Here is a 72,089-nt window from a genome sequence, read left to right as displayed (position 1 = left end):
TCCACTAGACACCAGAGGATATGACCATACAGACTCCACTAGACACCAGAGGATATGACCATACAGACTCCACTAGACACCAGAGGATATGACCATACAGACTCCACTAGACACCAGAGGATATGACCATACAGACTCCACTAGACACCAGAGGATGTGACCATACAGACTCCACTAGACACCAGAGGATATGACCATACAGACTCCACTAGACACCAGAGGATATGACCATACAGACTCCACTAGACACCAGAGGATATGACCATACAGACTCCACTAGACACCAGAGGATATGACCATATATGGAATTTATGATCAATGGAAATAGTTGTTTTTCAGTTCAAACTCTGTGTAGGAATGTCAGTCCTGGACTCATTGCTACATGTGGAAAGTTTCCATTGGTTTGCATGGTCTATATATTAAGCCTGAAACAGGATACTTGTTATTTGGACATTGGCCCCATTTTACTGTAAGGAATTCTAATTGGTCAACCACAGGCTAGGGTTGGAGGTTATACATTACACCCTGTCCCTTTGTTCTGTGGAGAGAATCACTGTGGAGAGAATCACTGAGGAGAGAATCACTGAGGAGAGAATCACTGAGGAGAGAATCATTGAGGAGAGAATCATTGAGGAGAGAATCACTGAGGAGAGAATCATTGAGGAGAGAATCACTGAGGAGAGAATCACTGAGGAGAGAATCATTGAGGAGAGAATCACTGAGGAGAGAATCATTGAATCACTGAGGAGAGAATCACTGAGGAGAGAATCACTGAAGACAGGGAGAATGAACATGTACTTCTCAGCATCTATGATTTGTCCTCTTTGAATAAACCTAATTGTCTTCCCCTGATTTGCTTTGGGGTCTGTGTTATTGAAGAGTAACATAAACTTCTTACAAAGTGAATGAGTTGAATAGAAGGTGTTGAAAAGAAGGATGTCCAGTTTAACTGCTGCTTTGGTAATAGCTTTGACCTCTGTAGTAGGAACCTCTGCTTCATAGTCCTGCAATTTATCCCATGGACAGGGCCAGGTACCAAAAATATATACTATATCAAACAGTCATAATAACAGTCAACTTTAATATCGAAATCATCTAAATCATTTTGTACTCAACTTGTTGGATCAGAATCAAGGTTGTGTTCATTAGGTAAAGTGTAGCAAAACATTAAGAAGCTGGCGGCCTCCGGCTGCTTATGAAGCGTTGATCAATGCTCAGTGTTCAATAAAAAATCTTTCTACCATCACATCTAAGCCAATATGTCGACAATTCCAATTACATTTAGCAAATTAACCTGTATGGAGTTACACAAAACACTGTCCGCCTCTCATCATGTTCCGTTCAGCCGCTAACGAGAACCACATACCAGATTATTAACAGGGTCATTAAGGTCACAATGTTATTTCTCAAATATGCTTTAAGATGCAAATGTCAAATATATCTCAACATTCCTACCAAACTCCAAAGGACCCTTCTATGGATTAAATGTTGTGAAAATCCCCCAAAATCAAGGCATTTTCTTCTAGTTTGGTGAGGAGTCACCCTAATAGCTACAATAATGTGGCATACAGACTGTGACTTTATATCTAACCTTCCTTTCTCAAGTAGTTAACGCTTCCTCTTTCTGAGTCTATTATCATGTTTCAGGTTTCAGGTTCAGACAGTGTCGAAGAAACAAACGATTATTTCTAAAACCTGGCGGGCAAAAAGCAGGTGAAAAGCAGGCAAGGGTCAATAATCCAGAGAGGTGGGATACAGAACGGCAGGCTCAGGGTCATCAATAATCCAGAGAGGTGGGGTACAGAACGGCAGGCTCAGGGTCAGGGGTCAATAATCCAGAGAGGTGGGGTACAGAACGGCAGGCTCAGGGTCAGGGGTCAATAATCCAGAGAGGTGGGATACAGAACGGCAGGCTCAGGGTCAGGGGTCAATAATCCAGAGAGGTGGGGTACAGAACGGCAGGCAGGCTCAGGGTCAGGGGTCAATAATCCAGAGAGGTGGGGTACAGAACGGCAGGCAGGCTCAGGGGGGTCAATAATCCAGAGGGTGGGGTACAGAACGGCAGGCAGGCTCAGGGTCAGGGGTCAATAATCCAGAGAGGTGGGGTACAGAACGGCAGGCAGGCTCAGGGTCAGGGGTCAATAATCCAGAGAGGTGGGGTACAGAACGGCAGGCAGGCTCAGGGTCAGGGGTCAATAATCCAGAGAGGTGGGGTACAGAACGGCAGGCAGGCTCAGGGTCAGGGCAGGCGGAATGGTCAAAACAGGGAAGGATTTGAAAACAGGAGCAAGAAACAGGCAGGGGAACAAACACTGGTTGGTTTCATAAACAAAACAAACTGGCACCAGACAAACAAAGAACACAGGTATAAATACACAGGGGATAATGGGGAGGATGGGCAACACCTGGAGGTGGGTGGAGACAAGCACAAAGACAGGTAAAACAGATCAGGGTGTGACAACTATTCATAATCCACTTCCGTTTGCTCTGTTCCAGGTGACGACCTCATGAAGCTGGCTGAGAGAATGTCAAGAGTGTGCAAAGCTGTCATCAAGACAAAAGGGTGGCTACTTTGAAGGATCTCAAATATAAAATATATTTTGATTTGTTTAATACTTTTTTGCTTTCTACATGATTCCATATGTGTTATTTCATAGTTTTGATGACTTCACTGTTCTACATTCTACAACGTAGAAAATAGCAAAATAAAGAAAAACCCTTGAGTAGGTGTGTCCAAACGTTTGACTGGTACTGTATGTGGGCACTACTTCAAATGAGTGGACTCGGCTATTTCAGCCACACCAGTTGATGACAGGTGTATAAAATCGAGCACACAGCCATGTAATCTCCATAGACAAACATTGGCAGTGGAATGGCCTTACTGAAAAGCTCAATGACTTTCAACGTGGCACCGTCAAATTCCTGCCTTTCCCTAGCTGTCCCGGTCAACTGTAAGTGCTGTTATTGTGAAGTGGAAACATCGAGGAGCAACAACGGCTCAGCCGTGAAGTGGTAAGCCATACAAGCTCACAGAACGGGACCGCCGAGTTCTGATGCTGGCTATTGTTTTTGTTTGAATAATGCATCTGGACACAGTGCCAGCTTCTTGTTTCACCTGGCTGCTGGTTTCTTCATTTGAGGAGTCACCTGAAGCTTGAGAGGAATAGGAGATCCAGTAGGAATGCAGTGCTGAGGCAGATGGCTCAGTGAGGACGACTGGCTACTACTCTGAACTGTATATGTGGAGAGCTTTCTGGCACCCAGAGCTGCTGTGGCAGATGGTTCAGTGAGGACGACTGGCTACTACTCTGAACTGTATATGTGGAGAGCTTTCTGGCACCCAGAGCTGCTGTGGCAGATGGTTCAGTGAGGACGACTGGCTACTACTCTGAACTGTATATGTGGAGAGCTTTCTGGCACCCAGAGCTGCTGTGGCAGATGGTTCAGTGAGGACGACTGGCTACTACTCTGAACTGTATATGTGGAGAGCTTTCTGGCACCCAGAAACACATTACTAATTGAATCTGCAAATTATATTTTAAAAGAGGAAGCTAAATATTTTAAGCAGATGTTTTCTTTTCTGTCTCATTCTTAATGACAATTACTGTAAGGAATTCTTTCCAAATAAAACAAAAAATGTATGTATAAAAAGGATCAGTGTTTGAAATAGTGAATTGTTGAAAGTCAAATGCAAAGCTTATTATTATTATAAAAGATGTAGTTTAAGTATATCTCTTTCCAAATAATACAAAAAATGTAAATGTATGTTCAAAAAGATCAGTGTGTGAAGACCAACTTACAGAACAATAACTTTTGAGGCTATTAAATCCTTTCAGTCTGGAAAAATGAACCCCCAGCTGAACCCATTGTCTTAGTGCTGGGGTGGAACAAGACACGCACACAGGGTTTTTGCAGACAACCCTCAGGCTACGGTAAGGACAAGAACAGTCGTTTTTCCTATTTTGTTGCATTACAACCTGTCATTTAAATGGATTTTTATGTGGATTTCATGTAATGGACATACGTACTCAAAATAGTCCAAATTGGTGAAGTGATTTTTTTTTAACTTATTGCAAAAAATTGAAAACATTTCAAATGGAAAAGTGGTGCGTGCATACTATGTATTCACCTCTGCTATGAAAGCTTGAAAATAAGATATGGTGCAACCAATTAACTTTAGAAGTCATATAATTAGTTAAATAAAGTCCACCTGTTTGCTATCTAAGTGTCACATGATCTGTCACATGATCTCAGTATATATACACCTGTTCTGAAAGGCCCCAGAGTCTGCAACACCACTAATCAAGGGGCACCACCAAGCAAGTGGCACTCTAAAGACCAAGGAGCTCTCTAAACAGGCCAGGGACAAAGTTGTGTAGAAGTACAGATAAGGTTTGGGTTATAACAAAAAATACCCGAAACTTTGAACATCCCACGAAGCTCCATTAAATCCATTATTAAAAAATGGAAATAATATGGCACCACAACAAACCTGCCAAGAGAGGGCCGCCCACCAAAACTCACCGGCCAGGCAAGGAGGGCATCAATCAGAGAGGTAACAAAGAGACCAAAGATAACCCTGAAGGAGCTGCAAAGCTCCACAGCAGAGATTGGAGTATCTGTCCATAGGACCACTTTAAGCCGTACACTCCACAGAGAGGGGCTTTACTGAAGTGTGGCCAGAAAAAAATCTATTGCTTAAAGAAAAAAATAAACAAACACTTTTATTGTTCACCAAAAGGCATGTGGAAGACACCACAAACATATGGAAGAAGGTACTTTGGTCAAATGAGACTAAAATTGAGCTTTTTGGCCATCAAGGAAAATGCTATGTCTGGCACAAACCCAACACCTTTCATCGCCCCGAGAACACCATCCCCACAGTGAAGCATGATGGTGGCAGCATCATACTGTGGGGATGTTTTTCATTGGCAGGGACTGGGAAACTGGTCAGAATTGAAGGAACGACAGATGGCGCTAAATACAGGGAAATTCTTGAGGGAAACCTGTTTCAGTCTTCCAGAGATTTGAGACTGGGAAGGAGGTTCACCTTCCAGCAGGGCAATAACCCTAAGCATACTGCTAAAGCAACACTTAAGTGGTTGAATGGGAAACATTTAAATGTCTTGGAATGGCTTAGTCAAAGCCCAGACCTCAATCCAATTGAGAATCTGTGGTATGACTTAAAGATTGCTCTACACCAGCGGAACCTATCCAGCTTCAAAGCGCTGCAGCAGTTTTGGCTTGATGAATGGGCCAAAATCCCATTGGCTAGATGTGCCAAGCTCATAGAGACATACCTATGAGCTTGGCACATCTAGTGACCATGCATAGATTGGACTATAGTGTTGGCAGTTGCACTTTTCCCTCAGCTTGGGCTCAGTCACCTGGGGCCTAGAAAGGGGAGAGGTCAGGCTTGTCTTTCACATGTCCCTGGTGCTATGCAGAATATCAGAAAGGGAAGAGGACAGAATGGAACGTTGTCTTCATATGTGAATGTGTCTTTACCTATTCTTAAACCATGGGAAGGGATGGCGTGATTAATGGGGAACCAATTACTTGTCTCCACAATGTCGATCGCTGCCCAGTCACTCCCTCCTTTTCCCATTGGGGGGAGGTGTATGGCAGTGTCTGGAACCATTGGATGTCATCTCTGATCTTACACTTATCCTGGGATAGTGTATGACCTAGAGGCTCACTCCCTTCAGTGAGATTGACCAGGAGTGGGTTCAAGAGGGGTTTTTACTTGAGATGGGAGTATCTGGAGTTGATAATTGATATATGCCATTGCATGAGTTGGTGTTTTTGTACTATGAAGTACCAGGAATGAGATTAGAACCTCGTCTGAGGGACCAAACTCAACGATAATTAACAGTGAATGTTATCTGGCTAAGGGATACTCCTTTCTCAAGAAAAATATTTATTTGTGAACAGTTCCTAAGATCTGTGATTCGTCATGTAAGTTGAGGGGTGTGTATCTTGGCTATAAAAGATCTTTGTACTTTTCTGTTGGTATTTCTCAATGGTTCATTAGAAATAGTGAATTGTTGAAAGTCAAATGCTATCACAAAGCTTATTATTATTATTAAAGATGTAGTTTAAGTATATCTCTGGCTGGTGTGTAGTTTGTAACTCTCCGCATTTGGTAAAGCAGAAATATGCCACCACACCAGTCTACTAGCCATCGCAGATCCACTTTTCTTTTGCTGTTGGTTTTGTCTTTGTTTTCACACACCTGTTTTCCATTTCACAATGATTTGTTCTTCTATTTAAACCCTTTGTTTCACCCATGGTGTTGTGCGGGAATGTTACATATTCAGTTAGGTTCATTTTGATGGCTGTTTTTTTTTTTGACGGGTGCTGTGGTCACCCGTGCGTTATCTTTACCGTTTTGGTCAAGTGTAATTGTTACCTTGTTGAGTAAAGTACATTGCTCACTCATTCTGCTCTCCCGCGCCTGACTTCATGCCCCAGCTACACCCACCTTCTGACAATAGGAATAAGGTGGAATCATATTACACAGCATAATTAGGGGACCGAGTGGAGCAGTGATCTAAGGCACTGCACCGTAGTGCTAGAAGCTTCACTACAGACCCGGGTTTGATCCTGGGCTGTATCACAACTGGCCGTAATCGGGAGTCCCATAGGGCGGTGCACAATTGGCCCAGCATCAACCGGGTTAGGGGCGGGTTTGGCCGGGGTAGACCGTCATTATAAATAAGAATTTGTTCTTGACTGACTTGCCTAGTTAAATAAATAAAAAGCATCCACCGAATGTGACAAGGCCTACAGTCCATTGTGGATTACAAAAGAAGACCCAGCCATGATATGCCAAATGATGCCTCTCTACCAGACGAACTTAATGCATTTTACGCTTCGACAATAAGAACATGGTGCAGGGTGTGAGGGCCGCCACTGACCCAGAGGATAGGGTGATCACTCTCTGAGGCCAACGTGTGTAAGGTCTTCAATCAGGTCAACACCCGCAAAGCCCTACGGTATTCCAGGGTGCATTCTCAGAGCAAAGCCCCGGGGCCCTACGGTATTCCAGGGTGCATTCTCAGAGCAAAGCCCCGGGGCCCCTACGGGGGTGCATTCTCAGAGCAAAGCCCCACCCTACGGTATTCCAGGGTGCATTCTCAGAGCAAAGCCCCAGGGCCCTACGGTATTCCAGGGTGCATTCTCAGAGCAAAGCCCCAGGGCCCTTCTGCATTCTCAGAGCAAAGCCCCGGGGCTCTAGGGTGCATTCTCAGAGCAAAGCCCCGGGGCCCTATATTCCAGGGTGCATTCTCAGAGCAAAGCCCCAGGGCCCTACGGTATTCCAGGGTGCATTCTCAGAGCAAAGCCCCGGGGCTCTACAGTATTCCAGGGTGCATTCTTCCAGGGTGCATTCTCAGAGCAAAGCCCCGGGGCTCTACAGTATTCCAGGGTGCATTCTCAGAGCGTGCGCAGAACAGCTGGCAGGCATATTCATGGTCATTCTCAACCTCTTTTCGTCCCCACGTGTTTTAAGATGATCATCATTATTCCTGTTCACAAAAACTCCAAGGCTTCATGCCACATGACTACCACCCTGTAGCGCTCACATCTGTAATCATGCAGTGCTTTGAGAGACTGGTTATGGCACACATCAACTTCAACATCCCAGACAGCCTAGATCCACTCCAATATGCATACCACAACAACAGATCAATAGATAATGCAATATCAATTGTACTCCACACTGCCCTCACCCACCTACATAAGAAACATACTGTACAGTGCATTCGGAAAGTATTCAGACCCACTGAATTTTGACATCTTATTATGTTACAGACTAAATTGTTTTTTCCCCCTCATCAATCTACACACAATACCCCATAATGAAAAAGCAAATCTATAAAAATGTAAAACTGAAATGTCACATTTACATAAGTATTCAGACCCATTACTCAGTACAGACCCAGTACTTTGGCAGCAATTACAGCCTCTAGTCTTCTTGGGTATGACGCTACATGCTTGGCACATCTGTTTTTGGGGAGTTTCTCCCATTCTTCTTTGTTTCTCATGGTCTAAGAGTCCAAGTGGGCTGTCATGTGCTTTTTACGGAGGAGTGGCTTCCTTCTTGCCACTCACTCCATAAAGACCTGATTGGTGGAGTGCTGCAGAGATGGGTTGTCCTTCTGGAAGGTTCTCCCATCTCCACAGAGGAACTCTAGAGCTCTGTCAGAGTGACCATTGGTTTCTTGGTCACCTCCCTGACCAAGGCCCTTCTCCCCCAATTGCTCAGTTTGGCCGGGCGGCCAGCTCTAGGAAGAGTCTTGGTGGTTCTTCTTCCATTTAAGAATGATGGAGGCCACTGTGCTCTTGGGGATCTTCAATGCTTTTTTTGTACCTTTCCCCAGATCTGTACCTCGACACAATCCTGTCTCTCTACAGACAATTCCTTCATCCTCATGGCTTGGTTTTTGCTCTGACATGTACTGTCAACTTTAGGACCTTATATAGACAGGTGTGTGCATTTCCAAATAATGTCCAATCAATTGAATTTACCACAGATGGACTCCAATCAAGTTGTAGAAACATCTCAAGGATGATAAATGGAAACAGGACAACAGCCTCTCCCGCAACGCGAGTAACACCAAGGAGCTGATCGCGGACTACAGAAAACATAGGGCGAGCAGTGGAGCGGGTTGATATTTTCAAGTTCCTCGGGGGAACAAATCATTAAGGATTTTAAAAATGGTCCACACACACGAGCACACTCGTGTCTCTTCTAACCTCATAAGGTTGAAAAGGTTTGGCACTGGCTCTGAAATCCTACAAAAGTTCTACAGCTGCACCATTGAGAGCATCTTGACTGGCTGCGTCACCGCCTGGTATGGCAACAGCACCGCCCTCGATCACAGCCCAGTAGACAGCCCAATAGACAGCCCAGTAGACAGCCCAGTAGACAGCCCAGTAGACAGCCCAGTAGACAGCCCAGTAGACAGCCCAGTAAACAGCCCAGTAGACAGCCCAGTAGACAGCCCAGTAGACAGCCCAGTAGACAGCCCAGTAGACAGCCCAGTAGACAGCCCAGTAAACAGCCCAGTAGACAGCCCAGTAGACAGCCCAGTAGACAGCCCAGTAGACAGCCCAGTAGACAGCCCAGTAGTAGACAGCCCAGTAAACAGCCCAGTAGACAGCCCAGTAGACAGCCCAGTAGACAGCCCAGTAGACAGCCCAGTAGACAGCCCAGTAGACAGCCCAGTAGACAGCCCAGTAGACAGCCCAGTAAACAGCCCAGTAGACAGCCCAGTAGACAGCCCAGTAGACAGCCCAGTAGACAGCCCAGTAGACAGCCCAGTAGACAGCCCAGTAGACAGCCCAGTAGACAGCCCAGTAGACAGCCCAGTAGACAGCCCAGTAAACAGCCCAGTAGACAGCCCAGTAGACAGCCCAGTAGACAGCCCAGTAGACAGCCCAGTAGACAGCCCAGTAGACAGCCCAGTAGACAGCCCAGTAGACAGCCCAGTAGACAGCCCAGTAGACAGCCCAGTAGACAGCCCAGTAGACAGCCCAGTAGACAGCCCAGTAGACAGCCCAGTAGACAGCCCAGTAGACAGCCCAGTAAACAGCCCAGTAGACAGCCCAGTAGACAGCCCAGTAGACAGCCTAGTAGACAGCCCAGTAAACAGCCCAGTAAACAGCCCAGTAGACAGCCCAGTAGACAGCCCAGTAGACAGCCCAGTAGACAGCCCAGTAGACAGCCCAGTAGACAGCCCAGTAGACAGCCCAGTAGACAGCCCAGTAGACAGCCCAGTAGACAGCCCAGTAGACAGCCCAGTAGACAGCCCAGTAGACAGCCCAGTAGACAGCCCAGTAGACAGCCCAGTAGACAGCCCAGTAGACAGCCCAGTCCTCCCTGCCATCCAGGACCTCTATATCAGGCGGTGTGAAAGGAAGGCTCAGAAAATCATTAAAGACTCCAGCCACCCAAGCCGTAGACTTTTCTCTCTGTTTCCACACGACCACCGGTACCGGTGCATCAAGTCTGACACCAACAGGCTCCTGAACATCTTCTATCCACAAATCATAAGACTGCTAAGTAGCTATCTGAGTTGATCCTTGTATTTTATTTTTTTGCACTGTCCTTATGCACAGGCACAGGGCCCCACACACACAAACACTCACTCCATAATTTGCCTACACACACATATTATACACATACATTTATACTGACTCTACACACACACACATAATATACACATACATTTATACTGACTCTACACACACATAATATACACATACATTTATACTGACTCTACACACACATGATATACACATACATTTAAACTGACTCTACACACACATAATATACACATACATTTATACTGACTATAATATACACATACATTTATACACACACACACACACACACACACACACACACACACACACACACACACACACACACACACACACACACACACACACACACACACACACACACACACACACACACACACACACACACACACACACACTCACATACATTCCTCATATACGCTGCTGCTCCTGTGTTTGTTATCATATACTGAATCCTGATGCCTTGTCAACTTACCATTATACATATCAACCTCTTTCACTCCAGTATCTCTGCACATTGTAAATATGGTACTGGAACTGACCCTGTATATATAATGATGTCTTACTTGGTCGTGTTCTTATTTCTAATTTGTATATTGATTACTGTATCTGTCACGTTCTGACCTTTATTCCTTTGTTTGGTCTTTATTTAGTATGGTCAGGGCGTGAGTTGGGGTGGGCAGTCTATGTTTCCCTTTGTTTTGTCTGTATTTAGTATGGTCAGGGCGTGAGTTGGGGTGGGCAGTCTATGTTTCCCTTTGTTTTGTCTGTATTTAGTATGGTCAGGGCGTGAGTTGGGGTGGGCAGTCTATGTTTTCATTTGTTTTGTCTGTATTTAGTATGGTCAGGGTGTGAGTTGGGGTGGGCAGTCTATGTTTCCCTTTGTTTTGTCTTTATTTAGTATGGTCAGGGCGTGAGTTGGGGTGGGCAGTCTATGTTTTCATTTGTTTGGTCTGTATTTAGTATGGTCAGGGCGTGAGTTGGGGTGGGCAGTCTATGTTTTAATTTGTTTGGTCTTTATTTAGTATGGTCAGGGCGTGAGTTGAGGTGGGCAGTCTATGTTTTCATTTGTTTGGTCTGTATTTAGTATGGTCAGGGCGTGAGTTGGGGTGGGCAGTCTATGTTTTCATTTGTTTGGTCTTTATTTAGTATGGTCAGGGCGTGAGTTGGGGTGGGCAGTCTATGTTTTCATTTGTTTGGTCTGTATTTAGTATGGTCAGGGCGTGAGTTGGGGTGGGCAGTCTATGTTTTCATTTGTTTGGTCTTTATTTAGTATGGTCAGGGCGTGAGTTGGGGTGGGCAGTCTATGTTTTCATTTGTTTGGTCTGTATTTAGTATGGTCAGGGCGTGAGTTGGGGTGGGCAGTCTATGTTTTCATTTGTTTGGTCTGTATTTAGTATGGTCAGGGCGTGAGTTGGGGTGGGCAGTCTATGTTTTCATTTGTTTGGTCTTTATTTAGTATGGTCAGGGCGTGAGTTGGGGTGGGCAGTCTATGTTTTCATTTGTTTGGTCTGTATTTAGTATGGTCAGGGCGTGAGTTGGGGTGGGCAGTCTATGTTTCCATTTGTTTTGTCTGTATTTAGTATGGTCAGGGCGTGAGTTGGGGTGGGCAGTCTATGTTTCCCTTTGTTTTGTCTGTATTTAGTATGGTCAGGGCGTGAGTTGGGGTGGGCAGTCTATGTTTTCATTGGTTTGGTCTTTATTTAGTATGGTCAGGGCGTGAGTTGGGGTGGGCAGTCTATGTTTTCATTTGTTTGGTCTGTATTTAGTATGGTCAGGGCGTGAGTTGGGGTGGGCAGTCTATGTTTTCATTTGTTTGGTCTGTATTTAGTATGGTCAGGGCGTGAGTTGGGGTGGGCAGTCTATGTTTTCATTTGTTTGGTCTGTATTTAGTATGGTCAGGGCGTGAGTTGGGGTGGGCAGTCTATGTTTCCCTTTGTTTGGTCTGTATTTAGTATGGTCAGGGCGTGAGTTGGGGTGGGCAGTCTATGTTTCCCTTTGTTTTGTCTGTATTTAGTATGGTCAGGGCATGAGTTGGGGTGGGCAGTCTATGTTAGTTTTTCTATATTTTCTATTTCTGTGTTTGGCCTGATATGGTTCTCAATCAGAGGCACCTGTCTATCGTTGTCCCTGATTGAGAACCATATTTAGGTAGCCTGTTTTTCTTTCTGTTTTGTGGTTATTTTCAGTCTTTGTGTGTCTGCACCAGATAGAACAGTTTCGGTTGTCACGTTGTTGTTTTGTATTTTTTAAGTGTTCAGTTGTTTATTAAAAAGATGAACACTAACCACGCTGCGCTTTGGTCCTCTCCTTCTTCCACCCAAGACAGCCATTACAGTATCATTGTGTTTAGAGCTGCAAGAAAGGCATTTCACTGTACTTGTGCACGTGACATTAAAACTTGAAAATGACACACCATGTGGATGGGCTGTCCAGAACAGGAGTTACAGGCCCCTGATATACTGTTATTAACTGACAGATGTCAGGCCCCTGATATACTGTTATTAACTAAGATGTCAGTTGAGTTAACTGTCCTTATAAAATTGTTATTGTACATATTTGTCGTATTTTAGCAGGGCCTTGGGAATATCAGATAGTAACTCTTGATCCAATTCATTTTGTTCCATAAAAATGACTCAGTCTGTCCTCACAAAGTAGTTTTGCCTGAGACACCCCAGAGCTTTGCCTGAGACACCCCAGAGCTTTGCCTGAGACACCCCAGAGCTTTGGCTGAGACACCCCAGAGCTTTGCCTGAGACACCCCAGAGCTTTGCCTGAGACACCCCAGAGCTTTGCCTGAGACACCCCAGAGCTTTGCCTGAGACACCCCAGAGCTTTGCCTGAGACACCCCAGAGCTTTGGCTGAGACACCCCAGAGCTTTGCCTGAGACACCCCAGAGCTTTGCCTGAGACACCCCAGAGCTTTGCCTGAGACACCCCAGAGCTTTGCCTGAGACACCCCAGAGCTTTGCCTGAGACGCCCCAGAGCTTTGCCTGAGACACCCCAGAGCTTTGCCTGAGACGCCCCAGAGCTTTGCCTGAGACACCCCAGAGCTTTGCCTGAGACGCCCCAGAGCTTTGGCTGAGACACCCCAGAGCTTTGCCTGAGACACCCCAGAGCTTTGGCTGAGACACCCCAGAGCTTTGCCTGAGACGCCCCAGAGCTTTGGCTGAGACGCCCCAGAGCTTTGCCTGAGACGCCCCAGAGCTTTGCCTGAGACGCCCCAGAGCTTTGCCTGAGACGCCCCAGAGCTTTGCCTGAGACGCCCCAGAGCTTTGGCTGAGACACCCCAGAGCTTTGGCTGAGACGCCCCAGAGCTTTGCCTGAGACGCCCCAGAGCCTTGGCTCACGTCAGCATTTATTTTACATGATTCAATCCATTAAAATGTCACAGACAGTAAAAATCTAAATCTGGATATGAAAGGTCAGATGCTGTTGCATGGATCCACAAAACAACCAGTCTTGGCTCGGTTAATTCAGATCTTATTTTCCAGGTCACATATCTCTCTGTAAATCTATTACGGTGTCAGCAATGTGAGGACCTCATGGTCGACTAATCTAATCTAATCAAATTGTATTTGTCACATGCACCGAATACAACAGTGAAATGCTTACTTACAAGCCCTTAAACAACAATGTTTTAAGAAATTAAGAATAAAAAACATGCTAAGTAAGAAATAGATCAGTTTAAAAAAATGAATAAATCAAAGTAACAAATAATTAAACAGCATCGGTAAAATAACAATAGCAATAGTGAGGCTATATACAGGGGCTACCAGTACAGAGTCAATGTGGAGACTATATACAGGGGCTACCAGTACAGAGTCAATGTGGAGGCTATATACAGGGGGTACCGGTACAGAGTCAATGTGGAGACTATATACAGGTGGTACCAGTACAGAGTCAATGTGGAGGCTATATACAGGGGTACCAGTACAGAGTCAATGTGGAGGCTATATACAGGGGGTACCAGTACAGAGTCAATGTGGAGGCTATATACAGGGGCTACCAGTACAGAGTCAATGTGGAGGCTATATACAGGGGCTACCAGTACAGAGTCAATGTGGAGGCTATATACAGGGGCTACCAGTACAGAGTCAATGTGGAGGCTATATACAGGGGCTACCAGTACAGAGTCAATGTGGAGGCTATATACAGGGGGCTACCAGTACAGAGTCAATGTGGAGGCTATATACAGGGGGTACCGGTACAGAGTCAATGTGGAGACTATATACAGGGGGTACCGGTACAGAGTCAATGTGGAGGCTATATACAGGGGGCTTCCAGTACAGAGTCAATGTGGAGGCTATATACAGGGGGCTACCAGTACAGAGTCAATGTGGAGGCTATATACAGGGGGCTACCAGTACAGAGTCAATGTGGAGGCTATATACAGGGGGCTACCAGTACAGAGTCAATGTGGAGGCTATATACAGGGGGCTACCGGTACAGAGTCAATGTGGAGGCTATATACAGGGGGTACCGGTACAGAGTCAATGTGGAGGCTATATACAGGGGGTACCGGTACAGAGTCAATGTGGAGGCTATATACAGGGGGCTACCAGTACAGAGTCAATGTGGAGGCTATATACAGGGGGCTACCAGTACAGAGTCAATGTGCGGGGGCACCGGTTAGTCAAGGTAATTGAGGTATTATTTACATGTGGGTTGAGATAAAGTGACTATGCATAGATAATAAACAGAGAGTAGCAGCAGCGTAAAAGAGGGGTCTGGGTAGCCATTTGATTAGCTTTTCAGGAGTCTTAAGGCTTGGGGGTAGAAGCTGTTAAGAAGCCTTTTGGACCTAGTGCTCCAGTAGCAGAGAGAACAGTCTATGACTACGGTGGTCAAAACAATGTGCTGGCCTGTATCGTATCTCTCTGTGGTCCACAGTAAAGGTATGAGGTCTTCACCTTTCAGCATGCAGTGTGAAGTCAATGGAGGGATAAATGTAATATTAATCTAATACATTTACAAGGAGAAACAGTTGGATCAAATGTGGAGCTGTTGTGTTTTTCAACCAGCTGTACAGATCTTTAGACAAACAAGTCCACAATTATTACCCCGTCAGTGACCTTCTCCAACCATAGATGTCAGAAATACATGCAGCCTGAAGTCGTTGAGGATTACTTTATGACCCTCCCTCATAGAGATGGTATCAAACCTGCTGAGCTGTTCATGAAACTCCAATCTGATCCCATACAGTTGATGGCAGAGTCACAAGTGTATCAAAGCAACAGATCATTTCCAATCCCAACATGGCCATGTTCAGAAATGGGTGTCAGAAATACATCCAGCTTCAACAGCAATATATCTAAGGTCATTTGTCATTGGTTTATTGGTAGATCTGATGCAATTTGAGCTGTGCACCAGAGGATGTGACCATATATGGAACAGACATATAACTGATATGTCCATTAAACGGACCAGTCAAATACCTGCTTCTTTTGGACAGCTTTATTTTTAGACTTTCAAATGTAAAAACAACAGAGATCGCAGGAAAACACAGTCAAGGACAAGAAAAGTAAAGTCCATAACAGAGAACATCAATAAACTGGGAATCCCACAACCTCCCTTCAGCTGCAGCTGTTGGAACTCAAGTGTCTCTGAGAGAGCAGGGGACTCTTCCTAGCCAAGCCTGTTGGGACACAAGCGTCTCTGGGGGAGCAGGGGACTCTTCCTAGCCAAGCCTGTTGGAACACAAGCATCTCTGGGGGAGCAGGGGACTCTTCCTAGCCAAGCCTGTTGGAACACAAGCATCTCTGGGGGAGCAGGGGACTCTTCCTAGCCAAGCCTGTTGGAACACAAGCATCTCTGGGGGAGCAGGGGACTCTTCCTAGCCAAGCCTGTTGGAACACAAGCATCTCTGGGGGAGCAGGGGACTCTTCCTAGCCAAGCCTGTTGGAACACAAGTGTCTCTGGGGGAGCAGGGGACTCTTCCTAGTGTTGAATAGAAGGTGTTGAACAGAAGGTGTTGAATAGAAGGTGTTGAATAGAAGGTGTTGAATAGAAGGAGTTGAACAGAAGGTGTGGAACAGAAGGTGTTGAACAGAAGGTGTTGAACAGAAGGTGTTGAATAGAAGGTGTTGAATAGAAGGTGTTGAATAGAAGGTGTTGAATAGAAGGTGTTGAATAGAAGGTGTTGAATAGAAGGTGTTGAATAGAAGGTGTTGAATAGAAGGTGTTGAATAGAAGGTGTTGAACAGAAGGTGTTGAACAGAAGGTGTTGAATAGAAGGTGTTGAACAGAAGGTGTTGAACAGAAGGTGTTGAATAGAAGGTGTGGAACAGAAGGTGTTGAACAGAAGGTGTTGAATAGAAGGTGTTGAATAGAAGGTGTTGAATAGAAGGTGTTGAACAGAAGGTGTGGAACAGAAGGTGTTGAATAGAAGGTGTTGAATAGAAGGAGTTGAACAGAAGGTGTGGAACAGAAGGTGTTGAACAGAAGGTGTTGAATAGAAGGTGTTGAATAGAAGGAGTTGAACAGAAGGTGTGGAACAGAAGGTGTTGAATAGAAGGAGTTGAATAGGTGTTGAATAGAAGGTGTTGAATAGGTGTTGAATAGAAGGAGTAGAATAGAAGGTGTTGAATAGAAGGTGTTGAATAGAAGGAGTTGAATAGAAGGTGTTGAATAGAAGGAGTTGAATAGGAGTTGAATAGAAGGTGTTGAATAGAAGGTGTTGAACAGAAGGTGTTGAATAGGAGTTGAATAGAAGGTGTTGAACAGAAGGTGTTGAATAGGAGTTGAATAGAAGGTGTTGAATAGGTGTTGAGTAGAAGGAGTAGAATAGAAGGTGTTGAATAGAAGGTGTTGAATAGAAGGAGTTGAATAGAAGGTGTTGAATAGAAGGTGTTGAATATGGGTGGAAAATAGAAGGTGTTGAATAGGTGTTGAATAGAAGGAGTAGAATAGAAGGTGTTGAATAGAAGGTGTTGAATAGAAGGTGTTGAATAGGTGTTGAATAGAAGGTGTTGAATAGGTGTTGAATAGAATGAGTAGAATAGAAGGTGTTGAATAGAAGGTGTTGAATAGAAGGAGTTGAATAGAAGGTGTTGAATAGAAGGAGTTGAATAGGAGTTGAATAGAAGGTGTTGAATAGAAGGTGTTGAACAGAAGGTGTTGAATAGGAGTTGAATAGAAGGTGTTGAATAGAAGGTGTTGAATAGGAGTTGAATAGAAGGTGTTGAATAGAAGGTGTTGAATAGGAGTTGAATAGAAGGAGTTGAATAGAAGGTGTTGAGTAGGTGTTGAATAGAAGGTGTTGAATAGGTGTTGAATAGAAGGAGTAGAATAGAAGGTGTTGAATAGAAGGTGTTGAATAGAAGGAGTTGAATAGAAGGTGTTGAATAGAAGGAGTTGAATAGGAGTTGAATAGAAGGTGTTGAATAGAAGGTGTTGAACAGAAGGTGTTGAATAGGAGTTGAATAGAAGGTGTTGAATAGAAGGTGTTGAATAGGAGTTGAATAGAAGGTGTTGAATAGAAGGTGTTGAATAGAAGGTGTTGAATAGAAGGAGTTGAATAGAAGGTGTTGAATAGAAGGAGTTGAATAGAAGGAGTAGAATAGAAGGTGTTGAATAGAAGGTGTTGAATAGAAGGAGTTGAATAGAAGGTGTTGAATAGAAGGTGTTGAATAGGAGTTGAATAGAAGGTGTTGAATAGAAGGTGTTGAATAGGAGTTGAATAGAAGGTGTTGAATAGAAGGTGTTGAATAGGAGTTGAATAGAAGGAGTTGAATAGAAGGTGTTGAATAGAAGGTGTTGAATAGAAGGAGTTGAATAGAAGGTGTTGAATAGAAGGAGTTGAATAGGAGTTGAATAGAAGGTGTTGAATAGAAGGTGTTGAATAGGTGTTGAATAGAAGAAGTAGAATAGAAGGTGTTGAATAGAAGGTGTTGAATAGAAGGAGTTGAATAGAAGGAGTTGAATAGAAGGTGTTGAATAGAAGGAGTTGAATAGGAGGTGTTGAATAGAAGGAGTTGAATAGGAGTTGAATAGAAGGTGTTGAATAGAAGGTGTTGAATAGAAGGTGTTGAATAGAAGGAGTAGAATGGAAGGTGTTGAATAGAAGGTGTTGAATAGAAGGAGCTGAATAGAAGGAGTTGAATAGAAGGTGTTGAATAGAAGGTGTTGAATAGAAGGTGTTGAATAGAAGGAGTTGAATAGAAGGTGTTGAATAGAAGGTGTTGAATAGAAGGAGTTGAATAGAAGGTGTTGAATAGAAGGAGTTGAATAGAAGGAGTTGAATAGAAGGAGTTGAATAGAAGGAGTTGAATAGAAGGAGTTGAATAGAAGGAGTTGAATAGAAGGTGTTGAATAGAAGGAGTTGAATAGAAGGAGTTGAATAGAAGGTGTTGAATAGAAGGAGTTGAATAGAAGGAGTTGAATAGAAGGAGTTGAATAGAAGGAGTTGAATAGAAGGAGTTGAATAGAAGGAGTTGAATAGAAGGAGTTGAATAGAAGGAGTTGAATAGAAGGAGTTGAATAGAAGGAGTTGAATAGAAGGAGTTGAATAGAAGGAGTTGAATAGAAGGAGTTGAATAGAAGGTGTTGAATAGAAGGTGTTGAATAGAAGGTGTTGAATAGAAGGAGTTGAATAGAAGGAGTTGAATAGAAGGTGTTGAATAGAAGGAGTTGAATAGAAGGAGTTGAATAGAAGGTGTTGAATAGAAGGTGTTGAATAGAAGGTGTTGAATAGAAGGTGTTGAATAGAAGGTGTTGAATAGAAGGTGTTGAATAGAAGGTGTTGAATAGAAGGTGTTGAATAGAAGGTGTTGAATAGAAGGAGTTGAATAGAAGGTGTTGAATAGAAGGAGTTGAATAGAAGGTGTTGAATAGAAGGTGTTGAATAGAAGGTGTTGAATAGAAGGTGTTGAATAGGAGTTGAATTGAAGGTGTTGAATAGGAGTTGAATAGAAGGTGTTGAATAGGAGTTGAATAGAAGGTGTTGAATAGAAGGAGTTGAATAGAAGGTGTTGAATAGAAGGTGTTGAATAGAAGGTGTTGAATAGGAGTTGAATAGAAGGAGTTGAATTGAAGGTGTTGAATAGAAGGAGTTGAATAGAAGGTGTTGAATAGAAGGTGTTGAATAGAAGGTGTTGAATAGGAGTTGAATAGAAGGAGTTGAATAGAAGGTGTTGAATAGAAGGAGTTGAATAGAAGGTGTTGAATAGAAGGTGTTGAATAGAAGGTGTTGAATAGGAGTTGAATAGAAGGTGTTGAATAGAAGGTGTTGAATAGAAGGAGTTGAATAGAAGGAGTTGAATTGAAGGTGTTGAATAGAAGGTGTTGAATAGGAGTTGAATTGAAGGTGTTGAATAGAAGGTTGTCCAGTTTAACACCAGAACCGCTGTGTCTTGAGGGATCCTCCCCCATACTGACTGCAACATTCTAACAGTGTAATTAACACATTTCAGATATTTTATCACAAAAATATAATTTGTTTGTGTTTATGACAGTAACATAAGAATATGAAAAATATGTATTTTTCAAATAACACAATAGCATTTTCATTAGTTTACGTTCGTGAACTTCAGCACAAAAGCAATAATGGCATTATAGTGAATATGTGTCGATATGACAGCAGACCATGGCGAATTTGTCTGTTTCCGGCCATCGCATTGTCGTTTCTTCGTCATCAAAACGGAGGTAATGCACGATCTCTCTGAAGCGATCCCATACCATGGTTTCTCCAAAGAAAAGTATCCCATAAATATCTCTTTCCCCCCGAATGCTCCACGGATTTACAGGATTGAAATGACCATAAAGGATTTAAATGAACGCGTCCAGCTCATCAACAGACAGATCCCAGGCAGCGTCTCCTTGCTCACTGTGCGCCTAAGACAAAGTACCCGATGTCAAGTCAAATCGAATTTTATTTGTCACATGCACCTAATACAACAGGTGTAGACAGTGAAATGCTTACAAGCCCTTATCCAACAATGCAGTTTTAAGAAAAATAAGTGTTAAGCAAGTATTTACTCAAATAAACTGAAGTAGAAAATAAATAAAAACTCAAATAAAAAAATTAATAGAAAAATATCAAATAATTAAAAAAATAAAAATAATAAATAACAGTAGAAAGGCTATATACAAAGAGTCAATGTGTCCCCTGCACAGATGAAAGCTGTCGAGTGCGTTGCTGAGATGTAGGAGCTGCTCTCATGTGTCATCAGGTGGCAGGAGGGGTGGAGAACATGGACAACATGACATTCCATCTGGGATGTGACACAGTTTGATGGGTCCAGCAAGCAGAGTACGATAACTACATGCAGAGTACAATAACTACATGCAGAGTACAATAACTACATGCAGAGTACAATAACTACATGCAGAGTACAATAACTACAAGCAGAGTACAATAACTACATGTAGAGTACAATAACTACAAGCAGAGTACAATAACTACATGCATAGTACAATAACTACATGCAGAGTACAATAACTACAAGCAGAGTACAATAACTACAAGCAGAGTACAATAACTACAAGCAGAGTACAATAACTACAAGCAGAGTACAATAACTACATGCAGAGTACAATAACTACATGCAGAGTACAATAACTACAAGCAGAGTACAATAACTACATGCAGAGTACAATAACTACATGCAGAGTACAATAACTACAAGCAGAGTACAATAACTACAAGCAGAGTACAATAACTACATGCAGAGTACAATAACTACATGCAGAGTACAATAACTACAAGCAGAGTACAATAACTACAAGCAGAGTACAATAACTACAAGCAGAGTACAATAACTACAAGCAGAGTACAATAACTACATGCAGAGTACAATAACTACATGCAGAGTACAATAACTACATGCAGAGTACAATAACTACATGCAGAGTACAATAACTACAAGCAGAGTACAATAACTACATGCAGAGTACAATAACTACATGCAGAGTACAATAACTACATGCAGAGTACAATAACTACAAGCAGAGTACAATGACTACATGCAGAGTACAATAACTACAAGCAGAGTACAATAACTACATGCAGAGTACAATAACTACAATAACTACAAGCAGAGTACAATAACTACATGCAGAGTACAATAACTACATGCAGAGTACAATAACTACAAGCAGAGTACAATAACTACATGCAGAGTACAATAACTACAATAACTACAAGCAGAGTACAATAACTACATGCAGAGTACAATAACTACATGCAGAGTACAATAACTACATGCAGAGTACAATAACTACATGCAGAGTACAATAACTACAAGCAGAGTACAATAACTACATGCAGAGTACAATAACTACATGCAGAGTACAATAACTACAAGCAGAGTACAATAACTACATGCAGAGTACAATAACTACAAGCAGAGTACAATAACTACATGCAGAGTACAATAACTACATGCAGAGTACAATAACTACATGCAGAGTACAATAACTACATGCAGAGTACAATAACTACATGCAGAGTACAATAACTACATGCAGAGTACAATAACTACAAGCAGAGTACAATGACTACATGCAGAGTACAATAACTACATGCAGAGTACAATAACTACATGCAGAGTACAATAACTACATGCAGAGTACAATAACTACATGCAGAGTACAATAACTACATGCAGAGTACAATAACTACAAGCAGAGTACAATAACTACATGCAGAGTACAATAACTACATGCAGAGTACAATAACTACATGCAGAGTACAATAACTACAAGCAGAGTACAATAACTACATGCAGAGTACAATAACTACAAGCAGAGTACAATAACTACAAGCAGAGTACAATAACTACAAGCAGAGTACAATAACTACAAGCAGAGTACAATAACTACAAGCAGAGTACAATAACTACAAGCAGATGTGAGATGCAGGAGGATGGAACACTTCTCAGACTGAGTAGCCTACAGAGTAATATGAGAAGCATGCGATTGCTGAATTCATGTAGATATTCTAAATAAAGTGTTCGGATAACTTTCAAATCTAACAGTTCCATGTGGATTAAATCATTCTTCACACAATACTGTAGAATAAGGGTGTACTGAGTACTTGGACGAAACGGTATCTTAAATTATATGGCGAATTTTCCAAAAACTCATTATGATATGAGTATCTTTTGTAATAGTCCATAATAATATAGAAAAGGGGATGTCAAAAGAAAGATACAAAATAAAAGCCCTGCTGGTGGAACAAAATATTTGTGAAACAAAACATTTACCCCCCTCGAAAAAAAAAAGTTAACAAATGTAAAATGTCAACAATCCTTCCTTCAACAGACCCTTCTGTGGATTAAATGAGGTGAAAATCCACAAAATAATGTTTTTTGTTGTTGCTCTAGTTTCTTCAGAATCACCCAAATAGCTTTTCTAATACAATAATGTGGCACACAGACTGACTTTCGAGATAATCTTCCTTCTTCCAGTAGTTAATGTTTCCTCTTTCAGAACCTATTCATAAAGCAGATTAGCTCAGTAATCCCTCCTAGTTGTGCACACCACAGACCTCTAATGCAGACCAGAGCTTCATTGCTTGGCCCTGCCTCCACTGCCCCATAGGGGATGGGACTCAAATAGTGTGAAGGGCTGTGTGCTCTTAACAACTATTGGCTAGTTCTTCTGTTTGAAAATAAATGGGGCGGGGCATCGGTTGAGCCTACTGCAACGATTGGATTAGAACAAGCCGCTCTCCCTCTGCTCTCATTCCCCAGTCACACGCTCGGCTCTGTTTCATTCACGGTTATAAGTCTCTCCAAACATCGTGTATGAATCAGAATCCATAGCTATTCAGATGTTGTTAAATCTAGTTATTTCCTGATTGACTTTGCTGAGCGTTTATGTTTTTTTTTCTCGGCCTGTCTACCAGGACCGAGTTTGGGAAACCCTGGTTTAGTACGTCTACTTTGTCTGTCCGTATAATTATTCCATTGCCGACGTCTGTTATGACGTCTGTTATGTTACGTTACGTTACGTCGTGATACAAGCCCATGCTTGCTTGCTATTATTATTTATTCTCGCCGAGGCATGTTTACCGAGAAACAGATCATTAAAAATAACCTGATATTTATTTTGGTTGTATAAATGTTGTGGCGTAAATGTCCGGAGGGAAAGGTTTTGCTCCCCTCCAAAGTGAAACAATACATGGGGCAAGAGAATTCACAATAACCTCTGTGTCTGGAACGCATGCAGGCAGTGGTAAGCAGCCATACATTAGGCGATGTATTAGCCTATTTAGTTTATCACTGAATAGGACTAAGTAAGTAAACCATAGGCATTTTCATCAGTCGGTGTGAAGGAACAGAAGGATGTGCTCTGACATGCGCTGTGAGGTGAAGGAACATAAGGATGTGCTCTGACATGCGCTGTGAGGTGAAGGAACATAAGGATGTGCTCTGACATGCGCTGTGAGGTGAAGGAACATAAGGATGTGCTCTGACATGCGCTGTGAGGTGAAGGAACAGAAGGATGTGCTCTGACATGCGCTGTGAGGTGAAGGAACATAAGGATGTGCTCTGACATGCGCTGTGAGGTGAAGGAACATAAGGATGTGCTCTGACATGCGCTGTGAGGTGAAGGAACATAAGGATGTGCTCTGACATGCGCTGTGAGGTGAAGGAACATAAGGATGTGCTCTGACATGCGCTGTGAGGTGAAGGAACATAAGGATGTGCTCTGACATGCGCTGTGAGGTGAAGGAACATAAGGATGTGCTCTGACATGCGCTGTGAGGTGAAGGAACATAAGGATGTGCTCTGACATGCGCTGTGAGGTGAAGGAACATAAGGATGTGCTCTGACATGCGCTGTGAGGTGAAGGAACATAAGGATGTGTGAGGTGAAGCTCTGACATGCGCTGTGAGGTGAAGGAACATAAGGATGTGCTCTGACATGCGCTGTGAGGTGAAGGAACATAAGGATGTGCTCTGACATGCGCTGTGAGGTGAAGGAACATAAGGATGTGCTCTGACATGCGCTGTGAGGTGAAGGAACATAAGGATGTGCTCTGACATGCGCTGTGAGGTGAAGGAACATAAGGATGTGCTCTGACATGCGCTGTGAGGTGAAGGAACATAAGGATGTGCTCTGACATGCGCTGTGAGGTGAAGGAACATAAGGATGTGCTCTGACATGCGCTGTGAGGTGAAGGAACATAAGGATGTGCTCTGACATGCGCTGTGAGGTGAAGGAACATAAGGATGTGCTCTGACATGCGCTGTGAGGTGAAGGAACATAAGGATGTGCTCTGACATGCGCTGCGCTGAGGTGAAGGAACATAAGGATGTGCTCTGACATGCGCTGTGAGGTGAAGGAACATAAGGATGTGCTCTGACATGCGCTGTGAGGTGAAGGAACATAAGGATGTGCTCTGACATGCGCTGTGAGGTGAAGGAACATAAGGATGTGCTCTGACATGCGCTGTGAGGTGAAGGAACATAAGGATGTGCTCTGACATGCGCTGTGAGGTGAAGGAACATAAGGATGTGCTCTGACATGCGCTGTGAGGTGAAGGAACATAAGGATGTGCTCTGACATGCACTGTGAGGTGAAGGAACAGAAGGATGTGCTCTGACATGCGCTGTGAGGTGAAGGAACATAAGGATGTGCTCTGACATGCGCTGTGAGGTGAAGGAACATAAGGATGTGCTCTGACATGCGCTGTGAGGTGAAGGAACATAAGGATGTGCTCGGACATGCGCTGTGAGGTGAAGGAACATAAGGATGTGCTCTGACATGCGCTGTGAGGTGAAGGAACAGAAGGATGTGCTCTGACATGCACTGTGAGGTGAAGGAACATAAGGATGTGCTCTGACATGCGCTGTGAGGTGAAGGAACATAAGGATGTGCATGCGCTGTGAGGTGAAGGAACATCTGACATGCGCTGTGAGGTGAAGGAACATAAGGATGTGCTCTGACATGCGCTGTGAGGTGAAGGAACAGAAGGATGTGCTCTGACATGCACTGTGAGGTGAAGGAACATAAGGATGTGCTCTGACATGCGCTGTGAGGTGAAGGAACATAAGGATGTGCTCTGACATGCGCTGTGAGGTGAAGGAACATAAGGATGTGCTCTGACATGCGCTGTGAGGTGAAGGAACATAAGGATGTGCTCTGACATGCGCTGTGAGGTGAAGGAACATAAGGATGTGCTCTGACATGCGCTGTGAGGTGAAGGAACATAAGGATGTGCTCTGACATGCGCTGTGAGGTGAAGGAACATAAGGATGTGCTCTGACATGCGCTGTGAGATGAAGGAACCTAAGGATGTGCTCTGACATGCGCTGTGAGGTGAAGGAACCTAAGGATGTGCTCTGACATGCGCTGTGAGGTGAAGGAACATAAGGATGTGCTCTGACATGCGCTGTGAGGTGAAGGAACCTAAGGATGTGCTCTGACATGCGCTGTGAGGTGAAGGAACATAAGGATGTGCTCTGACACGCGCTGTGAGGTGAAGGAACATAAGGATGTGCTCTGACATGCGCTGTGAGGTGAAGGAACATAAGGATGTGCTCTGACATGCGCTGTGAGGTGAAGGAACCTAAGGATGTGCTCTGACATGCGCTGTGAGGTGAAGGAACATAAGGATGTGCTCTGACATGCGCTGTGAGGTGAAGGAACATAAGGATGTGCTCTGACACGCGCTGTGAGGTGAAGGAACATAAGGATGTGCTCTGACATTCGCTGTGAGGTGAAGGAACATAAGGATGTGCTCTGACATGCGCTGTGAGGTGAAGGAACATAAGGATGTGCTCTGACACGCGCTGTGAGGTGAAGGAACATAAGGATGTGCTCTGACATGCGCTGTGAGGTGAAGGAACATAAGGATGTGCTCTGACATTCGCTGTGAGGTGAAGGAACATAAGGATGTGCTCTGACATGCGCTGTGAGGTGAAGGAACATAAGGATGTGCTCTGACATGCGCTGTGAGGTGAAGGAACATAAGGATGTGCTCTGACATGCGCTGTGAGGTGAAGGAACATAAGGATGTGCTCTGACATGCGCTGTGAGGTGATTTACCAGCATTTAAGGCGCACGTCCGGGTTTCCGATCACGAGTAAATACGATTATAAGTATCAAGTGTGATACTGAGATGAGATCTGCACAACCCTAGTTTGTATGAATTGTTGCCATAATTGTAATCCTAACCAAACCTTCATGTACCCGTTGTTACTCAGTGACTTACCAAACTCTGTTTTATGACCAAAATGATCCTATTCACAGTTTGTAGTCAATGTTGACACTAGAGTAAATGTTTCTGACTCATATCATGCATCATAGGCCGTTTCCCAAAGGAGAAGTTGGTTTTTAAGGGCAGTCGACCTTTAACTGCTGATTCGGTAATAGGCTGGACCTCTATGGCAGCTGTTATATCTGGGATGACTGAAGACCTGATGATAGGAGCTTCTGCTTTATAGTTCTGCAATTTATCCCACGAACAGGGCCATGGACCAACAAGTCCTACTAGGTCAAACAGTCATAATAACGGTACACTTTAACATCGCAGTCATCTCAATAACGCACTGGCTTCTTAGGCATTGATCAGTGTGCTTGTTGGTTATTACTGCATTGTCGGAACTAGAAGCACAAGCATTTCGCTACACTCGCATTAACATCTGCTAACCATGTGTATGTGACAAATACAATTTGATTTGATCTGATAGTATTCAGACCCCTTGACTTTTTCCATATTTTGTCACAGCCTTATTCTGAAATGGATTACAGTTTTTTCCCACCACATCAATCTACACACCCTACCCCATAATGACACACCCTACCCCATAATGACACACACTACCCCATAATGACACACCCTACCCCATAATGACACACACTACCCCATAATGACACACCCTACCCCATAATGACACACACTACCCCATAATGACACACACTACCCCATAATGACACACACTACCCCATAATGACACACACTACCCCATAATGACACACACTACCCCATAATGACACACACTACCCCATAATGACACACCCTACCCCATAATGACACACCCTACCCCATAATGACACACCCTACCCCATAATGACACACACTACCCCATAATGACACACCCTACCCCATAATGACACACACTACCCCATAATGACACACCCTACCCCATAATGACACACCCTACCCCATAATGACACACACTACCCCATAATGACACACACTACCCCATAATGACACACATAATGACACACACTACCCCATAATGACACACACTACCCCATAATGACACACACTACCCCATAATGACACACCCTACCCCATAATGACACACCCTACCCCATAATGACACACCCTACCCCATAATGACACACACTACCCCATAATGACACACCCTACCCCATAATGACACACCCTACCCCATAATGACACACACTACCCCATAATGACACACCCTACCCCATAATGACACACCCTACCCCATAATGACACACCCTACCCCATAATGACACACACTACCCCATAATGACACACACTACCCCATAATGACACACACTACCCCATAATGACACACCCTACCCCATAATGACACACACTACCCCATAATGACACACACTACCCCATAATGACACACACTACCCCATAATGACACACCCTACCCCATAATGACACACCCTACCCCATAATGACACACCCTACCCCATAATGACACACACTACCCCATAATGACACACCCTACCCCATAATGACACACACTACCCCATAATGACACACACTACCCCATAATGACACACCCTACCCCATAATGACACACCCTACCCCATAATGACACACACTACCCCATAATGACACACCCTACCCCATAATGACACACCCTACCCCATAATGACACACCCTACCCCATAATGACACACCCTACCCCATAATGACACACACTACCCCATAATGACACACCCTACCCCATAATGACACACACTACCCCATAATGACACACCCCCCATAATGACACACCCTACCCCATAATGACACACCCTACCCCATAATGACACACCCTACCCCATAATGACACACACTACCCCATAATGACACACCCTACCCCATAATGACACACACTACCCCATAATGACACACCCTACCCCATAATGACACACACTACCCCATAATGACACACCCTACCCCATAATGACACACACTACCCCATAATGACACACCCTACCCCATAATGACACACACTACCCCATAATGACACACACTACCCCATAATGACACACCCTACCCCATAATGACACACCCTACCCCATAATGACACACCCTACCCCATAATGACACACCCTACCCCATAATGACACACACTACCCCATAATGACACACCCTACCCCATAATGACACACCCTACCCCATAATGACACACCCTACCCCATAATGACACACACTACCCCATAATGACACACACTACCCCATAATGACACACACTACCCCATAATGACACACCCTACCCCATAATGACACACCCTACCCCATAATGACACACCCTACCCCATAATGACACACCCTACCCCATAATGACACACCCTACCCCATAATGACACACCCTACCCCATAATGACACACCCTACCCCATAATGACACACCCTACCCCATAATGACACACCCTACCCCATAATGACACACCCTACCCCATAATGACAAACAACAAACAAGTTTTTAGAAATATTTGCAAATTTCAACAAAAACAAAAAAACGGAAATATCACATTTACATAAGTATTCAGACCCTTTACTCTGTACTTTGTTGAAGCACTTTTGGCTGCGATTACAGTCTCGAGTCTTCATGGCACACTTGTATTTGGGGAGTTTCTCCCATTCCTCTCTGCAGATCCTCTCAAGCTCTGTCAGTTTGGATAGGGAGCGCTGCTGCACAGCTATTTTCAGGTCTCTCCAGAGATGTTCGATTGGGTTCAAGTCCGGGCTCTGGCTGGGCCACTCAAGGACAGTCAGAGACTTGTACTGAAGCCACTCCTGCATTGTCTTGGCACATTCCATGTCTCAATTGTCTGAAGGCAAAAAAGTATTCTTTAACCTGTCTCCTCCCCTTCATCTACACTGTTTGAAGTGGATATCATTGGTCATCTATGAACCTTTGAACATCTGCATTGCTTGCTGTTTGGGGTTTCAGGCTGGGTTTCTGTACAGCACTTTGTGACATCGTCTGAGGTAAAAAGGGCATTATAAATACATGTGATTGAGTGACATAAGTGACATCAATAAGGGATTATAGCTTTCACCTGGTCAGTCTGTTGTAGAAAGAGCAGGTGTTCCTAATGTTTTGTACACTCAATGTATTAGTTATGTACTTACCATACCACCAGTATATTCTATTTACAACATGCATCAAGTAGCAAATACCAACACACTAGGCTCGTCCATGCTGAGAAGGCATGATCTAATGAAGGCTATGGGGAACGTGCATCAAGTGGCAAATACCAACACACTAGGCTCTTCCATGCTGAGAGGCAAAAGAAAACCCCTTGTGTAGCTTCTTCTACCCTTGGTGTTCAGCGCCCTCTATTGGAAAGTTGTTATACCAAATGTTGTTTGGAGTTTTGATATAAATAGAAAGGCCCATGTGGTGGGTCATGTTCATTAAGGCAACAAAACGTATTCAAAACATTTTGCAGTAGAAAACTAAATCATTTCTGCGGCACCGGAAGAAATCTAACAATATATTACTGTGTTTATAATGTGTATTGCCGTGTTTATCACTATGTTTACTGTGTTTATAATGTGTATTTCCGTGTTTATCACTGTGTTTACTGTGTTTATAATGTGTATTTCCGTGTTTATCACTGTGTTTATTTTGTGTATTATTGTGTTTATAATGTGTATTACTATACTTTCTCTTAGAAATTAAATGAAATTTTATTATCATAAAAACACGAATCATTACAGCAGTGTATATCTGCCGAAAAGCTTCTTTGCAAATGCAAACTGTCCAATGATAAAACATCACATGTGGGATTTATTTTCTCATTTATATGGATATAATATCAGTAAAACCCAGAACTAAAATCTTCAGTAATTTGGTCAGATGCTCTATCACCATTTATGTTTATGCAGTGTGTCCACAACAGATTCATATTTACATGATCTGTGACAAACTTCAAATGCAAAAATCTGGTTTGTTGTTTTCTGAGAACATTGTTCTGAGAATATCCCTACATTTCCACTTAGTGTAAAGAGTTAAAACTATAACTTTTACGTTATGGATAGTGTCAGGGAAAAATGACATACTTACCTGAATTGTTTGATATTAATAGTAAACAGTTCTATATTTAACTAAGATTAAGACTGGCCTGCTAATACTGAGTTTTTATGGTGTCCACTCTAGCTTCCTGCAGTTAGTCTGGGGTCTGGTTAAGGAATGGGTTTTGCTAGGGATAGTTTGAGCTGACAATGCTGATAAACACCTAAAAGCTGGCATTCTATAGACAAGATGTGGTGTGTGTGACCCGAGATAGAGAGAGTCTGGAAGAGTTTATAGCAATGCCTCATTGTCTCATCTTCCTGGCATCTGGGAAACTAAACCGGGTTGGAAGTTGAATAACATCCCGTGCAGATAACCAGGATACCAAGGTGGCTTATGGGAACAGTAGACATGACTGACTGAGCATTTAGATAAGATCTCTGTTTTTTCATTATCAGCTATGCTCTCGGCAACACAACTTGGAGTGTGCGGTCGACGATTTTGGTCGACCGTCGACAGTTTCATTATTGCAATAATTAATCGATGTTGAATAAAGATGACTGTTTGAATAATTGTCCAAGTCTTTCTCTGTACTGAAATATCCACTACAATGGTCAGTCCTTACATACATAGCTCAGTCTAAGAATTTGATAGTGGTTACAAATCCCAGATTGCTCCTTTAATTAAAGTACAATATTTTATGGTATGAAAAAGCTGTTTGCTGAGTAATAAGTCCACAGTCACAAAGGAAGTGTATGTAGATCCACATGTTTTTAATCAATGCTCAACATTTCACCATGAAAATCATATTTTATGCATCACAGGAAAATGGTAAGACTTTGATCTTCAATACTTTGGTCTTGTTTATTCAGCAACTTCTTTTCCCTGTAAGAAGAAATAAATAATATAATGGATCAGTAATAATAATGAACATGATAAATATATGGATAGAATATAATGGATCAGTAATAATAATGAACATGATAAATATATGGATAGAATATAATGGATCAGTAATAATAATGAACATGATAAATATATGGATAGAATATAATGGATCAGTAATAATAATGAACATGATAAATATATGGATAGAATATAATGGATCAGTAATAATAATGAACATGATAAATATATGGATAGAATATAATGGATCAGTAATAATAATATACATGATAAATATATGGATAGAATATAATGGATCAAGTCTTTAGTGCTCAGTACTCAGCTTGGATATTTGATGTTGAAGTACCAACTGAATTACTCTCATTAGATTGTTTAGCCCTTCCTGAAATGTTCTTCTTAGGGATCTTCAATAGTTGAGTGTAAAAGGTCTGTATTGACCTCTGTGAAGACTGAATCATAGGTGGTGTTGATGTGGTCATATCTGAACATGAGTCAGGTACAGGTCTAGCAGCAGTTCTGTACCTTTCCAGAGTCACGGGTCTTGGCTCTGAGCTTGTTGACCTGAGTCTCAGCGATGTCAGCACGCTCCTCAGCCTCCTCCAGCTCATGCTGAACCTTCCTGAACTTAGACATGTGCTGGTTTGCTGCTTCCTCCTGGGTGAGGAAAGGAGAAGGAGAGCAGAACATCAGCATTTAAAGTTTGAAGCTTCAGGTAGCAAATTAATATTCTGTTTTTAAAGGTATTTACAAAAAAAACAGCAGATTTAGAATAGCAATGTATACAGGGAGCTAGATGATACAGCAGAGGAAGTGAGTGGCAGAACGGGGATCAATCCACTGCCTCCAGCACTATCACTAGACCAGCCCCCAGCGCAGCAAACAACCCCTCTCCTTTAGTTGGTAAATAGGGGCACTCACAAATGAGCATAATTTCTTCAGCAATTACTTGCACTATCAATTGTCATTGTTGACTGGTGTGCTGTAGCAACACTTCAACTAAACCATATGGACATTACGTTTTGTAGGAGGAAAACATTTTCGTTTTTTTTTGCATTCAGAGTATTTGACTAAGTCTGTGACTCACCGCTTCCTCAGAATGCCTCTTGTAGGCCTTCACTTTCATCTGCAGCTTATCTACCAGGTCCTGAAGTCTGCTAACGTTCTTCTTATCCTCCTCAGTCTGTGGGAGAAGAGCAAAATCAATGTCAATAGTTTTATACACAAACCTGTCTGTGTTAGTTCATTGTTGAAGAACACACTTTCTCTTACCTGGTAAGTGAGCTCCTTGACTCTGCGCTCATACTTGCGGACTCCCTTGACTGCGTCTACACCTCTTCTCTGCTCGGCCTCCACCTCAGTCTCGAGCTCACGCACCTTTGTGGAAGAAATACATTTAGGCATTTGTTTGAGGTGGTGAAATCAAATTTTGTAAAACAGAGGATAGTCTTCTACCCAGTCAAGGGGCATTTCATTATTTTAATTGAAGGGGTCTGTAATAATAACATCAACTTTTCATTATCTGGGTCAGTGGTTCCCAAAGTGGAATTTACATTTCAATTTGTTTATGAATATTTATAGCAAGAACAGATTAAACAGCCAGGGATCTTGGAAAAGTTTAGAGGGTGCAATACAGTACAATGTAATATTATTCATCCACAATGTATGTTATTAACTCTTAGATAGACAACGGGTCTGGGAGGCTCTCAACTGTCTTGTTTTTGAAATATGACTTTCAACCAATTCATCTTGTATTTGAAACATTACTATTTATCCATGTTGTCATAATTATATGACTGTATTTGCAGTACCGAGTACGGCGACTAGAGGTCGCCACTCTCCTGCATGTTTTAATGTTGTGACATTGCTTCTATTATGGAGCTCGCGCTCTGGCAGTTGCGAGTAGTTTGCCAAGTGAGCCAACAGCAAGACAGAAGCACCGACATAAATACATGTTTTTCTTTATTTTGAAGGTAAGCGAGTGTAAAAACACCATATTCAAGACGGTAATATTTCTGGATGTATATACATATGTTTGAGATGTTATGTTGTATTTTCAGGTTTTATGAACTTATTAAAGTCCGCTAGCCTAAAAGCTAATTCAGCCATTAGCCTGCTAGCTGGTAGCCCCGCATAGCAACGCTAGCTTCCCTAGCAACGGCCAGTGAATGAGACGTAACAATAGAGAGATAAATTATTACTATGACATCAATTTGATGAATGTATATTATTTTGTGTGTTGATATTTATTGGGAATTATTATTATTATGAATGAAATGGCAGATTAGAAGAAGTCTGCTGAGACAACAGTTTAAGCCTGAAGGAAGCAACTAGATGAATACGTTTGCGTTTATTTAAAGGTTTTGGATCAACTCCACTAAATAAATGTACAATTATTATAATTGGTTTTGTTGTGATCATAAATTCACTGTAATGTAAGCTTTAAAACTGCAACATTTTCTCTCTGATGCAAAGAGGGGGGACTTGAGGGCATGAGACTTGATTAGTCCAGTCATGCACTGCAGAAGTCATAGTAAATCTGAGTGGAGGCTATTTTTATCGCACTTTAAAGTAGGAGTTGTGTTCTGATATTATGAGGGGGGTCTCTGATGAATTCGCTATCACAAAAGTGGTCCTTGCCACAAAACAGTTTGGGAACCCCTGATCTAGATGGGTTATTGAGATAAAAAGTCATTACAAAATGCTCCTGTGTATTTTTATATGATCAAATACATTTCCAGCAATCAGTCTTTCAATCCACCCTAATCCACCCTGCTGGTAACTCACCCTGGACTCCAGTTTCTGGAGCTGCTTCTTGCCTCCCTTCATGGCCAGATTCTCAGCCTCATCCAGGCGGTGCTGCAGGTCCTTGACTGTGACCTCCAGGTTCTTCTTCATCCTCTCCAGGTGAGAACTGGTGTCCTGCTCCTTCTTCAGCTCCTCAGCCATCATGGCCGCCTGGAATAGTAGTTTGTTTAATTTATGCACCAATCATAATGTCCCTCGCAGATCTTTGTTGTTCTTAACCAGCCCAGCTACCATTGTCACATGGGGAAAAATCAAGTTGATGTAATTAAAGGACTCACATCAGTGATTGCCTTCTTGGCCTTCTCCTCTGCATTCCTGGCCTCCTGGACGATGTCGTCCACCTCTCCCTGCACCTGCACCAGGTCAGTCTCCAGCTTCTTCTTGGTGTTCAGAAGGCTGGTGTTCTGAAGGAGGAAGACGATGTGTTTGACTCTCAAGAGAACTTGCAAGTCACAAGACTGAAATTATGAAAATCTAAGGCAAGTACGGTCCAATTACAGGTGTGTTTAAACTGTATGCTTGGTTGAGTTTCATTAGAAATGGCTTTTGACCCATACCTGGGAGTGCAGCAGTCCAACACGCTCGCTGGCGTCTACCAGCTCAGTCTCAGCCACTTTGCGGCCTCTCTCTGTCTGCTCCAGAGCAACTCTCAGCTCCTCGATTTCAGCCACCATCAGACCGTTTCTGCGCTCCACCATGGCTGCCTGCTCCTTCATGTCTTCTGCGACACGGACGGCGTCATCAAGGTGCAATTGGGCATCCTGGGGTTCACAATGACATACGTTCATTAGGACTTGTGGAAGTAGAGGTGATAGGATCGATCAGTGGTAAGAATTTCCCCAGAATCGCTACCTTTAGTACGTAAACCACTCTATTCAAATCCTCTGTTCTATTATTTTCCACAGATTCAAAAACAAATCCCTCTCCATGTTCAGGTGTTTGAACCTGATGTCCCAGTCCCTTTACCTTGAGCTGTCCCTGGACGTTCCTCAGCTGTTTCTGGGCCTCAGCGGCCTGCCTGTTGGAGTGGCTCAGCTGGATCTCCATCTCGTTCAGGTCTCCCTCCATCTTCTTCTTCACCCTCAGGGCATCATTCCTGCTCCTGACCTCAGAGTCCAGGGTGCTCTGCATGGAGTCAACCACCCTCTGGCTGTTCCTCTTGATCTGCTCCATCTCCTCATCCTTCTCAGCGATCTTCCTGTCCACCTCACCCTTGATCTGGTTCAGCTCCAGCTGCACACGCAGAATCTTGGATTCCTCGTGCTCCAGTGTGCCCTGGACAAACAGAAGCAGTCAGGCCAATTGTGTTCAATACATTTGGATGTAGGAATTAAATATATATGACTACAATAAACTCCAATACAGGGATTATTGGACTGTAGCTGGTGTTGGCTAGTGTAACACTGCTTTTCCCATCAAACAGCTGTAGTTTGTACCTCAGCCTCCTCCAGAGCGGTCTGGATCTCAGACTTCTCTGTCTCCACGGTCTTCTTGGCCTTCTCCAGCTCATGGATGCTCTTGCCAGTCTCTCCGATCTGCTCAGTCAGGTCAGAGATCTCCTCTGCACACACACACACACACACAAGAAGTTTAGACTTGGGAGATTTTCAGTGGATATCGCCAATGCACTGAAGTTGACATTGAATCATAATAACAGTGAATTTATTAACAGCAATTAATATTGCAAATGAAACATGAGCCAAATAGAACTGCTGTCAAATGCTCACGTTGCAGGTTCTTGTTCTCTCTCTTCAGAGTCTCCAGATGATCCAGAGCCTCCTCATAGGAGTTCTTCATCTTGAAGAGTTCAGTGCTCATAGAGCGAGCCTCCTTCTGAGCTCCTTCCAGCTCAGCCTGGCCCTCCTCATACTTCTGCTTCCACTCTGCCAGAACCTAGGAGAATCCATGGGATTTTCATTAGAAGTCGAAGATGACGAGTTTTTAAATTAGAAATATGCAACAATTTGATAAAAAATATAGGTTTATTAATTTTCACCTTGTCAAAGTTCCTCTGCTTCTTGTCGAGGTTGGCGGCCAATGCGTTGGCTCTCTCAACATCAATCATGAGGTCCTCCACCTCTCCCTGCAGCCTCTGCTTGGTCTTCTCCAGGGAGGCGCACTTGGAGTTGGTCGCCTCAATGGTCTCCTCAGCATCCTGCAGACGCTGGGCCAGCTTCTTCCTGTTGGACAACAGAGGGAGGTTTTATGGTGTGAAAGAAATGTTACAATACATATTGATGTAACATTTTGTCAGAGCCCCCTACCACCCTCACCATCCACACCATATCTGAGTTTTTCTGTTGCGTGTGACTCACTTGGCCTCCTCCAGCTCCTCTGTGCGCTGGATAGCATCAGTTTCATACTTAGTCCTCCACTGAGCCACCTCACTGTTGGCCTTGGACATGCCGCGTTGCAGCTCTGCCTTGGCCTCCTGCTCCTCCTCAAACTGCTCCCTCAGGAGGTCACAGTCATGGCGGGCAGACTGAACACCATGGGCCAGTGCGTTTTTAGCCTGTGAGAATGAAAGACAAGGAGAGATTAGTGAGATAGTCAAACAAATTATGGTCGAAGTCTCTGAGGGTGGAGAGACAATAGGAGTCTCTGAGGGTGGAGAGACAATAGGAGTCTCTGAGGGTGGAGAGACAGTAGGAGTCTCTGAGGATGGTGAGACAGTAGGAGTCTCTGAATGTGACGAGATAGTAGGAGTCTCAGAGGGTTGCGTAGTCACAGTCTATATGAAGAAAAAGCTCTAAACTCTGTGGACATGGAGTCCATTTTGGGTCCCTTACCTTGACCTCTTCCTCAATCGCCCTCTTCAGCTCCTCTACCTGCTGGGTGAAGGCCTGTTTGCCTCTGGTCAGCTGAGACACCAGGGCTTCCTTCTCCTCCAGCTGGCGACCAAACTCACCTGCAGGGACAGAGGGACATCTTGTAAATAGGGTCTCTGTTCTCTAAGATTGAAAATGTATTTTGAGGTATTGTAGGGCAATAGGGCAGTGAATAGTACAGTAGCAACTGTGTGGATTGAGCCCACAACACATTTTGTTTTCTACTAAAGGAAAGCATTGGCTTGTTGTTCATTGTTGATGGTACCATTTTCTGTCAGGAGTCTGGCTCTCTGTCCGCTGATGTCGTTGACCTGGCGAACATTCTCATCATTCTTAGTCTTCAGCTCACTCAGCTGGTCCTCAAGAGTACGGCACATCTTCTCCAGATTGCCCTGTTAGTGAAACATGTTCCATCATTACTTTATATACATGACTCCTGTCAACTTCAGTTCACTTGAATGGTGATGTAGTTGACCCTCCTCAACACTGCTTGATCAAAACATCACTACTCACCTTAGCCTTGGCGACGGCCTCCATGTTGCTGGAGAGGTCATCAATCTCCATCTTGTACTCGCTCTTCTCCTTCTCCAGCTTCTGCTTGACGCGCTGCAGGTTGTCGATCTGCTCCCCGAGCTCAGCCACACTGTCGGCCTGCTTCTTGCGCAGAGCGGCGGCTGTGGCCTCATGCTGCAGGGTGGACTCTTCAAGATCACGACGCAGCTTCTGGAACTCAGCCTCACGCTTCTTGTTCATCTCAATCTGAGCAGCAGTGGCGCCTCCGGCCTCCTCCAGCCTCTCGCTGATCTCCTCAAGTTCCCTGGAGAGATCGGCCCTCTGCTTCTCAACCTTAGCCCTGGCAGCACGCTCAGCCTCAATTTCCTCCTCCAGCTCCTCAATACGGGCCTAGAACAGGGGTAGGAGCAGGGGGATGAACACTACAATACAGTTGAAACAATTGAACATCACAAAATAATAATAGTATGTATATTTTGCATAAATGTGTTTAATAAAAAGCCAGTTACACTAATATATTCAGTAGACAGTGTCCCATTAAGGAACCAAACCCTCAATGTTAAGAAGATGGATATAAGCCATTTTAACCAACCATAGGGCTCAGCTGTCAGAAGCCACCTGGAAAAATGTGGAAAACTACCAGAATAATGTTTTTCAAGAAATGATTCAAGTCTGTGCTTTTCTGTACTGGAGCTTATATCCTGTACTGTACCTGGAGTTCCTTGATCTTCTTCTGCAGCTGAGCTCCCAGAGACTGCTCATCCTCAATCTTGCTGAGGAGCTGGGTGGTCTCAAACTCCTTCCTAAGAAACACAAACACGTTGATTACAGAGTTGGTTTTGGTTCGATAGTGTAAAGGGAGAGTATTATACCATTCACTTTCCTTACTGAATCAAATGCTAATTCATAATTACAAGAATTAGTCAAGAACAACCATTATAGCAGGTAATACTGTGGTCATTTGTTTGTGTTTACTTCTTGATTTTCTCATCAGCTTGCTGCTTGTCATTCTCCAGGTCCATTATGGACTCCTGGGCCAGTTTCAGATCTCCCTCCAGCTTTCTCTTGGATCTCTCAAGGTCCATACGGAGCTTCTTCTCTTGCTCCAGAGAACCCTCAAGCTAGAAGATAAAAACACATATATTATTAAAATCTAAACAACTGAAGATAATATCATCTTACATACTATCATGGCCAAAATGTCAAACTCCACTCACGTCGTCCACTTGCTGTTCCAGCTTGGTCTTGGCCTTGGTCAGAGTGTTGACTTTGTCCTCCTCTGCCTGCAGGTCATCCAGTGTCTGCTGGTGGGCCTCTTGGAGGGCTTTCTTCTCCTTGGTCAGCTTGGCAACACTCTCATCCATAGACGCCATCTCCTCTGTCAGGTTTTTAACCTGAAAACGGCACATTTTATCTTTGGTCACTTCACCATAAATGGGAGGTTGAGTTTAATATACCTTTGCATTCATTTACTTTAAATTAGAAATGTGTCAACAATTACTGTACTATAGATTCAACACTAGATGGCAGTGTTCACCATGCCAGTGTACTGAATGGAAGTCATAAATGAGGGGAGCAGAACATACAATGAATGTGGGGAGTGCTGAAATTCTACTATTGTGTCTTAATATTTCCTGCACCCATAATACAACTTGATTTACATTTCTGTTAACCTATGTTTTGAGTTGAATAATGTTTGGATTATTGTTTAGTTAGACTGTCTATAGTAAGACACAAGACCTTGTTTTCAGTGGCGTGCTTCTCCTTCTCCACTTTGGCCAGGGTGAGCTCCAGGTCATCAATGTCCTTCTTCAGCTCAGAACACTCATCCTCCAGCTTCCTCTTCTTGGCAGTCAACTCAGCATTGATCTCCTCCTCATCCTCCAGCCTCTCGGTCGTCTCTTTGAGTTTGGCCTCCAGCTGGATCTTGCTCTTGATGAGCCCCTCACACCTTTCCTCAGCATCGTTCAGACTCTCTCCTTCCTGGTTTCAGAACAGAGGGGGAAAAATCAGAGGCCTCACTTTGTGTATTGAAGGTCAGAGTAAATCAATAGAAATTCATGAAATATATAATATTGGCAATAAAAACGTGTTAAACCTTCACAGTGTGTTCATATGTGTTTGTTGGTTTGTATGTATGTCTGTGTGTGTATTTGTGTGTGGATGTGGATGTGCCCTTATGAAGCTTGTTGCTGTCTCACAGATGCGACTTGGAGCGCCAGGTCGTTCTTCTCCTGTGTCAGGGCCACCAACTTCTCCTCCATTTGCTTCTTTGTGGACAGAGCCTTGGCCAGGTCTGCTGTCATCTTCTCATAGTTCTCCTTCATGTTGGCCAGCTCCTTCTCAGTCTCAGCGCTCTGCAGCAGGGGCTTGATCTTGAAGTACAACTTCATCCATGGCCAGGTTTTGACATTCATGAATGAGCGGATGTTGTACTGGATGGCGTAAACTGATTCTCTGGTCGACAGAAAGGACAGAGTGACATGGTGAGTGACATGCTTAAAGCTACATTCTGTGACTCGAAGAACAACAAAATGGGGCCCCCACCACTGTTTGTTTACAGCTGAGGAATGGGGCGAGGGAAATGTAACCCCTCTTAAATTCATAGTGAGTGCCCTAGATGCAACGACTGACAGTCATGCTAAGCTCATGAGACATTTTATATTCTTCCAGAATGAATGGGTAAATACCACAAATTTAAATGACAATTGAACAGCCAAATCCCAAACTGCAGCTATAAAGCTAGAATCCTTAGTTGCTACATCCATTTCTGGACTTAAAATTAATTAACCCAAAAGCTTTAGTAGACCATTATAAGATGTACTTTCTCATTCTGAACAACTCACAGCATATACAGTATGTAATCATAATGCATTAGATACAGGTGGTTGACAGAAAGCTTTGCCAAGATGTCTACTATTCCTCACCTCCTCTCCATCATCTTGGTGAACTCTCTCCTCATGAGGAATCCACGGCTGAGAGCCTGGACCATGCCGACCAGAGTGGCCAGCTTCTCATCTCTCATCTCCTCCAGGACACCCAGCAGACCGGCTTTGAAGAACACCTGAGACACAGGTTAACATGGTCAATGGAACCACAGATGGTTGATAAAAGGGTCAAACCACTAGATTGATTTAAACAACATTAACTTGCAGCAAACAAACCATGGGACATGTTGTTTCTAAGATGTTAGTTATTGTACAGTTGTAGATTAATAACAGATAACTGCAGCCATACCACTCTAACACAATGCACATGATAATGAGTTTAGTTTCTCTTCTATACTTGTGATGAATGACTTTGAAGAAAAACACTACAATGTTTTTCCACCTTTTCCATTAGTTAAATGAAGAAGAAAGAACAAAAGGATGGATAGATCACCTGGAGAGATTTTATATGGTACAGGTTTAAATTATCATTCAAGTTGTGTTTTGTTGTCAGCTTTAGCTGGGGGTTTTGACTGACCTTGGTGTGTCCAAACTTGTAATCCTCGTGATTCACATCAATGGACCCAAGCAGCTTCTCAGAAGCCTTCTTGTTGTCCATGAACTGGCCCTCAGGGATGACACTGGCATTCAGTACTTTGTACCTGAATGAGGAGACATTTTTAACATATCAAGTTGTAATAGGTTAGTTATATTTCGTAAAAGGTAAGCCTATTCTGATCCTGGGAAAACCCTTGGAGCAGATATTTTATGTGGTGTGTGTGTGTGCTTGTGTGTGTGTACCTTTGCTTGAAGTCAGCATAGATGATTCTGCTGGGGAATCCCTTTCTGCAGATCCTGATACCCTCCAGTACACCATTACACCTGAGTTGGTGGATAACCAGGAAGTTCTCCATCAGACCTGGTAAAACAAAACAAGTATCTTTTAATACTCATAAACAGATTATAGATTGGGATCGTTAAGGTTACTGATACTGTACTGATAAGATGACATATTTAATATGTCAATATCAATATTTCCTGTACCTGGAGTCTTTGACTCGTTGGGGATCAGGCAGCGCACAAAGTGAGGATGAGTGCTCCTCAAGTTGGTCATCAGCTTATGTAAGTTCTCCTGTAAGAGGGTTACAAACCATTTTCACAGATATCATTTTTGATAATCAATGCACCTTTTAAAGGACTGAATCTACACATTTCAAAAGCTCACCCTGAACTGGGAGGACACAGTCTGCATGGAACCACCCTTCTTCTTGCCTCCTTTCTTGGCTTTATCTGTTAAAATGGGGAAAAGTAAAAGAAAACTAGAAATGTACATTTCCTAGAGCGGGTGGAATAAAATAGAATAATAATAAGAGTATGTAAGAAATCTAGAGTGGTCTTGTCTTCAGCAAGCACACTAATTATAAACCAGAGAATCTCTGGTTAACTTCACACTTATCTAGAGGCAAATGCTGCCAATGAGATTGTGTAGAATAACACCTAATGTGTGATTTGAATTAACCAAGTGTATGAATAAATTAACCTGGTGAAAATATCCGGAGAAATTGCTATACATTCAAAGATTTTAAAGAACATTCGGTCTAAGTTATAAGTAGTGCTTAATTAAATCTTTTGATGTGATGCTAGTCTTACCCTCAGGTGGTGGAGGTGGATACAGAGCAGCCAGAATTTTGACAGAGGACTTCTGGTACAGTTGACAAACTGAGTCGTTCAGGGGGTCCTTGTTCTTCTCCAGCCATCCAGTGATGTTGTAGTCCACAGTGCCGGCGTAGTGCACCAGGGAGAAGTGGGCCTCTGCCTTGCCTTTGGCAGGCTTGGGCTTCTCAAATGCATTTGTTTTGCCAAGATGCTGGGCGTACAGCTTGTCCTTGAAGGTGGTGTCTGAAGACTTGGGGAACATGCACTCCTCTTCAAGGATGGAGAAGATGCCCAATGGCTTTACGAAAAGAGATGTATATCAAATTAGTGATATTTCCATTTAGGATCACATTTATTCAATTAGCCAAACATGCTATTATAGGATTATAATAATTTAGGGACACATAATAGGAAACATATTGAGTTCTCAACAGTCAGATAACTTGTCAGTGGCATATATTAATGGGTGCCAAGGGAAGCCAGGCTTCCCCCCCAAAAATGTCATTATTTTATATCTTTTGTCTCGCTTAGCAAGAGGCTGAATATATCTCTCCAGGTAAAGAATGCGAGCGAGCAAAACTGCACCCCTCTTTCTCTGTATGTGTAGCTCTTCTATCTGATGCTGTCAAAACTAATATGATATTGTAACATTGAATACATGGGAAGAAGATGACGAACATTTGGCCTCAGTTCCTCAATTAGTCATGGATAGAGACAGGGATTTGTCCTCGTAGTATTACTTATTTCGTCGTCCTTGCCAATGATTCTAACAGCAATTCTGATCCAACCATAAATTCATACATTGTTCTTTTGGTCTGAGAGTATGGAAGTTCAACTTGTAGCTAGATGTAGAAGGCTAATGTTAACTAGCTGGCTAATCGTTGCCCAGGAAAGGAAGTTAGAATAGCGAGCAATGGTTTTAGCCAGGTAGCAAAGGACAACAAAAATGTAAAGGTTGTACTGTATGACAGAGACTGTTTCAGCAACATGACAGACAGGAGGATGGCGTTTCTCTACAGGTAGAGTTAGTCAACATGTTTTTTCTACTCACATAAATTAGTACCATGGACAGCCACATGATATTTAGCTGACGTTGATTGGAATAAACTTGTTTTTGTCCTCTTTACATTGTCACTGTATTAGACTAAGCATAGGTTATTTGATGACGTTGAAAGGTTGAAATTGAAATGGTGCTGGAATAGTGGAGGGAGGCAGCTCCTGGTAACTTTGTGAATTGCGGTAACTCTCCGTGGTTCTAAGCCAATAGATGTTTAGTGGTCCGAAAATGGCAGAAAAATGTACTTGACAGACCATGTTGTAGGTCATGTAACTGTTTGTTATATTCATTATGCTTTGTGGACTCCACAAGACAGATGTTGCTCTCCGGTTTTGTGATGAAACAAAGATGTGGTTGAATTTATTCTGCCGCTGTCTTCTTTTTGTCTCGGTCTTATAGGCCTATATATCACAGTGGCAATGGCATATAAACTAACAGGTTATAGAGCAAACAACGCAATTATCACAACACAGGTTGTAATATGGATTTGTTTTGACTGTTTTGGCTTTCCCAGTGATTTAAACAACACACCGCTTCTGTACGTTGTACCACTGTGATAATATATCACACAGCGCTCCATATAAACTTTACTGTTACGGTCCATTATAATCCTCACAGACATCTTACCTTCTCAATAAGCTCAATGCAGGCAGCCAAGTCCATGCCGAAGTCAATGAAGGCCCAGACGATTCCCTCCTTCTTGTACTCCTCTTGCTCCAGGACAAACATGGTGTGGTTGAAAAACTGTTGCAGTTTCTCATTGGTGAAGTTGATGCACAGCTGCTCCATGCTGTTGTACTGTTGATGGAATTTTAAAAGGGATCATTTCATCATACAAGACTGTAATCCATCTCAATCACATCTAATTGTCTTGTTCTGGTCTCATACTCACATCAAAGATCTCAAACCCGGCAATGTCAAGCACACCGATATAGAACTGCCTTGGATTCTTGGTGTCCAACATCTCATTGATCCGGATGACCATCCACAAGAACATCCTCTCATAGATGGACTTGGCCAGAGCACTGACTGAGTTATTAACCTGCAATGATAATACCTCAAATTAATACATGAGATATTGACCATGTCTAGTGATCAGGTGATACAAGCTTGGGAAAAACAAAAGCAATGCACTCGTCCCCAAAATAATTCCTGTGCTCAGAAAATGGTAGATTCTGTGTTTGGCCGCCTTACCTGAGGCACAGTCTGTCCCTTGGTCACATACTCGTTGCCGACCTTCACTCTGGGGTAGCACAGAGCCTTCAACATCTCAGCTGAGTTCAGGCCCAGCAGGTAGGCGATTTTATCAGCCACTGGAGAGAGAACCAACAACAACAGACTCAGGGACACAAGATCACTTGTTTCTGATTTCACACTGACAAAATAGTTTGGGTAACTTCTTTGTGGGTTAGGTTTTGATTCACCCACATTTTGGAGGTTGGAATTTGTCTCCAAAAATGATCTCCTGCCTGACTTTCATGTGGCACTGTCTGTCTTAGGTGTTCTATTTCTATGTTGGGGACTGGGAATGGGACTAATGCTCTACATATTGTATATCTATGAGTGGGACTCACCCTCTGTGCCGTCTGGCTCGGCCTGCTCCTCACGCTGCTTCTGCTTGAATTTCAAGTTTCCATGGTGCAATACAGCTCCTGTCAGCTTGTAGATGCCAACCTTCTCATCATTACTGAAGCCCAGGACTGTAATGGCATCCTGACATTAAAGAGGAAGTACAACAGAGATGAACTGAACGGTAGTTTGCTCAGTTACACTACAGTTCTGTGCTGCTCACTGCAGAACAAATGGGATGGATAGATTTGACTGGCTTCTCTGTTCCACATGATTACGCTTGGAAAACACATTAGTAGATGGCAGCACAGTTCCACAGGGCACTTTGTGGTGCTCTATAGTGGAAGGCATGAAGAGTTCCTTGAGGCACATGCCTAATTAACACAAGGCATTTAGAATCAAACTTAAACATACATGAACATTCCCAGCTGCCACCAAGTTGGAATTGCACAGTACATTCAGTGTGTATGGTGGTCCTATCCATTCCCTATCTAGAGTTTGGTTAACCCTTTGTTTGACTCACATCTGTGGCATCCAGCTCTTCATTGTCATTGATGCTGGCCACAGTGATCTGTCCCTGACTGCACATGGGGAAGTCGTAGGGGTTGGTGGTGAGAAGCGCCAATTCTGTGGACAATGGAGAACAGCTTGTCAGTTAAATCTCTTAGAATTCTGCTCTCCTACTTTACATTATCTATCCATTCTTTACTCAATAGATGGACTCAATGATACATGTAGTATATAATGAATAGCATAAAAAGAGGAGACTGAGACTTGTGGACTAGTGCATCACAGTGTATAACTTGATAGATATTTCCCAAAGACCTGTCACATGTCTAGATGCCTTGTTACCTTGGATGTACTCATTGTAATAGTATTATTAGTGTGGACTATGAATATTTTTTATATATTTCACAGATGGGGGTGGGAATAATTTCCCCTGAACCTCTACTTTGTCTTACCAACTAGCTCAGGTTTGTGGCCTGTCATCATCTGGAAGAAGATGTGGTAGCCTCTCTCATCGGGCAGCTGGAAGGACACTCTGGACTTCTCCAGCAGGTCTGAGGGAGAGGGAGAGAGAGAGAGAGAGGAAGAGTGACACAAAGAAAGAGTAGAGAGAAGAGAGAAATGAGATACATTTCAATATCTTCTCCCAAAATGTATCTCTGTGAATTTAGGAAAGCATTGAGAAACAATCAAAACCAACTCACAGGTCTCAATGTCAGCTTTAGCCAGTTTACCAGCTTGGAAGTGAATCCTGATGAATTTACCCTGTAGTAGAGCATGGGGTTATAAATAGGTCAAAATAAATCTAACATTTTACTTTGATAGACCCCTTTAAATGTTACAGTTTGTTGGACAGATGTTGATCTTTTGATACAGATTTATTGATGTAGGATCCAGTTTGCTACAGCAGGGAAAATAATCCTGCAGCAACAGGAAATATGAATTATTATGTGGATTATAAATAATGAACTTGTTTTTTTTTTTTTTTTTTTTTTGTAGGGTTTGATGAAGCAAAAAATTACAGCCAAAACAAGTCTGATATTTTAAAGAGGAAATTGCAAATTTAGAACCTTGAAAACACAACAAGTTTGAATTTCACATTTTCAGCAATGACATATATATATATCATATATATATATAAATATCTATATATCTTAAATGTGTATAACAATAGGGAATTACAGAATACAAATTTTCCCGAAAAAGTTTATGCCCTTCATACTTACAAAGCGAGACGAGTTGTCGTTCCTCACTGTCTTGGCATTACCGTAAGACTCCAGCAGAGGGTTAGCTGCAATGATCTGATCCTCAAGAGACCCCTGATTGAGACAAACATAAGTTGCTCAAAAACTGGTAAGCTGGTAAAGTTTGTTTTTCTCAATTGCTTGAAAGAGGATTCACCACTGGAAAAACAGTTTACACAACCAACCAAACTGAAATGTGTTAAAAAGGCAAACATAAGAACAACTTACCTGCATTTTGCCTGGTTCTGCTTCCTTCTTGGCCCCAGACACTGCAATGGTGGCAAAGTACTGGATGACACGCTTGGTGTTGACAGTCTTTCCTGCACCGGATTCTCCACTGGTTTATATGACAGAGAAAGAGGGGTTTTAGTTACATGTTTGAGTGTCAGATTGTCTTTCACTAAGAAATAGCATAGAAAAATACACTGTTAACCTGTGTTCTGACATAAGTCTTTAACAAATAATCCTTCTAATCGACTCGTTATTACACAGAGCCTGATGCTCTAATCCATTCATAATGTCATGTATTTCATCACACCAACTGACCCAACTTATTACAATAGAAACACTTTCTCAAGTGACATTTTAGTAAACAACTTACGTAATCAGGACGGACTGGTTCTCCTTATCTGGAACCAAAAAACACATTGCTTATCATACTCAAAACACATGGGGACATTATTTAATTCATAGCATCATCATGAATTTCACTTTGGAGCATTTTCCATTCAAGGTTAGTGAAATCAGATATTCCCAGCAAACTGTTCTAACCTAGACTAGAAAACAGTAGATACCTCTCTGAAGCATATTTGAACTTCTATTGGTCCATCCATCCATCCATATAAGCACTTATGACTTTGAGATCCATACCCATTTACGGACATCCATCCCTCCCTCCCATCCATCCCTCCCTCCCTCATCCATCCCTCCCTCCCATCCCTCCCTCCCTCCCATCCCTCCCTCCCCATCCCTCCCTCCACTCCCATCCATCCATCCAACTCCATCCATCTGTCCCTCCATCCATCCAATCATCTGTCCATCCCTCCCTCCCTTCATCCATCCAATCATCTGTCCCTCCATCCAACCATGTATCCATCCATGAGAGCTCGTACCAATCATCATGAACTGAAAGGCGTTGTCAGAGACAGAGAAGATATGGGGTGGAGCCTCCACTCTCTTCTTCCCTCTGTAGGCGTTGACAACCTCTTCGTCGTACACAGGGAGCCACTTGTAGGGGTTCACCGTGGCACAGAAGAGCCCAGAGTAGGTCTGGATGAAAGCATAATTAAATTAGGGGATTACTAAAGTCAGATGTACTTTTACCTGGATTTATGTGAGGATGTGGGTGTACTTTGGTAAACTGATGTGGGTCTACTGTATTGATATGTTTTGGTTTCTACCTTTCATTTATGTGTAGTACTGTATGTGTATATTTATTATGTTCATGTATGTGTGTGTTTGTATGTGCAGGTTTCTTACATAGATCATCCATGCTGCATAACGCTCTTTGAGGTTATACAACACAGAGGCTTCATTCAGGTAGGTCATCATGGCCATGTCCTCAATCTTGTCGTACTTAGGGGGGTTCATCTCATAGATGTCTGCATCTTTGAACTCTTTTCCTTCCTGAAACAGTCAGAAATCTAGATTACACACAGACAAACTGGACATGACTGAATGCTTTTTGCTCATTAAATACAAGTTGAATCATTTAAAAAATATACATCCACATTTAATCCAACTACTTAGTTATCACCCACTGACACATAACTGGTGATTCTTGTTGAGTCAACATTCTATTTCATTTTTAAATAGCAGCAATAACAATGATGTTTTTGAAGGTTATATAATGTCTACAAAAAACAATGAAATGCTTCTTTATATATTTTTTGTTAGTGATTTCTAATTGCCTGTAGACATTGTTTGGATCATTTCAATGATTTTTCAAAAAATAGAGTAATTGCACAAACTTGAATTTGAATACTTTTCAGATCAGACTTACATCCTTAGTGCCGTCAGGTTTCGTGACTGTTACAGTACACTTCCCGTCGGCCCTGGCAGTGATCAGACCCTTAAGGTACAGCTCCACCTTGTCTGCCACATAGCAGGCGTTCTTTGAATCAAAGGGTGCGGCTTGTGCCTCCATCCTCTCCTTCTCAGATTTACGAAGGTATATGGCAGCCTTGCCGTAGATCTGCATCTCCGCGTCCGTACTCATGGTGACGGATAACTAGGAAAGAGATGAAACAAAAAACTTGATTGACTCTGTGGTGCTTCCTCCCCAGTCAACAGTGTTAGGTGAGCGGTATCTCACAGAATAATCTCATCACTTTTTATGTGGAGACTCAAACCATGTCTCACCTTCTTTTTCCCCTCCTACAGATGAATGTGTACTTCTTGGAGGACCCTGTGAAACATGAGACTTTTATGAAAACATACAAGTCTAAAGCCTTATCATTAATCCCCTGAAGGGCTAGAAAACATTTAACTAACTCATTACATGTCAAATTCAACAACAGGTGCAACTGATAACCTTCATTTTTCTATTGGCAACTCACTTTACAACACGTTCTGTCAATAATTCAAATAAATACCCCTGAAAACCCAGTTACATTCTAGAACACATTTTACAAATACAAACTTTTGACCGAAAATGGAAGTCACAGATTTGAATAAAAAAAAATAAAGATGTCATTTTACATTTATTTTTTAAATGTATTAAAAGCCAATTACCACTTGATTTGCATATTGTCAAATCTTACAAGAGACATGCAGAAGTCAATTCAAACAGTGCAGTTAGCTACTGCCTCAGATGCTGAGTACAAAGATGAGACAAATATACAAATCTAAGGAGGTGGAGAGGTCTTACCACAGAGGAAGAAGGTATCTGACTTATGGATGCTGGGGCCTCAGCCTCCTTATATCTGGTTGGAAGTGCCAACCAGGCAAAAGTTAATTATGGACCACTCTGGGAAAGGAGATGGATTGGATGAGAGACCTCTGTGTGTCTGTGTCTCACTAGCACCTCCCACTTCCACTCCCATGACATGACTTTTTAATGTCATATTTGTCTCTGAATTGAATTTCACTGAGTTTACGTAAATGATAGATGTCATTAATAATAATTATGACAATATCAAAAGTTTGATTAATCCCAATGTTACTTCTACTGAACCTCATATACTGTAATGGACTGAGTCCATGTTGCTTCTACTGAACCTCATATACTATAATGGACTGAGTCCATGTTGCCCCATATACAACTAAAATAATTTTCATTAAATCTAATCTGACTTGATTTAGTTCCATTTTAGTGGCATTAATCCTCATCAACAACTTTATATATATGTTTACCTGTTATTTATATTGTTTAGCTTGTAAACACATCTGAACTGTCTCCTCACCTCATTGTGATGTAGATGGTCGTTACCTCGTGCTTTGCTCAATTTGATTTATCACCCTGGTGGAACCACATTAAATTAATATTTAAATCTAGAACAGAAACATTTAGGCTTTAAATAACAGCTTATAAAACCGTTAAATCTAATGTGTTATTTATCTACAGTATGATCTATTAAAAAGATTCTCGGGACACTTTTATTTGTCTCACATTTCAGTTGGCTAAAACGGTCCAGTAGGATTCTTATGACTTACATAACACCAGTACCAGTATTTCAATCATCTTATCCACTCATATTGCTGCCAGCGATATAGCTGCCTCAAACTTTAATTACACTTTAAAGTTAACCACTGAGCAGCTGAGCTGGCTCAATAAAACTGATATAAGATGAATAGTTACAATAAAGTCATTCCTTTACATGTACAATATGTTTAATACGCATTCAAATAATGGTTTCAATGTTATTTGTGTCTAATATGGTGCAGCCAAATTAATCTTTAATAGGGTGAATCATTACGGAACATTCAGATAGAAATGTATTGTGAAGAACAGATATGACTGTCTGTCAGATAGAACAAGGAATTATGTCAGCTCTATTTAATCCATTTCTATCAGCAATGTTCACAACATTTCACCTCACTGAATACACCCTGTTTGTTCAGGGTCCGTGTCCACCCAGCACATCAGTACAAGAAGCCCCATATCTGCTGGATACACTAGTTGAGCAGGGTGACCATCTGGAAGGATCCCATCAAGGCCTTTTCATTTCTTGGACTGTGATCTCATCTTCACTGCAGCCAAGGTTTATTGTTTGGTATATCTGCCAACACAGCCTAATTCTGGCACCAATACCACTGTTATTAGACAATATATTTACTTGCCATGTTTGTGGGTTGATAGAACATTAGCACCATGCAGACATTCAAGTTATTTTAATGTGCAAAGATCTTGCATGATATATGACCTGTGTTTTTGTATTCGAGGAACATGTTTAGCTCCAAACTTTCTCTGGGCAGAAGTTACCCTCCGGGATAAAACTGACCTTAGATCAGTGTCAGAGGAGTGTGTACAGCTGTCATACCCAACTAGACAACTGTGCATTTTTCCCCAAAGACCTCAACTGCACTCGCTCCAGCAGGTATATCTCACTGGTCATCCCCAAAGCCAACACCTCCTTTGGCCACCTTTCCTTCTAGTTCTCTGCTACCAATGACTGGAACAAACTGCAAAAATCACTGAAGCTGGAGACTCATATCTCCCTCACTAGCTTTAAGCACCAGCTGTCAGAGCAGCTCACAGATCACTGCACCTGTACATAGCCCATCTGTAAATAGCCCATCCAACTACCTCATCCCCACACTGTATTTATTTATCTTGCTCCTTTGCACCCCAGTATCTCTACTTGCACATTCATATTCTGCACATCTACCATTCCAGTGTTTAATTGCTATATTGTAATTACTTCGCCACCATGGCCTATTTATTGCCTTTACCTCCCTTATCCAACCTCATTTGCACACACTGTATATATACTTTTTTCTACTGTATTATTGACTGTATGTTTGTTTATTCCATGTGTAACTCTTTGTTGTTGTATGTGTCGAACTGCTTTTCTTTATCTTGGCCTGGTCACACTACAATTTGCATACCACTCCAACAATTTTCATACCGCTCCAAATGGAATCGCCATTTGGTCCTATGTCTGAACCCCTTCATGTGCAACTGGGTCCTAGGCTTCCTAATGGGCCGACCCAAGGTGGTGAAGGTAGGCAACAATACCTTCACCACGCTGATTCTCAACGTCTGGGGCGTGCTGCAGACGATGGATTGTTGGGAGCCCGGAGGAGGTCATCAAGCGCCTCCACCAGCCCCACTACAGCATGTCCCACTGTCCTGCTTCCAATAACGCGCTCCCGAGGGAGTACAGGGACTGCTGCCGGATGCCAGGGGTTCCTACTGGCAGCTGGAGCTCTACCTGGCGAATAATCCACCCGAACCTCAACGTGAACAAAGGCCCTGTCCCTGGACTCAGGCAAAGCCCTGGAGTGGGCCAGGACGTATGGAAATGGACCCTTTGGACCATTACGCAGAGGTGAACGTTGTTCCACCTGAGGCAGGGGACAGATGCACCAGCAAGATTTTGCTTTGGACTGGACCCCCTGGCCTCCAGCTTCACCTCCCTGGAACAACAGGGCCCTGATCATCACTACCGTGCAGTCTGGGTGAGTATCCCCGGACTCTGGAGTTGGCTTGTTCTGACACTATCCTTTTGTCCAGCTGGTGGACCTTATTTGTGTACAACCTGCTGGCTACCGGAGGATGTCCGGATCGAGGCCTGTCAGTTCCATCCACCAGCACCTCCGGAGCTCCGAAATACCATGGAGTTGGGAGGTGCTGCACTGCTGGGCTAGGAGGACAAACATTTACTGCACTCTGTGGCCGCAGAAACACAATCTGGTACGGTGCACTGGGGTTCTCAAACACAATCATTTAGCAGGCAGGGCACTAGGAACCCAAGATGAGTCGGCACCAGGCTCACCCAGAGCCCCCTTTGCTCACATGTATGTGTTTATTACATTTCAAATGAGTTTAGATTTTCATTTGATTTGATTCAGGCGCAGCTGGGAAAAACATTGACATTGTTTTGCTCATTTAGGATTCCCATTGTTCCTGTAGATATGTCCTTCCCTGTGCACACTGAGATAGTAGACCATTAGGGTCTGGCTGTGTTTTAGATTGAGGCCACCGAGATTGAAATGGTTACGCAGAAGGATCACAACGAGAGAATCAGTCTCTTGCTTATTGATTCTCCTGCGCCAGTCCTGCTTTAAAGTACAATGCAATGGGGCGTTTTCTTCAAAAATGGAATCTTAGGAGCGCTTTTCCTGTCTTTGATTATACAAGTGCCTTTACATTTATACCACTAAAATGATTAAATTGTCTTGCCATTTAATAATGATGAATGCCCACAGTCTTCCAGGCCTTTGTTGACAGAGATTTTTGGACCTGCAAGAGCAGGGTGTAGTGGTGTATATTGATGACATTGTGATATACTTAAATGCGAAGTGTATCCCTGGTGCATAAGTTGCTTGGTAGACTGTTGGCAGCATGTCCTGTACGTGGAGATGAGAAATGTCTGTTCTTCAATAGGTCCATCTCCTTCCTAGGGTACCGCATTTCCACAAATCAGGGGTGGAGATGGAGAGTGACCACATTTCAGCTGTCAGTAAAAGACCGACTCCCACTAGGGTAAAGAAAGTGCAGCGGTTTCTAGGGTTTGCCAACTACTACCGGAGTGGTCGGCTGAGGCGGACAGGGCTTTTGGTCACCTGAAGGCTCTGTTTACCTCGGCTGGAGTGCTGGCTCATTCGGATCCCTCTTTGGCGTTCATAGTGGTGGCAAACACATACGAGGCTGGGATGGGAGCCTGCTCTCAGAGCGCTTGGACGCCAGACTGGGGCAAAGCTTCACCCCTGTGCTTTCTTCTCGGAGGAGCTCAGCCCAGCGGAGCAAACTATGATGTGGGGGACCGGGAGCTGTTGGCTGTTGTCAAGGCTCTGAAGGCGTGAGACATTGTCTTGAGGGGCCTAAACACCCTTTCCTCATCTGGACTGAACCCAATCTGGAAAATCCGGGCTGCGAGGTGACTGAACCCTCGCCAGGCAAGGTGGGCCATGTTCTTTACCCGTTTTGTTTTCACTCTGTCCTACAGACCAGGTTCCCAGAACGCTAAGGCGGACGCACTGTCCCGGATAAAGGTGCTGTAAATGTATGACACCCCCATTCAACCTGACAGAGCTTGCGAGATCTCTAGAGAAGAATCAGAGGAGCGGTCCATGGATCCCACTGATACTGTAATCGCTTCTTGCCTGGTGGCACCAGTGATGTGGGAGCTGGACGCGGACTGAATACGCATGATCCATTTGCCCCCAGTGTTGTCTGTTTTCCGCATATTTTGATTCTTTAAAAAACATTATTATTTGTCCTCTGGTCATCCTGGCATCGGTCGGACAGTGCGTTGCCTGAGTGGGAAGTACTGGTGGTCCACTTTGGCCAAGGACGTGAGGGTTTTTTTCCTCCTGCTCGGTGTGTGCCCAGTGCTAGTCTCCCAGGCAACTGCCCAGAGGGAAGTTACAACCCCTCCCTGTTCCACAACGGCCGTGGTCGCACCTGTTGGTGGACTTCTTGATGGATCTTCCTCCCTTACAGGGAAACACCAATCCTGGTCGTTAATAGGTTTTCAAGTCTGAGGCTGACCGAGACCCTTCGTGCTGCGGGAGTTCCACCATCTCCAGATCGCCCTGCGCCTCGTCCTCCGGGTCGGTGTCGAGGTCAGTGTCGAGGTCAGGTCGGTGTCGGTGCGCTGCTGGACCCACGCATCAAGCGGGGGTACTGTCCGACTACCATTCCCTCTCCTTGTTCAGGCGGCGTTGGCTTGATGTCCCTGGTTTCTGACACCATAATAGACGTCTAATAGACGTTAGCCATCTGTTCCCCACTTTCATTTTCCATTTGTTTTGTCTTTGTCTTACCACCTGGTTTCAATCCCCCAATTACTTGTTCCCCGATGTTTGTTTGAGAGTAATTGTTTGTTGTATTACTCCGTATGTGTGGCCTTGTATTTCTGACTCTCATCTCACCAGCTACACACCGACACTTTACAAAATTACTTACCACCGAATGGAGTCAGCAGGAGCAGCCGCCCTCCCTGTGGCGGTAGAGGAGCACGTCCAGCAGCACGCCACCATGTTGCAACGATCGCGTGCTGCAGACGGTGGATCGTTGGGAGAGAGGAGGAGGTCGTCCAGCGCCTCCACCAGCCCCACTACAGCAGGTCCCACTGTCCACCCCTCCATCACCTGGTCCCAGCAGGATTCGGCTCGCGCTCCCGAGGGAGTATGATGGGACTGCTGCCGGATGCCAGGGGTTCCTACTCCAGCTGGAGCTCTATTTCTGCGACATGTATTATGATATATTTGAGTAAAATTACGTTCATTACTCATATCTGCTGTCCTGCGCCTGACTCATCTCACCAGCTACACACAGACACTTTACATTTCCCTAAAATGCAGCTGGCTATCTTTCATTTGGACAGTTAATCATCCCAGAAAACATACATTTTAGTCCCAAAACCAATCTTGAAATATTTTTTTAATATATTAGATGTTCGGTAGTGACACTTCTTAAAAATAGATGAAGATTTACCAGACTACACACAATGTGGCCATACTTGAGAGGGGTCCGATATTTGTGGGGGGCAGTCTTTTAAAGTTTGTTTCAGTAGTGACATCAATAGGAGACAGCAATTATTTTTTTATATGTTACTAAATAAACAAAACTATTAATAAGATTAGTGTCTTTCAATGTAATATTATAACATTTCTGTGGGAGTGGCAAGACCCTTCACAACAGATTGATTCAGCTGGAGCCGCTGTGTTAGTGCTGGGGTGGAACAAGAGCCTGCACACCATGTGGATGGGCTGTCCAGAGCAGGAGTTGAAGGCCCCTGATATACTGTTATTAAATGCCAGATGTCATTAAGCAGTTGAGTAAACTGTCATTATAAAACTGTATTGTACATATTTGAAGTATTTTAGCAAATGGCATATATTTTAGCAGGGCCCTGGATAGTTGGAGAGTAACTCTTGATCCAATACATGTTAAGGGTGCTTTAAATGACTGTCTGTGCTCGCAAAGTAGTTTTATCACCACAGACAGGAGTTTGACCTGAGACACTCCAGAGCCTTGGCTCACATCAGAATTATTTTCATGATTCAATCCATTAAAATGTCACAGCCAGTAAAAATCTAAATCTGGATATGAAAGGTCAGATGCTTGTGGCATGTATCCACAAAACAACCAGTCTTGGCTCGGTTAATTGAGATCTTATTTTCCAGGTCACATATCTCGCTGTAAATCTATTATGGTGTCAGCAATGTGAGGACCTTCTGGTCGACTAATAAGGTCAAAATAATGTGCTGGCCTGTATCAGATCTCTCTGTGGTCCACAGTATAGGTATGAGGTCTTCACTTTTCAGCATGCAGTGTAAAGTCAATGGAGGGCTAAATGTAATATGAATCTAATACATTTACAAGGAGAAACACTTGGATCAAATGGAGAGCTATTGTGTTTTACAGATCTTTAGGCAAACAACTCATAAATGATTACCCCCTGCCAGTGACCTTCTCCAACCGTGGCCATGTTTCAAAACTGGGTGTCAGAAATACATGCAGCCTGAAGTAGTTTAGGATTGCTTTATGACCCTCCATCATAGAGATTGTATCAAACCTCATCTGCTGAACTGATCTTGAAACTCCAATTTGATCCCATACAGTCGATGGGTTACAAGAAGAGTGCCAAAGCAACACGTTATTTACCATCCCAATATGGCCGTGTTCAAAAATGGGTGTCAGAAATACATCCAGCTTCCACAACAATATATCTCAGGTAATTTGGCATTGCTTTATTGGCAGATATGTTGCCATTTGAGCTGTGCTCCAGAGGATATGACCATATACAAAACAGACTTATACCTGATATGGCCATTAAATAGACTAGTCTGGGAATCCCACCACCTCCCTTCAGCTGCATCTGTTGGAACACAAGCGTCTCTGGGGGAGCAGGGGACTCATCCTTGCCAAGGCTTTCAGACGAGTCAGGACAAGTGACAGCCCAATCCACTAGATGACCCCACCAGTGATCAATGTTTAGAACAGGGTCGTTAAAACCTGTTGTGGGGGACCCCTGAGTGGCGCAGCGCTCTACAGCACTGAATCTCAGTGCTAGAGGTGTCACTACAGACCCTGGTTCGATTCCAGGCTGTATCACAACCGGACGTGATTGGGAGACTCATAGGGTTTAGTCGGGGTAGGCCGTCATTGTAAATAAGATTTTTTCCTAACTGACTTGCCTGTTAAATTAAAAAGTCAGAATTTTCCAACTTGTATTCATTATTTCTCAATTATGCTTTAAGATATAAATGTCAAATATATGTCAACAATCCTTCCTCCAAAGGACCCTTCTATGATTTGAAAACTCCCAAATCTGTATTTTGTTGTTGTAGTTTGGTGAGGAATCACCCCAACAGCTTTCTCATAGCTATAATAATGTGGCACACAGACTGACTTTCTAGATAACCTTCCTTTCTCCAGTACTTAATGTTTCCTCTTTCAGAACCTGTTCAGAATCCACTTCCCTCTTCCTATTTACTTGTCGAACACTAAGTCTGTTCAAAATCACAACATTGAAATGACATCAGTGTGGAACCAATGTGTCTGATCAACTTGCCAAAACCTGCAACTAAAGTAATCTGACAGAGTAGGTAACTGCTCACTGCTCCATGACTGCCTTCTGACAGCATGTATCTAGTCTGTGTTGACTGACTGTTGGGCCTTCATTCCAACCTCTCCCGCCACTGTGGATTATATTTATAGCTTTCTCATAAAACTGTGAAGCCTCTGCTATGTGTTTGGTAGGCCAATGCAGAAAAAGCTATCTAGCATCGACCTCATTGCAATTTGAACCCTCTGGTAAACGTGGATAAGTGCAACATTACCAAAGACATGAAATGCTTTTTTCCTAAACGGGAATGGACTTATTGCTTGTCTAATAATATATTATTGAATTATTTCAAGCACCCCTACGCAACAACCAAGCCACACTGTGAAGAAGTATTGGTGTTGCCACTGCGTCTCACGCTATCTACTCCTTTCAATACACCAATGTATTACAAATAGTATCTTACCAAATGTAAAATTCCACCACCTTGTAACCATCATCACTAGGCATTGTAGTCTACTGGTGTGAAAACCTGACTGTAGGGTGTTAGCAAAGATACTTCACAATGATAGCAAAGATACGTGGTTTCCCCATTCTGTGGTGAATGGTGTAGTCATCACTGATGAATTAAGTTCATAAACACTGAGTAATCTTAAGCATATCAACAAATATACAGTACCAGTCAAACGTTTGGACACACCTACTCATTGAACTGTTACGTTATTTTTTTACAATTTTTACATTGTAGAATAATAGTGAAGACATAAAAACTATGAAGGCCATCATTGAAAATAAGAATTTGTTCTTAACTGACTAGCCTAGTCAAATAAAGGTTTAAAAAAAAAAAGTGTCAGGGAAAGCCCTCACTACATGCTGACTCACAGACAGTCAGGGTGGTTATTATTTGTTAAGCCAATGCTTTAGGCTCCTCCCATTCCACAATGCTTTAGGCTCCTCCCATTCCACAATGCTTTAGGCTCCTCCCATTCCACAATGCTTTAGGCTCCTCCCATTCCACAATGCTTTAGGCTCCTCCCATTCCACAATGCTTTAGGCTCCTCCGATTCCCCTCCAGGATCTCTTTCAGGCACCTCCGGAAACTTTGCAGTGGCAGGCAAAAAAGGCCCGTCATATAGCTCCTTCTAACCTTGGTGTTTAGTGCCCTCTATTGGAGAGTAGTTATACTACAGGTGTGCAGGAGGTGGAGTCTTGGACAGCGGAGCGGCATGCCATGAGGACCATAGGCAGGTGCTTGTCCCAGTCATGCTGGTGTTTGGCAGAGACAATGGCCAGCTGCTGTCCAAGCGTTTTTGTTGAAGCGCTCCACAAGGCCATCACTTTGAGGATGGAGAGGAGTAGTGCGGGTCTTGTGCATAACCAGCCTCTCACACATGGTGGCGAACACACGGGACTCAATGTTTCTGCCTTGGTTGCTGTGGATGGACTCCGCAGCTCCAAACCTGCCGAACATCCCCGCTGTCAGGGCATCGGCGATGGTCTCTGCCTCCTGGTCAGGCAGAGCATAGGCCTCGTGCCATTTTGTGAAATAGTCCATGACCATGAGCACCCAGCGGTTTCCACTGTCTGTGCACTCCCACCCTCTCCATGGGAGCCCCAACTGGGAACTGTTGGAGCTGAGCATGAGTGCGGCCTGGGGGGCTCTTTCTCGCTGCAGCAAAAGTCCTCCAACATCCCCCAGTAAAAGCCCTGATGGAGGCGGCGCAGTGTTTACGTGACCCCAAAGTGTCCCCATCCCCCCATTAGTGCTCTGAAGTCCCCACCCCACCCATGAGTGCTCTGAAGTCCCCACCCCCCATGAGTGCTCTGAAGTCCCCACCCCCCCATGAGTGCTCTGAAGTCCCCACCCCCCCATGAGTGCTCTGAAGCACAGCCTCCCGCAGTGCTATTGGGACCACCACCTACCACCTCTCCTCTCTCGTAGCTGACTCCTTCCAAGCCCGCTGTAGAACGCCATCAGCCAGCCGCAGACTCTCAAACTTTGACCACAACCCTTTGGTCGCGAGTGAGAGCGCTGCCACCTCGTCCCATCGTGGCCTCACCTGCGCCTCTACCCACTGTAGCACCGGCTGTAGGTCTGTGTCCCGTCCCTGCTGCTGCCCCCATTAATTAATTTAGGAGATGAACAAAGTCAGATGGACATTTATCTGGATTTATGTGAGGATGTGGGTGTACTTTGGTAAACTGTTTTGGAATCTACCATTCATTTATGTGTTGTACTGTATGTGTGAATTTGTCTATGTGTGTGTGTGTTTGTATGTGCTGGTTTCTTACATAGATCATCCATGCTGCATAACGCTCTTTGAGGTTATACAACACAGAGGCTTCATTCAGGTAGGTCATCATGGCCATGTCCTCAATCTTGTCGTACTTAGGGGGGTTCATCTCATAGATATCTGCATCTTTGAACTCTTTTCCTTCCTGAAACAGTCAGAAATCTAGATTACACACAGATCAAAGTGGACATGACTGAATGTTTTTTGCTCAATAAATGCAAGTTTAATCATATACAAAATGCATATCCACATTTAATCCAACTACTTAGTTATCACTCACTGACACATAGCTGGTGATTCTTGTCGAGTCAACATAAGACATTCTATGTCTCAGCCTCCAGTATTTATGCTGCAGTAGTTTGTGTCGGGGGGCTAGGGTCAGTTTGTTATATCTGGAGTACTTCTCCTGTCCTATTCGGTGTCCTGTGTGAATCTAAGTGTGCGTTCTCTAATTCTCTCCTTCTCTCTTTCTTTCTCTCTCTCGGAGGACCTGAGCCCTAGGACCATGCCCCAGGACTACCTGACATGATGACTCCTTGCTGTCCCCAGTCCACCTGGCCATGCTGCTGCTCCAGTTTCAACTGGCCTGGGCCCTAGGACCATGTCCCAGGACTACCAGACATGAGGACTCCTTGCTGTCCCCAGTCCACCTGGCCATGCTCCTGCTCCAGTTTCAACTGTTCTGCCTTACTATTATTCAACCATGCTAGTCATTTATGAACATTTGAACATCTTGGCCACGTTCTGTTATAATCTCCACCCGGCACAGCCAAAAGAGGACTGGCCACCCCACATATGCTCTCTCTAATTCTCTCTTTCTTTCTCTCTCTCTCGGAGGACCTGAGCCCTAGGACAGTGCCCCAGGACTACCTGACATGATGGCTCCTTGCTGTCCCCATTCCACCTGACTGCTGCTGCTCCAGTTTCAACTGTTCTGCCTTATTATTATTCGACCATGCTGGTCATTTATGAACATTTGAACATCTTGGTCATGTTCTGTTATAATCTCTACCCGGCACAGCCAGAAGAGGACTGGCCACCCCACATAGCCCGGTTCCTCTCTAGGTTTCTTCCTAGGTTTTGGCCTTTCTAGGGAGTTTTTCCTAGCCACCGTGCTTTTACACCTGCATTGTTTGCTGTTTGGGGTTTTAGGCTGGGTTTCTGTACAGCACTTTGAGATATCAGCTGATGTACGAAGGGCTATATAAATAAATTTGATTTTGATTTGATTTATGTCATTTTAAATAGCAGTAATAACAATGTGTTTTAAGGTTATATAATGTCTACAAAAAACAATGAAATGCTTCTTTATGTATTTTTTGTTAGTGATTTCTAATTGCCTGTAGACATTGTTTGGATCATTTCAATGATTTTTCAAGAATTAGAGTAATTGCACAAACTTGAAACTTTTCAGGTCCGTCTTACATCCTTATTTTAGTGCCTTCAGGTTTCGTGACTGTTACAGTACACTTCCCGTCGGCCCTGGCAGTGACCAGACCCTTAAGGTACAGCTCCACCTTGTCTGCCACATAGCAGGCGTTCTTTGAATCAAAGGGTGCGGCTTGTGCCTCCATCCTCTCATTCTCAGATTTACGGAGGTATATGGCAGCCTTGCCGTAGGCTTGCAATCTCTGCGTCCGTACTCATGGTGACGGATAACTAGGAAAGAGATGAAACAAAAAACGTGAAAACTTGATTGACTCTGTGGTGCTTTCTCCCCAGTCAACAGAGTTAGGTGAGCGGTATCTCACAGAATAATCTCATCACTTTTTATGTGGAGACTCAAACCATGTCTCACCTTCTTTTTCCCCTCCTACAGATGAATGTGTACTTCTTGGAGGACCCTGTGAAACATGAGAGTGTTGTGAAAACCCACACGTCTAAAGCTTTATCATTGAACCCCTAAACGGCTAGAAAACATTTAACTCAATCATTACATGTCAAATTCAACTACAGGTGCAACTGGTAACTTTCATTTTCCTAGTGGCAACTCACTACTACACATTCTGTCAGGAATTCTCTCCTCCCTTTCTGCATCCTTTGACTCTCTATGTCCCCTATCCTCCAGGCCGGCTCGGTCCTCCCCTCCCGCTCCGTGGCTCGACGACTCATTGCGAGCTCACAGAACAGGGCTCCGGGCAGCCGAGCGGAAATGGAGGAAAACTCGCCTCCCTGCGGATCTGGCATCCTTTCACTCCCTCCTCTCTACATTTTCCTCCTCTGTCTCTGCTGCTAAAGCCACTTTCTACCACTCTAAATTCCAAGCATCTGCCTCTAACCCTAGGAAGCTCTTTGCCACCTTCTCCTCCCTCCTGAATCCTCCCCCCCCCCCTCCCTCTCTGCAGATGACTTCGTCAACCAAAAAGAAGGTCGACGACATCCGATCCTCGTTTGCTAAGTCAAACGACACCGCTGGTTCTGCTCACACTGCCCTACCCTGTGCTCTGACCTCTTTCTCCCCTCTCTCTCCAGATGAAATCTTGCGTCTTGTGACGGCCGGCCGCCCAACAACCTGCCCGCTTGACCCTATCCCCTCCTCTCTTCTCCAGACCATTTCCGGCCCTTACCTCACCTCGCTCATCAACTCATCCCTGACCGCTGGCTACGTCCCTTCCGTCTTCAAGAGAGCGAGAGTTGCACCCCTTCTGAAAAAACCTACACTCGATCCCTCCGATGTCAACAACTACAGACCAGTATCCCTTCTTTCTTTTCTCTCCAAAACTCTTGAACGTGCCGTCCTTGGCCAGCTCTCCCGCTATCTCTCTCAGAATGACCTTCTTGATCCAAATCAGTCAGGTTTCAAGACTAGTCATTCAACTGAGACTGCTCTTCTCTGTATCACGGAGGCGCTCCGCACTGCTAAAGCTAACTCTCTCTCCTCTGCTCTCATCCTTCTAGACCTATCGGCTGCCTTCGATACTGTGAACCATCAGATCCTCCTCTCCACCCTCTCCGAGTTGGGCATCTCCGGCGCGGCCCACGCTTGGATTGCGTCCTACCTGACAGGTCGCTCCTACCAGGTGGCGGGGCGAGAATCTGTCTCCTCACCACGCGCTCTCACCACTGGTGTCCCCCAGGGCTCTGTTCTAGGCCCTCTCCTATTCTCGCTATACACCAAGTCACTTGGCTCTGTCATAACCTCACATGGTCTCTCCTATCATTGCTATGCAGACGACACACAATTAATCTTCTCCTTTCCCCCTTCTGATGACCAGGTGGCGAATCGCATCTCTGCATGTCTGGCAGACATATCAGTGTGGATGACGGATCACCACCTCAAGCTGAACCTCGGCAAGACGGAGCTGCTCTTCCTCCCGGGGAAGGACTGCCCGTTCCATGATCTCGCCATCACGGTTGACAACTCCATTGTGTCCTCCTCCCAGAGCGCTAAGAACCTTGGCGTGATCCTGGACAACACCCTGTCGTTCTCAACTAACATCAAGGCGGTGGCCCGTTCCTGTAGGTTCATGCTCTACAACATCCGCAGAGTACGGCCCTGCCTCACACAGGAAGCGGCGCAGGTCCTAATCCAGGCACTTGTCATCTCCCGTCTGGATTACTGCAACTCGCTGTTGGCTGGGCTCCCTGCCTGTGCCATTAAACCCCTACAACTCATCCAGAACGCCGCAGCCCGTCTGGTGTTCAACCTTCCCAAGTTCTCTCACATCACCCCGCTCCTCCGCTCTCTCCATTGGCTTCCAGTTGAAGCTCGCATCCGCTACAAGACCATGGTGCTTGCCTACGGAGCTGTGAGGGGAACGGCACCTCAGTACCTCCAGGCTCTGATCAGGCCCTACACCCAAACAAGGGCACTGCGTTCATCCACCTCTGGCCTGCTCGCCTCCCTACCACTGAGGAAGTACAGTTCCCGCTCCAGTTCCAGTTCCATTTTAGTGTCATTAATCCTCATCAACATATTTATATGTACAGTATATCACAAAAGTGAGTACAACCCTCACATTTGTGTAAATATCTGAGTATATCTTTTCATGTGACAACACTGAAGAAATTACACTTTGCTACAATGTAAAGTAGTGTGTACAGCTTGAATAACCCTCAAAATAACTCAACACACAGCCATTAATGTCTAAACCGCTGGCAACAAAAGTGAGTACACCCCTAAGTGAAAATGTCCAAATCTCAGCGATCACTGCCTCATTGCCTGCATCCGTAATCGGTCAGCGGTCAAACGACCTCCACTCATCACTGTCAAACGCTCCCTGAAACACTTCAGCGAGCAGGCCTTTCTTATCGACCTGGCCGGGGTATCCTGGAAGGATATTGATCTCATCCCGCCAGTACAGGATGCCTGTTTTTTTATTTAAATGCCTTCCTCACCATCTTAAATAAATGCCCCATTCAATAAATGTAGAACCAGGAACAGATATAGCCCTTGGTTCTCTCCAGACCTGACTGCCCTTAATCCTATAGCCACCGTGATATGCAACTTTTAAGGGAAGCTAGAAACCAATATACACAGGCAGTTAGAAAAGCCAAGGCTAGCTTTTTCAAGCAGAAATTTGCTTCCTGCAACACAAACTCAAAAAAGTTCTGGGACACTGTAAAGTCCATGGAGAATGAGAACACCTGCTCCCAGCTGCCCACTGCACTGAAGATAGGAAACACTGCCACCACCGATAAATCCACTATAATTGAGAATTTCAATAAGCATTTTTCTACCTGGCTACCCCTACCCCGGTCAACGGCACTGCACCCCCCACAGCAACTCGCCCAAGCCTTCCCCATTTCTCCTTCTCCCAAATCCAGTCAGCTGATGTTCTGAAAGAGCTGCAAAATTTGGACCCCTAGAAATCAGCCGGGCTAGACAATCTGGACCCTTTCTTTCTAAAAATGATCTGCCAAAATTGTTGCCACCCCTATTACTAGCCTGTTCAACCTCTCTTTCGTGTTGTCTGAGATTCCCAAAGATTGGAAAGCAGCTGCGGTCATCCCCCTCTTCAAAGGGGGGACACTCTTGACCCAAACTGCTACAGACCTATATCTATCCTACCCTGCCTTTCTAAGGTCTTCGAAAGCCAAGTCAACAATCAGATTACCGACCATTTCGAATCCCACCATACCTTCTCCGCTATGCAATCTGGTTTCAGAGCTGGTCATGGGTGCATCTCAGCCACGCTCAAGGTCCTAAACGACATCTTAACCGCCATCGATAAGAAACAATACTGTGCAGCCGTATTCATCGACCTGGCCAAGGCTTTCGACTCTGTCAATCACCACATCCTCATCGGCAGACCCAATAACCTTGGTTTCTCAAATGATTGCCTCGCCTGGTTCACCAACTACTTCTCTGATAGAGTTCAGTGTGTCAAATCGGAGGGCCTGTTGTCCGGGCCTCTGGCAGTCTCTATGGGGGTGCCACAGGGTTCAATTCTTGGACCGACTCTCTTCTCTGTATACATCAAAGCCCCATATACTACCCACCACTGCGACCTGTACGCTCTCGTTGGCTGGCCCTCGCTTCATACTCATTGCCAAACCCACTGGCTCCAGGTCATCTGCAAGACCCTGCTAGGTAAAGTCCCCCCTTATCTCAGCTCGCTGGTCACCATAGCAGCACCCACCTGTAGAACGCGCTCCAGCAGGTATATCTATCTGGTCACCCCCAAAACCAATTCTTCCTTTGGCCGCCTCTCCTTCCAGTTCTCTGCTGCCAATGACTGGAACGAACTATAAAAATCTCTGAAACTGGAAACACTTATCTCCCTCACTAGCTTTAAGCACCAGCTGTCAGAGCAGCTCACAGATTACTGCACTTGTACATAGCCCATCTATAATTTAGCCCAAACAACTACCTCTCCCCCTACTGTATTTATTTATTTATTTAGCTCCTTTGCACCCCATTATTTCCATCTCTACCTTGCACATTCTTCCACTGCAAATCTACCATTCCAGTGTTTTACTTGCTATTTTGTATTTACTTTGCCACCATGGTCTTTTTAAAAACGTTTTACCTCCCTGATCTCACCTCACTTGCTCACATTGTATATATACTTATTTTTTCTACTGTATTATTGACTGTATGTTTGTTTTACTCCATGCGTAACTCTGTGTTGTTGTATGTGTCGAACTGCTTTGCTTTATCTTGGCCAGGTCGCAATTGGCCAGGTCGCAACTTGCCTACCTGGTTAAATAAAGGTGAAATAAATAGAAAATATCTCGTTGGAAGTGCCAACCAAGCAAAAGTTAATTATGGACCACTCTGGGAAAGGACATGAATTGGATGAGAGAGGTGTTTATTTCTGTGTCTCACTAGCACCTCCCACTTCCAGGAGCACCACACTCCCATGACATTACTTTTTAATGTCATATTTGTCTCTGAATTGAATTTCATTAAATTTACATACACGAGAGATGTCATTACTAATCATTATGACAATATCAAAAGATGTTTCATCAAATTGAGTATAATGTTACAACCATTGAACCTCATACTGTAGTGGAATCCATGTTGCCCCAATACCCTGAAATAATTTTCATTAAATCTAATCTGACTTTATTTAGTTCCATTTTAGTGGCATTAATCCTCATCAACAACTTTATATATATGTTTACCTGTTATTTATATTGTTTAGCTTGTAAACACATCTGAACTGTCTCCTCACCTCATGCTTGTGACGGAGTCGGCCTTTACCTCGTGCTTTGCTTAATTTGATTTATCATCCTGGTGGAACCATAATACATTAATATTTATAAGCTCAGAAACATTTAGGCTTTCAGTAACACTTTTCAATCTAACGTGTATTTATCTACAGTATGATCTAATGAATTCTGGAGGGGCTTTTATTTGTCTCACATTTCAGTTGGCTAAAACGGTCCAGTAGGATTGTTATGACTTAACAACATACCAGTATTTCAATCATCTTATCCACTCATATTGCTGACAGCGATATAGCTGCCTCAAACGTTTATTACACTCTGAAGTTAACCACTTAGCAGCTGAGCTGGCTTCAATAAAACGGATATAAAATGATTAGTTACAATACAGTAACAAATTCCTTTGCATCAGGGGAGGCTGCTGAGAGGAGGACGGCTCATAATAATGGCTGGAACGGAGCAAATGGAAGGACATCAAATACATGGAAATCATGTGTTTGATGTATTTGATACCATTCCACCAATTCCGCTTCAGCCCTTTACCACAAGCCCGTCCTCCCAATTAAGGTGCCACCAACCTCCTGTGCTTTACATTTACAATATGCTTAAATTCAACCTTTTCATGACAGTGTTTATATCTTTCTAGAAGACAGCTCTAGCAACTTGTAGAGAAATTGGTTTATATCATTTTTAATACATGTAATTCAACACGTTTCACATTCTTCAGTGTTGATCCCATCTCTTCTGTTTTAAAACCTTTGCATTTAAAAGTGTTGTTTAAATGCTCTTTGTGTCTAATATGGTGCAGATAAACTCATCTTTAATAGGGTGAAACCTTACAGAACGTTCAGATAGAAATGTATTGTGAAGAACAGATATGACTGTCTGTCAGGTAGAACAAGGAATTATGTCAGCTCTATTTAATCCATTTCTATCAGCAATGTTCAGAACATTTCACCTCACTGAATACACCCTGTTTGTTCAGGGTCCGTGTCCACCCAGCACATCAGTACAAGAAGCCCCATATCTGCTGGATACACTAGTTGAGCAGGGTGACCGTCTGGAAGGATCCCATCAAGGCCTTTTCATTTCTTGGACTGTGATCTCATCTTCACTGCAGCCAAGGTTTATTGTTTGGTATATCTGCCAACACAGCCTAATTCTGGCACCGATGATACTGCTATTAGACAAGATATTTACTTGCCATGTTTGTGGGTGGAGGGAACATGAGCACCATGCAGACATTCAAGTCATTTTAATGTGCAAAGATCTTGCATGATCTATGACCTGTGTTTTTGTATTTGAGGGACATGTTTAGCTCCAAACTTTCTCTGGGCAGAAGTTACCCTCCGGGATGAAACTGACCTTAGATCAGTGTCAGAGGAATATGTACAGCTGTCATACCCAACTAGACAACTGTGCATTTTTCCCCAAAGACCTCAACTGACTTTACAGCCATGGTCTCATCACAATGCAGTGAGCACTGTATCGAGATCTGGCCTGGGGTCAATCCAGGTCAATTCAGGAAGCAAACTGAAATTATTTCTCATTTAACCTTGTGAACATTTTTTATTTCAGTTTACATACTTCTTGAATGAACTGAATTGTGTTTCTTCCACTTCAGCACTAACATACTGGACTTGATTATGATCAGTTGTAAAAATGAAGGAAGTATCAGGATGTTTTCTATAGAACTGACTGGTTTAGGATTTCTGCTGCCACCATGGCCCATTGGTCAGAATGAATACCTCTGTAACCCTATAAAATGGAATCGGCCATTTCAAATCGAATCAAATTCTATTGGTCACATACACATGTTTAGCAGATGTTTACGCGGGTGTAGTGAAATGCTTGCGTTTCTTGCTCCAACAGTGCAGTAATATCTAACAATTTCACAACAATACACATAAATCTAAAGTAAAGGAATGGAATTAAGAATATAAAAATATTTGGACGAGCAGCATAGACTAAGATACAGTAGAATAGAATACAGTATATACATATGAGATGAGTAATGCATAGACTAATATACAGTAGAATATAATAGAATACAGTAGAATATAATAGAATACAGTAGAATAGAATAGAATACAGTAAAATAGAATAGAATACAGTATACACATATGATATGAGTAATGCATAGACTAAGATACAGTAGAATATAATAGAATACAGTATATACATATGAGATGAGTAATGCAAAATAAGTAAACATTATTAAAGTGACTAGTGTTCTATTATTAAAGTGGCCAGTGATTTCAAGTCTATGTATTTCGGGCAGCAGCCTGTGGCTGCGGGTGGTGCAGTTGCCATACCAGGTGCTAATACAGCCTGACAGGATGCTCTCAATTGTGCATCTGTAAAAGTTTGTGAGGGTTTTATGTGCCACACCAAATTTATTCAGCCTACTGAGGTTGAAGAGGCTTCTTCAACACACTGTTTGTGTGGGTGGACCATTTCAGAATTCTTACATAGGTATTCCTCTTGTCCAGATGGGATAGGGCAGTGTGCAGTGTGAAGGCGATGGCATCGTCTGTGGATCTATTGGGGCGGTAAGCAAATTGAAGTGGGTCTAGGGTGTCAGGTAGGGTGGAGGTGATATGATCCTTGACTAGTCTCTCAAAGCCTTATGATGACAGAAGTGAGTGCTTAGTTCACTTACCTTAGCTTTCTTGGGTACAGGAACAACTGTGAACAGGGCGGGCAGCCGAGCGGAAATGGAGGAAAACTCGCCTCCTGCGGACCTGGCATCCTTTCACTCCCTCCTCTCTACATTTTCCTCCTCTGTCTCTGCTGCTAAAGCCACTTTCTACCATTCTAAATTCCAAGCATCTGCCTCTAACCCTAGGAAGCTCTTTGCCACCTTCTCCTCCCTCCTGAATCCTCCCCCTCCTCCCTCTCTGCAGATGACCGAACCATTTTGAAAAGAAGGTCGACGACATCCGATCCTCGGCTAAGTCAAACGACACCGCTGGTTCTGCTCACACTGCCCTACCCTATGCTCTGACCTCTTTCTCCCCTCTCTCTCCAGATGAAATCTCGCCTTGTGACGGCCGCCGCCCAACAACCTGCCCGCTGACCCTATCCCCTCCTCTCTTCTCCAGACCATTTCCGGAGACCTTCTCCCTTACCTCACCTCGCTCATCAACTCATCCCTGACCGCTGGCTCTATCCCGGAGAGCGAGAGTTGCACCCTTCTGAAAAACCTACACTCGATCCCTCCGATGTCAACAACTACAGACCAGCCTTCTTCTTTTCTCTCCAAAACTCTTGAGCGTGCTGTCCTTGGCCAGCTCTACCGCTATCTCTCTCAGAATGACCTTCTTGATCCAAATCAGTCAGGTTTCAAGACTAGTCATTCAACTGAGACTGATCACGGCTCCGCACTGCTAAAGCTAACTCTCTCCTCTGCTCCATCCTTCTAGACCTATCTGGTACTGTGAACCATCAGATCCTCCCTCTCCACCCTCTCCGAGTGGGCATCTGTGTTATTGCGGCCTACCTGACAGGTCGCTCCTACCAGGTGGCGTGGCGAGAATCTGTCTCCTCACCACGCACCACTGGTGTCCCCCAGGGCTCTGTTCTAGGCCCTCTCTTATTCTCGCTATACACCAAGTCACTTGGCTCTGTCATAACCTCACATGGTCTCTCCTATCATTGCTATGCAGACGACCACAATTAATCTTCACCCCTTCTGACCAGGTGGCGAAGAGGCTGGCAGACATATCAGTGTGGATGATGGATCACCACCTCAGCTGAACCTTGCAAGACGGAGCTCCTCTTCCTCCCGGGGAGGACTGCCCGTTCCATGATCTCGCCATCACGGCTGACAACTCCATTGTCCTCCTCCCAGAGCGCTAAGAACCTTGGCGTGATCCTGGACAACACCCTGACGTTCTTAACATCAAGGCGGTTTCCTGTAGGTTCATGCTGAGTACGACCCTGCCTCACAGGAAGCGGCGCAGGTCCTAATCCAGGCACTTGTCATCTCCCGTCTTGATTACTGCAACTCGCTGTTGGCTGGGCTCCCTGCCTGTGCCATTAAACCCCTACAACTCATCCAGAACGCCGCAGCCCGTAACCTTCCCAAGTCACGTCTTGCCACTGGCTTAAATCGCGCTACAAGACCATGGTGCTTGCCTACGGAGCTGTGAGGGGAACGGCACCTCAGTTCCAGGCTCTGATCAGGCCCTGGGCACTGCGTTCATCCACCTCTGGCCTGCTCTCCTCCCTACCACTGAGGAAGTACCCCGCTCAGCCCAGTCAAAACTGTTCGCTCTCTGGCCCCCAATGGTGGAACAAACTCCCTCACGACGCCAGGACAGCGGAGTCAATCACCACCTTCCGGAGACACCTGAAACCCCACCTCTTCAAGGAATACCTAGGATAGGGTATAACCTTCTCACCCCTCCCTTCTCCCCCTTCTCCCCCCCAAAAAAAAAAAAAAGATTTAGATGCAGGTGGCTGTTCCACTGGATGTCATAAGGTGTATGCACCAATTTGTAAGTCGCTCTGGATAAGAGCGTCTGCTAAATGATGTAAATGTAAATGTGCACATGTTAAAGCATGTGGGGATAGCCGACAAGGATAGGGAGAGATTGAACATGTCTGTAAACACTCCAGCCAGCTGGTCTGCATGCTCTGAGGACGCGTCTATGGATGCCTTCTGGGCCGGCAGCCTTGAGGGTTAACACGCTTAAATGTCTTACTCACGTTGGCCACGGAGAAGGAGAGCCCACAGTCCTTGGTAGCTGGCGGTGGCACTGTGTTATCCTCACGTGGCTGGTTTTCCCTTTGTAGTCCGTGATTGTCTATGGACCCCACCACATACATCTTGTGTCTGAACCATTGAATTGCGACTCAAAACTGACGTTTTGCCTGTTTGATTGCATTGAGGAGGGAATAACTACATTGTTTGTATTCGCCATATTCCCAGTCACCTTGCCATGGTTAAATGCGATGGTTCACACTTTCAGTTGTGCGAATGCTGCCATCTATCCACGGTTTCTGGTGTGGGTAGCTTTAATAGTCAAGGTGGGTATAACATTTCCTATACATTTCCTGATAAACTCAGTCACTGTATCCTGTCGATAAATCGTGGATATTACTCTGAGGCTACCCAGGAACAATATCCCAGTCTGTGTGATCAAAACTATCTAGAAGCATGGATTCCAATTGGTCAGACTAGTGTCGAATAGTCTGTTGCACAGGTACTTCCTGTTTTGAGCTTCTGCCTATGTAACGGATGTGAAGTTTGTGGAGTGATGGGTAACGATGCTTCGTGGGTGACTGTTGTCTGTGTGCAGAGGGTCCCTGGTTCGATCATTTATGTGCAGTAATAGTGAAATGATAGTGTTTCGCAATATTCTTTCACCTCAAAAATGTTTTGATCCAATACAAAAATCTCCTTAAAAAAATGCAGACGTTCTATTTGACAACAAAAGCCAGACCGGCTTCTAGATGGGAAAACTGCACCCTCCCTCTTTTGCATCGGCATCACTAAATGGCGTGGTCATCTCCTCCTCGAGCACAACGAACAATGGCAGACTGGGGCAAGCGGCCAATGTAGAAATCGCTCTGCCATTTTCTGGTTGCTAAAATTCTGCACCACTTGGCGAAAAGGGTCCATATTTTGGGGATATCTTTACATGACCCATTTTTGATATTGTAGAGAATACAGACCATTTCCAATGTGTATCTGTAGTTTTGTGGATTTGCAACGAATCCTGACAAATTCTGAATACAGATGTCTTTTAAACATGTATAATACTGGGGATACTCAGAATATCACACATGGACATTTCCTATGGCCGGATATGGACTCATTCAATATCCTATTTCCTCTCTTCATGTTGAAAAATACTGACTGTATACATAGCATAGCTGTGTTTTCTCAGCACATTCAACGTGTGAAGCTATATTGAGTCCAGGTGTGCATCTCCTGGTTCATATCCGGATCTTGATATGCTGAAATAAGGACCATTTCTGATGCATTTCTGAGTTTTCAGCACATGCTCAATAATTTGACAAATATTAAATCAAAAAGGTGTACATAGTATATTCTCTCAGCACATGTACAATGCATATGCTCTTGGCTGAGGTCTATATCAGGATCTTGATATGCATTTTGATATGGTAGATAAGGGCTAGCTAGGCTTGATAGAGGGGTAAAGCTAACTGGTAGCCTAGCTTGCTAACACATTTGA

The 72,089-nt window shown here is 43.7% G+C and overlaps 1 protein-coding gene and 1 long non-coding RNA gene across 5 annotated transcripts; one reads left to right on the top strand and one right to left on the bottom strand.

Moving 5' to 3' along the window:
- Positions 1-16,828: 16,828 nt before the first annotated feature.
- Positions 16,829-18,988, top strand: LOC127926207 (uncharacterized). 2 transcript variants are annotated; one of them, XR_008123573.1, is made up of 4 exons: positions 16,829-16,876; positions 17,800-17,852; positions 18,390-18,459; positions 18,586-18,988. It is a non-coding gene; the product is annotated as an uncharacterized LOC127926207 (long non-coding RNA). The 2 variants fall into 2 exon arrangements; XR_008123572.1 differs by lacking the exon at positions 17,800-17,852 and adding an exon at positions 17,292-17,344.
- A 12,047-nt stretch (positions 18,989-31,035) lies between these two features.
- LOC118383912 (myosin heavy chain, fast skeletal muscle) lies at positions 31,036-61,142 on the bottom strand. Of its 3 annotated transcripts, XM_052511660.1 has the most exons (41): positions 49,165-49,263; positions 48,657-48,702; positions 48,298-48,525; positions 47,775-47,921; positions 47,408-47,564; positions 46,897-46,924; positions 46,524-46,632; positions 46,278-46,370; positions 45,756-45,816; positions 45,507-45,605; positions 45,068-45,171; positions 44,550-44,688; positions 44,170-44,288; positions 43,868-44,017; positions 43,603-43,773; positions 41,913-42,216; positions 41,488-41,552; positions 41,307-41,394; positions 41,064-41,181; positions 40,801-40,924; positions 40,263-40,399; positions 39,537-39,792; positions 39,076-39,318; positions 38,553-38,729; positions 38,311-38,456; positions 38,048-38,138; positions 37,336-37,725; positions 37,088-37,214; positions 36,784-36,902; positions 36,310-36,506; positions 35,991-36,174; positions 35,722-35,887; positions 35,431-35,555; positions 34,961-35,269; positions 34,552-34,755; positions 34,273-34,398; positions 33,974-34,144; positions 32,459-32,563; positions 32,274-32,369; positions 31,712-31,843; positions 31,036-31,168 (listed from the first exon to the last, which is right to left on the bottom strand). In XM_052511660.1, the coding sequence occupies exons 3-41, from the start codon at positions 48,511-48,513 to the stop codon at positions 31,148-31,150; spliced, it is 5,814 nt and encodes a 1,937-aa protein (XP_052367620.1). In that variant the 5' UTR covers positions 48,514-48,525; positions 48,657-48,702; positions 49,165-49,263; the 3' UTR covers positions 31,036-31,147. The 3 variants fall into 3 exon arrangements, with proteins under 3 accessions (XP_052367620.1, XP_052367621.1, XP_052367622.1); XM_052511661.1 differs by lacking the exons at positions 48,657-48,702; positions 49,165-49,263 and adding an exon at positions 61,067-61,142; XM_052511662.1 differs by lacking the exons at positions 47,775-47,921; positions 48,298-48,525; positions 48,657-48,702; positions 49,165-49,263 and adding an exon at positions 59,267-59,409.
- Positions 61,143-72,089: the final 10,947 nt, after the last annotated feature.

This window comes from Oncorhynchus keta, unplaced genomic scaffold (genome assembly GCF_023373465.1).
Source record: "Oncorhynchus keta strain PuntledgeMale-10-30-2019 unplaced genomic scaffold, Oket_V2 Un_contig_7163_pilon_pilon, whole genome shotgun sequence".
Classification (NCBI taxonomy): Eukaryota; Metazoa; Chordata; class Actinopteri; order Salmoniformes; family Salmonidae; genus Oncorhynchus; species Oncorhynchus keta.
The sequence above is the reverse complement of the archived record's forward strand: the minus strand, read 5'-3'. Positions and strand labels throughout refer to the sequence as shown.

Excerpts from the sequence above, each read along its gene's own strand:
- LOC118383912 (XM_052511661.1), bottom strand. The coding sequence starts at position 48,513 with ATGAGTACGGACGCGGAGATGCAGATCTACGGCAAGGCTGCCATATAC. Across the intron at positions 46,633-46,896 it reads AACCAGTCCGTCCTGATTAC|TGGAGAATCCGGTGCAGGAA; the intron begins GTAAGTTGTTTA and ends CATATAAACCAG. Across the intron at positions 35,270-35,430 it reads CCGCTCTGGAGGAGGCTGAG|GGCACACTGGAGCACGAGGA; the intron begins GTACAAACTACA and ends CTGTTTGTCCAG.